This window comes from Pomacea canaliculata, linkage group LG5, assembly GCF_003073045.1.
Source record: "Pomacea canaliculata isolate SZHN2017 linkage group LG5, ASM307304v1, whole genome shotgun sequence".
Classification (NCBI taxonomy): Eukaryota; Metazoa; Mollusca; class Gastropoda; order Architaenioglossa; family Ampullariidae; genus Pomacea; species Pomacea canaliculata.
In genome coordinates, this window is record NC_037594.1 from 21,401,195 (window position 1) to 21,468,836 (window position 67,642).

Genomic DNA, 67,642 nt, shown 5'->3' on the forward strand with positions numbered 1-67,642 from the left:
AAGAGGAAAAAGAATTTGTTTTTATTCACCCGGGTTTTTCTTTCTTTTCTTTCTTTTTTTTTCGACAGCCGTTCACTGATTCTTTCTGCTGATAGAAAATTCTGCCATTTTCCACTTTTCCTCTTGCTGGAAATTTCCTATTCATTTTCTGTATACCTGTATATCGTAATTTGTATAGAAAATTACCTTCTTGTGTTTATTATTGACTTGTTTCGTCATTACACATCTAGCTCAGCCTGTTCTCTGATCACTGATAGACAGCAACCGCTTGTATGTTAATGAGTTGTCGCGACAATTAACAAATTTGCTGGACGGCAGCAACAAAGGTGACTTTGCAAGCATCTTTTCTCATCCCTTCCCTGTCTGCCGGTCATTTTCTCCACAGAACCATCCATTCCTCTCTCTACTCATCTTTTTTTACCTGTTCACTCATGCCTACTTGCTATCTTACTTACCTATCTACCTACCCAGACACGCCAATCTATCTACATACATGTCAGCCTCTTGCGGCTCTTTCGTTTCTTAATATAAAAATAAGTAAAAATCGATATAGCTTCGTGGAATAAATAAATTTAAGGACATCAGATAAAAAAATCAAACTACAAAAGATTGAGTTACTTTTGTTCAAGGTTCTGGAAAATCACAAGTGAGATAAATGCTGGCACCCGTTACCACCAAATATCGACATGGCCAGCCAAACAAACACAATGGCTGTAGTTCCCCGTGGGATTTAGAGATACGGCACTATCTGAACAAAATAAAAGTCTTTATTTTATTAAACCCGTTGCCTGTCATTTATTTTATTGCATGAAAAGGCAGTCGGTCCGCCAGGGGGCAGAGGGCAAGCAGTGTTTGTGAGATGGTGATTTACATGTCGTGCCAGTGCGATTTCCATCTGAACAAATTTCATAAATATTAACTTCTGTGGGGCATGAACATAAAAGCGATCAGGTCACATTACACACTTAAACAGATAAAGCCGTTCTTTAATCTGTGTCAGCATCTGAACCTATATTTCTGTATGTTTTAGTCGGAGCTGAAATTCCGGTTGTTTCAGAAACTAGAACATGACAAGCCAGCTGTTTGACAAACTTCTGTAAATATATTCCGTTCCCACAAAAAGCCAAACAGTCTTAAATAATAGACTTTTAAATTATTTAATCGACCCAATCATGTTTTTAAAACCTTCGAAAATTTTTAATATTTATTTCCAACACTTTTTCTCTTATATCTTTTACTATAATAATAATAATAATAATAATAATAATAATAATAATAATAATAATAATAATAATAATAATAATAATAATAATAATAATAATAATAATAATAATAATCCCGTTACACTCTATTCTATTCTAAAAATAAAGAAAGCTACTGTAAAAAAAATCACCGCATCAAATTGCAGGATTCTTGTGGCTATGCTGTATCTGCCATGACCACTAAAACTCAAAAAAAGCAAATTGCTTCTCGTCTAATTCCGCTCACTTATAGAAACACAAGATACCCATAAAAATACGAACCGCAAGAACTCGAAACTAACAACTAAAATGCTACTCATGGAAATCACAGGTCATGATCCTGGTCCTGCGATACGAGGCCGGACTTCAGTAGCAGTTTGTCTGGCCAAGACGATGAGGTAAGACAAGAAATAAATCAGTGTTGTTTTGGACATCCGAGGCCATGGGGAGGCGACTTCTGCAGACACACAGGCGGTTACACGACATCATTTTATAGGACGGAGGGGAAAGATCGTCGGAATGTTGCCATGACAAAGCAGAATATGTCCATACCACCAAACCTCTGGCCGGTGATTACAGGAAGGAGAGAAATATTATATAAAAAAAAGACGAGTCGGACAATCGAGGAGGATAAAGATGAAGATGTTGGCCAGACGTTTGAAGAACAACATCCCAGAAGCAAACAACTTTAAGGGGTATGAGGAAGAATTGGAAGAGAAAGGGACGGAGGTTGTGATGAGGTGATGGGAAGAAGGGTGGGTGGAAGGGAGTAGGATAAGAGACAGATTGGATGACAGACATCGTATTGGAAGAAACATGGTAACCTGCGGCAGAGTTCACTTTATATAGTCCATCTTCGCGAGATTTATTTATCTGGCAAAAATATCAGTGGTTCTTTTTCTTTAATCTCATGATAACACTCAAACAAACAAAAAATGTGTCTTGAACATTGTCTTTGTTTCCCAACACTATTCATGTGTTTCATTTACATTAGAAACAAATATTGCAATAAGTTAATGCCATTCATGCACCGGATTACAATACCATCTCAAGAAATACTTTTTCCTTTTCTGTAGGATTTGTTTGATTGTAATTTTTCATAGCAGAAGCCATTAAGTCACAAGCCAATCTCTTTTATACACATTGTTTTCTTTTGATATTTTGATTTGAATTTTTGTTTTAGAAGGAACGCATATTTATGATTATAGTTTGCTTTGTGTTCGCTTTACGAATCACAGGTTTTTTACGATCACCTGTCTATAAAATTTGCGCTAGAAAAAAGATTTATTCCGCGTTTCGTTTGGATGCGCCGCAGTGGGAGGCAGCACGCACATCGTGGAATGCAGCTTCCTCTAACATCTAATGTGGACGATCGCGAAATGTTTCCATCTCCAGTATTTTCACTGTCTGCTGCCATGGTTACCAGACTGATTATGAGGCAGGAAAAGACAGGACTTCATAAACTACAATGACATCTCATCATAACAGTTGTCTGCATACATTTTTTTCCAACTCTCTAGATGAAGCCAACAACTGTTGAGGATTTTTCCTCCGAGTGCATTTTCTTGTAACTTTCACCCGTTTTAAGCAGAGAAACTAGAACTGCTGTATAAATATTAAAAAGAAAAAATGTATACAGCATCAACCATATTCGTATACATAGAAATAAGTGTCACGTGACATCCGGTATGTTAGTACTGCGTATAAAGAAGTAATTTTTTTTTTCTCAGAAGCATCCTCATCTGACCGATCCCAACTTTCTGATGCAGCGATTGACCCTGGGTTTGTTTACGGGTACATTTCCTCATCGCCTTCTGACCTCTCAGAAACAATCGCCGTCTGCGCATGCGTGTAACCTGAGGACCGCCATTGCTGACAGGCTGCGCTGTTTGACCTCCAGTGAGCTGCGCAAGGTAGCCAGTCTCGGCAACCCTCGAGGCCATTACACTTCCGGTGTTACCGCGAGAAAACGCTTTGACCTTCTTTTGTGCATGTGGGCAGCTACACTAAATTCATAGCCCTTGAAGACATCGCGGAGTTATGTGAACGAACTGCAGCTTGAGACTTGGGTGTGTCGGTGTTGCATTTTTATTTGTGTTTATTATTATTTGTGTTTTTTCATCCTCCAAAGGAGACTTAAATACAAAACTACACCACAGTTTGTTGTGAGCCTATTCTCTATTTTAAATTTTCCTGAAGTCGTGAAAAAGACGTCTTAAAGCCTTGTCAACATCTACTTTTTTGAGCTAGTTATAACAAACGTGCCACGAATAGGGTTCAATTCAATTCAATTCAATTTAACTTTATTATCTCACTAATTACAAACACAAACTAAATAAAACTAAAAACGCACTCACAAATCCTTACAACACTTGTTCAGTAAGACCACAGACTTGTTTATTGGGGTGGGAATAAGCCGCCACACTTCATTCTGGTCCACACCATTTAAAATCACAGCTTTTAAGGTACGCACATCAGATGCACATACATAAAAGAAGTAGATTTAAAACCAATTTTGACAGCCTTCAGACTGACATTTAAAGTTACCCAGAAAACACCGAAACACTTGTGTGTTCACCTTTCCAGTTGGACGTGGCACCATTCCAGTTGAGGTCACACAAGCTGCTTTTCACCCTCAGTCTTTTCCACAGACCGCCTTTGCTCATGATTCTTGACTTTCAAAATACCTGCCTGACCTGTCGCTGTTCATTTCCTGAGAGGCTCCTTCCCGTTCACAGAGGCGCCTTCAGCTTGAGGGGGAAACACGCAGTCGCTGTGTCGGTGGTTATTAACCCTCTCTTCCTGTCTGCGCGTTTGGGTCTAATCTTGCTTGTCTGTCTGCCAATTTTGTCTCTTTCTTTCCTTCCTTCATTTGTTCTTTTCGTTTGTTAGTCACCCCTCCCTATTTCCTAACCTCTAATTTATTCGTCTGTGTTCCAAACGTTGAAATGACCAATCTTAACCAAAATGATGTCCACATCATGCTGGCTCCTTATTTGGCAAACACACACCTCGGATAGATAACTTTAACCGCCGTCTGTACACACAGTCTTGGCACTCAGACTAACAAATACAAATGCAGTCTGATCATAAAGTAAAATTCTGAAAAACACCAATATTTTACGACAGCGACACGAACGAAACGACCTGCTATGATAGAAAAGAAAAGAATGTGCGAATGAAAGAAGAGGAAGAGAGAAAAAAAAACGAAAAACGTGCCATACGCAAGTAAAATTGTACAGGACATTACTTGGAACAATAAAACACACACCGTCTGGCCTCGCGCCTTTCTTGGGCTCAACAAGTGCTGACCTCCGACCCCGGGAGTCTAAGCAAATCACGGTAACGGAGACGAGAGGGAGGGGCATCCCCCCGTGCAAGCCCCCAGCTTCCATGCATACAGACTAGCTTCTAATAGAGTATCGGACGCAGAGAAAATTATTCGGGCCGAGTGCAGAGGCAGAAAATGTTGCTGATTTGTGTGGAGAAGCATGCAGGCGCGTGCATTTAATGGCAGATGCCGGCCTGGAGCGTTGGCCTGCTTGTGCACTGAGACGCATATTTTTCTTTTAATCCAAAAATGGAATTCTGGGCAATCGAAATTCAGACATATGATCCTCTTCCTTGATTTTCTCTCTTTTAGAAAAATGTAATCGTCTGTCCGCAGTTGCCTTAGGTATAATAGTTCTACATTCTTCTTTCTTTCACATCCTTATATTTGTCTAAATGTCAATACCTATTTACATCCCTTTCTTTTGGTTTTTTTTTCCCTCGTCCATTTATCCACATATTTCTTATCTATCCATTTATCCATCTATCCAGTTAGTTTCCTACTTCTTGCGTGTCGGGCGGTCAGTCGGCATTTATCTGCCTCCCTCCTGTCTTCATAACTTCATGTCTACGTTAGCCCATGATGGGGCACCAGACGTGTGATTACCGTAGGAAACTATTACCTAACAAATATGCACCATCAATCCTGAATGGGTTGCCAGTAATACGGGCTTGTCAGCAATAATCGCGCCTATATTACCGTGTAGTCTGCAAGGCAAATCACGGGTCAGTCATTTGTCCACGTCCAGTATTGCCGGAAATAGAGCAACTGGTGATGACACCCCTTCTCTCTCTCTATGGTAATAGAATGATGGAATGGATTTTTTTCTAGGTTGTAGATCAGCACATCAACCTACATACAAGCATGGTCTTACCCGTCATATACACGTCACGTGCGAACATAGGACAATGACGTTAATGTGTGCTGATCGCTTCTGTGTTTCTGGACAACAAAGGCTTTTTGGTTCGATGACACTGGCTCACTGGATTTCTCTGGATTTTAACTTTTTTTTAAACCCTGGAGTCCATGGTTTGTCCTACTGTGATCATGATTGTGTTGGATTGATATTCTCGCCGACAATCGTCCTGATCGTCATCGACTGCATCGTGAGAACAACCTCTAACAGCAACACGGGCGGTCAACGAACCTTCGCCATACAACTTGAGGATCTCAACTTTGCAGATGACATCAGCCTGTTGCCCCACGAACAGCAACATGCACAGACAAACCTCAGAGGAAGAAGCGATGACTGGCCACAATTCTGCACAGTTTTTCTAAAGGTCATGCTTTTAGAAATGTTTTTACATTGTACTTGCAGATTTATCCACAAGGGACTTAGTTGCTCGCTTCAAACACAGTTATTGCTTGTTCAAACTGAATATGCTTGAGAGAAGAGTGAAGAAGAAAAATTCCGATGGCGTGGTGTAGTTGCGGCCCTATGCTCCACTGGGGGTGAACAGGAATAATAAGTTGTTCGTTACCCTGATATTTTGTTTCACTTTTACTGTATCAGCTCTTCCGTCGACTGTCTTTTCTCTGACACAAACAACACGCTGACAGTAAGTCTTGAATGTTTAACAGTTAAACCAGACTGAACACAAAAGTCTTGTCTTCCATTTCCTTTCTTGTCTTAATTTCATAGACTTGTTGATTAAAAAGCACCCCACTTTTCACCCATTTTCACCGTTTTTTTTTCTTTGCCTGTCGTTTTGGTTGGTTTCTCCAAATTTTCCCTATCATGATTAAAATGATTGTTTGTACATACTAGTAAAGCTTTTTATTGTTTTCATCATCGTCATCATTTGTAGATGTAGGAGAAAAAATAGTAGCGGAATTGGAAATATGTTTCAACAATTAGAGGAACACCTAGTGTCTATTTCTGGCATTACAAAGGTAACTTGGCCAACCCACCCTTCTCAAAAAAAAAAAAAGTGATTGCACTGCTGTCTCGCCATCTGCTCCTCGTATCGCCACTTCACCCCATTGCCGGTTGTTGGAGGCTAGGTTCGGCACCTAGGAGTAGAGGGATATAAAACTCCCAGGTCTGCTCTGGGGTGCCTCTTACTTCTCTAAATAAATGTCAAACTCAAGCCTCTTGATGGCCCCAGAGCGTCCCCTCTCGAGGTGACGGGGTGGCTCCGAATTTCGTGCTTGAGGCAGACGGCTGTGTGATGTATGGAGGGTACCCGGCGGCAAGGGGCAATAATCACCTAGGTCGTGAATGCTCTGTAATTGCAGGCAGACCACTCTTCCCTCCTCCATTCTTCTTCCTCTGATGCAAACTGAACAGTTTTTGCTGATGTTCACTTGTCGCTGGGTGTTCAGGTTCTAGTGTCGGCTTCTTTGACTGGTTTCTTTTGTTGTAAACTGAATACCTGTTGTTTCTGTAAAGCTTTTATTTACTTCATATCCCTTGTAACTGCATCGTCTGCATTATTGTTTGGTGTAGTTGTTGTCCCATGAATACCCGTTTTAATTTGCACAACTGTTGTCACCTGCATACCTGTCGGTTGAGCGCCCTAAAAATGAGAATGTCACGGTGATGTGGACAGGGGGTTGGTTTCTTGTGAGGCGACAAATCCATTTGTCGATCACCATGTCCATTGGACCTACCTCTTTAATCTCTTCTCTTCGATTTGCGATATCTTTTTTAAAACAAAGTCGACATTTCAACCCTATACGAAGTGCATTGTGAAAGTAGAAGTTAGCAGCAGCAGCCGCTGCAGAGAGAGAGAGAGTGTGTGTGCATGCATGCGTGTTTGTATGATAGATACATATATACCCACGAAATAAAAGAGTAAATGAAACACAAAGGTCAACAAAGGGCACGGAAGTAAACAAATCCGCAAAAATAAATGAATTCGAGTATCAATATTATGATTTTTTTTTAATGTTCAAAAAACCTAAAAAAAATATCCTGAGAAAAATGATTAACTTACTATTCTATCTGCGAGGAAGCAAACATATCGCACACGTTTACAACTCTCTAGCGGATAAACGAAACCTGCGACATGAACTAAAATAAGTTTTTTAAAAATAAACGGTATTATCTCAGGGATACGGAGATCCGTTTCCACGACTGCACTTTATTTACCTCGGAACTGCCAACACTTCTTAAATGAATTTCTAATTTAATCTCGAATAAACTGCGTGTCCCTGCCTCTATCTCCGTGGCAGTTGCTTTGCAGAAAGCGATGCGGCTGCGAACACCTTCCATCAACATTGGAGTCGGCTCCGCGGAGCATCATCTAATCAGTTTGCATCTAATGAACTGCACGAGCCATGCCGCGAGATGTCAAACTACGCCTCGGGGATTTGAACCCGAACCTACGAGTGTATGATTGTGATAAACCTGGCCCGAAATTGGCCCCCTGTCAGTCAGGGGAGGTTTCCTTTTTAGACCGCGCCGGAACCAGGAGCGATGCCAGACTTTGATGAATATCTAATTATCTCACAGAGAGATTTCCAGTCTGGGACCCAGTCAGCTCCGGTCTTGGACGATGTGTGAGAATCTGTTTCGCTGTTCCCTCCGTAGATGCGTCCGATGCACTGACTACTTTCGATAATTTTCGGTGAAATATCTCTTGTTTTATTTTTTCTTACCCGACTTCACTCTCTTCCCGCCTTCCTTCATCCTCCTGATGCTCCTCGAGCATGGACTCGCTTTTGTCTCTTGGCCTGATTTTCTAAATTATCAACAGCTTATTTTGAAAATCAGTCTCGCATATCGTTCAGTAACCAGAATGAATAGTTTGGAATGTTTGTGGTCGTCTTGGCAACGTTTTATTGTCAGGTTTCTTTCTTTTCGTTTCCTTTTGTTCCAAGGAAGGGAACGAAAATTCAGTGTCTTCCGCTGTGTGTTATCATGACAACTCCCTGCAAACACTTTAAAAGCATTCTTCATTCCAGCTTTCTTTATTTTCTTACGCAATCAGTCGCTTGTTCGGAGCATTTATCGTATTATTGAATTCAGTCCTTTTGTGCGATAGGGCGGGAAATCTGATAGGTACAAATAAACAAAACATTTGTCTGGAATTACAGATCGTCTGCAGAGACGATCCGAATATTGAAAACCAAGTGAAGAGCAAGGGCACTGGGGGATGCGATCCGAATACCGACCACCAAGCGAAAGAGTAAGGGAACCTAAGGAGAAAGGATCCGGACAGAATACCAAGAAGAGAAGAGCTTCCAGCAACGAAAGATGGAAGGCAGCAAGCACACACGGAGACGGAATGACGAAAGATCGGAGGAAATCTCATACCATCCCTCGAGAAAGAAACAATTTGAAAAAGAAAAAAATTATGAGTGCACTGTAGATACGATACTGATCTCATTATTTCACTTCCATATACCGAAATAGATCTTACACTGAGAGGGTAGAACACAAGAAAGGGATGAAGGTGGAAGGAACAGTTAGAGCGCAGAAGAGATTTTTGAAAAGAGAGTAGAGTGTGCGAGGTGAAGGATAAAAAAATGTCTGTGTGTGTGTGTGCGCGCGAGCGTGCAACTGTGTATGCGTGTGTATATCTTTGAGAGAGAGAGAGAAAGATGGAAAGTGTGAGTAGGAAGAGTGAGGAGATTCAGAGGAAGGAGTGTCAGGGTTGAGCACAGAGCTGCAGCTCCGTTCTGTGATGCCCTTTGACACAAGTTCTGCTTTTATGGATTCACCTTTTCGTGGCTTCTTTCCACATAAAATCTTGTTCATTCGAATTGTCCTCACTTATGCCGATAAAAAAAAACTTGCATGGTGTACACCTCTACCACAGCGCACCCGAGAATGTTTCAGTTTCGGGTCTTTGGTATAACCTGTCACTTGGCTGCAACTCGCAATATATCTAGACAAACTAGTTGCTGACGTGTAGACAATGGACTAACATATTGCTAGACTGATTATTAACAGATGAAGACAGTAGCACAAGAGTTCTCACAAAGTCTCCATCTCTCTCACAGTAACCCACGAATATACACACTTGTCATGGCGCAGTTACTTACCTACCCACCACCGACACATCCAGCAACACATGCACACATCTAAACTCATGACAGTCTACATCACGGTCGGCCTCGTTGGTTCTCGCGAGATCGCCTGCTTGAGTCAGGCAGCGCAGTTCACGGGACGATGGCGGGGTTGTCGTCGCCCTCTTGTATCACGTGTTGGATGCCGCGTGCTTGGAAAGCTGCAGTCAAGAGTTGCGTTCTCTTGTGGCGCGAGGACGGCAGCAGTTCCATCCTCCTCTCTGCCTCTTCCACAGCTCTTGTTCTGTAGCCGCCATGCCAGCCTTCCCATCAGCCACCAGTGTGGCAGCGCGGTGGATGCTTCCTCCACAAGATTTATCAGTTCTGCCTAACCTTTGAAATCTGTGCTCTTACTGAAAATGGGTAGTTGCTTGTTAGGGGGTTAAGGGGAAAAGGATGTTCCCAGCATACGCCACACTCTGCCGCTGCTTCATCGAAATGGCTGCAAGGGTTTAGAGGAGGTCGAGGAAAATGCACTTTACGACTTAGCAACGGATTATTTTTGGGCCATGCTCCAGTTCCTTGACACATCATCCAACTTTAAATTATTGGATTTATAATGACGACCGTGAAGGAGATGCACACGGTGTGAACGAGTTAAACACACAAGAAACCTTGTTTTCGATCAATGCTTGTCCCCTTCACTTCTCTTACCATTCAGTGTAGGTGGGAGGCAGGAGGAGAGTCTCTGCAACAATACTTTCTCTTTTATTTCTCAGAGATTAGACATGTAAAACTTAGGATGGAAGGACGAGTTGCATGATTTGGGGACTGGTAAAATCCTGTGATTGAGTGAGCGAGCCAGAGCGTGGGTGTTTGGATGAGTGAATGATTCAGCTAGTGAGTCATTACAACTAACCGAGAAGACGCTAATTAAAGTAAATAACCTGATTTTTTTAAATAATTCTATTTAATTTATTTATCTATCAAAGCAGGTTTAATTCATACAGGAGAAAGACAGGCCTTTAAAAAGTAACCGATTGTACTTTCTCAACACGTGCTACAAATAACACACAAAACAAACTCGGAGAAAACGCTCGGTTTTCAGGTGTTAGGTGCCACGTGACCCTGGCAACGGATGACGAAGCCCTTGCAGTCTTGAGCAAAGCCAGTCTATAAATAGCCCGTGTTCGAACGATCGATGTCTGTTCCTCCATTTTCATTTCCATGTGCTGCCAGGTTTTTTTTCTTCTTTTTTTTTCCTCCTGAAGCCTCGAAAGCGGTCTTCAGACCCGTCAGCAAATATTTTCAAAGCAGAGTCTGCCGAGCAGAACAGCAGTCGGAGGTGCTTAGCAACGGTTCGTCAATCTTTGGTGGAGAGACAGCCACCCAGATTAAAACGGCTTTTGAAAACTAATTGTCGCTTGATTGCGAGAAAGTCTCTCAAAAACAATAGAGAAGAATTCAGGACACTATTTTTTTTTTATTTTTTTTTTGCGTTCTTCTACTAGAAGTAAGCATTGCTTTGTGCAGTCATAAGAACTAAAAGCAGATATATTCCCAAGAACAAACGTTAGCGTTTACATATTTTTCAAGACCAGAAAAATCGCGAATCAGGTTATTTTGTTTTTTTAGAATTGTTTGCGTTTGCTTTAAAGGGCTAGAGTTAAACAAATACATACAATTACCTTAAACAACCTCGATTGGAAAAATATTTTAGACATACATTCTGCCTTATAAAAATGGACTTTTGCCCATTACTTGAGTGCACTTCAAGTGCTGCAGTGCAATAATCACACGTTAAAGTACTGCTGTGTGTTTCTCCTATTCTCCTCTTCCCAAAGACAAGCTCCGTCTACACGGCAGTACCCAAATCAAAGACGGGTACATTGCAGCCGATGCATGAGCTGAAATCTTCGATGCACCATAAGCCCAACAATCACAGACCAGCAACAATAAACGAAGACGTGGACAGACAAAAGCAGTCACGGTTGCGTCCCTTAACTGCCGGTCTTGCGCGTGGAAGGAGGGAAGAAGCCGCGTGCGCTACAAGTAGGCGGCGTGCTGCGTTTATTTTGCTTGCTAGCAACCCGTGTGGATGTTGCTTGCACGCGCCCAGCGGTACACGTTCAGTTTATTATTGGCATTTTCTTCCTGTTCCGGTCTACAGGAGCAGGGGCGACGATTCGGTTATTTAACGCGGCCTCCATTTGTTCAGGTCTTCCGCCACCAGGGGCGCTGTTCCGCTCTTAAAGTTTTCTGCAACCATAGAGTCGGGTTAACGGCATTTTGCTTGTGTGTACGGGTGTGTGTGTGAGAGAGAGAGGCAGTAATTCCTGCTAGGACAAGTCGTACCAACGAACTGTGCAGCTGTCTATTCCAAACCAACCGGAAGCGGACGTTTGTGCTTAATTGTTGTGGTAAAATTAACAAAATAGTTTTGTAGCTTATGAATCTTGGTCGTGTTATTTATCCACTGCTATCTTCTCGCTCTCTGTCTTGTGTAACAAAGGCACGTGGCTCCCAGTATACCGGAAAAAGGAGTGACCGTTTCTGTCAGATGAAGTGGTTCCCATTTTACACTTTCTTATTCTCTCTGTCTTTCGTTATTTCCTTCTTATTCTGCGAAAAGTCGATCGGTCCCCAGATATTTTGAACGGTGGATATCTTGGGAACCAATATCGGTGCCTCGTTATACATAGATCCATGTTGTAAAAATAGAAATATTTTTTTGAATTCACAGGTGACAGCTTCGATTTTTTTAAAGAGAAGTGAGTGGAGAAAGACGCGTTCAGAGAAATCAGACAGCGATAATTTTAATAGAACAAACCAACAGAAATAACTGATCTCGGACTGACTTTGCCCATGACCTGTTAATTACTTCGACCAGGGTTTATCAGGCGATCTACCGAAGATCCCAGTGCTTAAACCATTCTGTGATGCTCACATTGCCTTGTTGTCGTAATCCAATCCAAAAAATGATTCCACGGGGTGGGCATGGAGACTCAGAGATACGTTGAACGAATAAAAAGCATTAGCATATTGTCAAAATTCGACTTGATTGAAGTAGAAACCATACGGTGCAATGAACTACCCACCATCCCCAAGCCCTGCTGCATCCCCCGGGCTGATCCGGTGTTGCGTCATGTCGTCTGGAAGGTAGACTCCATCTCTCACGGTTGCCATTAGAAATTTTCGTAATACAATTCCCCTCGGTTTCACTCCCTCTTCCCGCAGCTTCCGCAGCCTTCATGTTTCGTCCAGCCGGGCAGCCTGTGGAGCCCCCCACTGCACGTCTACTCCCCCCTACCTGCGCCCTTGTTCGGTAACTCCGCCTAACCTCATCCGACATCTGACGTCTGCGCAGTGTCACCGGAAGTGGCCGAACCCGGCGAGTCTGTCGTTGGCGCTGATCAAGGCTGGTAGTGCTGCAAAATTACGGCCAGGCCCGCGGCACGAAATGGCGCCCTAACGACTTGCAAATTATTGGCATGCTGGGCAGCTCGATAATCTTGTCATTTATCACGCCATATTTACCAGGGACAAGCGTCCCCTCACCCCCGATACCCCGCGCCAGACCCCGGTCCCTTTGCTGAATCACGGATGGAGTAATGGGCCTTGTCTTGCAGACATGTCCGAATAGCAATGCTTTGTTCTTGACGGACGAGAACTGGTGAATTCAAAGTGGAACAACCGCAGACCTTTGTTTCAGCTCCCCGGCTCCAACGCTTATCTCTGTAGTCAGCTAAGTTTTCTTTAGTTCTCTCCCTTTCTCCTTCCCTGACATAACTTTTTGCTCCGAGACAACACTGGACTTGTGTGTGATCACGTTTTTATTAGACATGATAAAAAATTTGACGAATAAAGAGTATTTTTTAAATTCAAGGTATCATCTTTTTTGTCCTCAAATGGAATGCATGACAGATAACTCCACAATCGTGTAAAGTGACAGGATGAGTGTAAAGTTAGACTCTGTTGTAGTTGTAGTCAATTCAACTAACCTAAACTGCCAATACGAGAGCCGTTCGTCACAAATAAACCCAATTTCAAAGACGTTTTCAATATAAAACGTGCAGAGTAAATGTGAAAACTTGTGCGTATATTTGAAATAACATGTCTTAATGTTTTCATTTCTTTCTTTCTTCCATTTATTCGTTTTCTTTTTCTGGCAGAGGTTTCATTAGACGTCGTAAATAAAGCTGATGGAGTACAAAAACTATAATAAGCAACAATACTAATTTATATATTTTTTAAATGAAGTGAAATCGAAAAAGGAACAGTGAACTTTCTTGACTTTCTTCCCTGCAGACCTTTCTTCTTTCGCGCATTATCAGTAAATGTGAATCATCTGTGAAAGCATCTGTCTGGTGGGATCTCCACTGTCACCAGCAGGAGGAACTATTTTTATCACGTCACGTGTACGGCTTTAGGGCGCCGCGGATGAACGTGATCAACGTCTTTGCCGTTGGCGCCGACTACGTGACGCTGTCTAAGAGAAGCAGACAGCTCGCCGTAGCCCCGGGGTCTGCATGTAACTAGTCTCATTTAGTCGGCAAGTAAAAGATAAAGATGTTCCCAAAATCAATTTTCTTCCTGTCCATGGCCCTGGTGTCGATTGGACTCCGCGCATGCGCCTGGAGTAATAGTCAGCTTGACTCTCTGACGACCAGACTAACCTGAAGTCGCTCCGTAAGGCCACGGTGAGCCACTTTGTTCTCAGCTGTTATTTCCGAGTCTAAATAAACCCTGCCGATGTCGAACTAAAGTAACCATGACAACAGCACGAACTGAAAAAGAAGTAAGACTTTCAATCCCCTCCTTCATTCCACTTGTTACTAATTTTGTCTGTCACTAAACTCCATTGCATAGCAATATCAGGGTAGACTTTTTAAAATGGAAAATTGAAGAGAAGCAATTTTCTCCTTTTTCTCCTTTGCAGCAGCACGAGCTACTATTTCCTTCTAACAATTCTTTTTCTCATTATATTAAAAGTAAGAGCACGACATTCTGATGAATAGCAGGACCATTTCTTTGACGTGTTTGATAATTTCGTTCCGGTGTTTGTTTACATCATTTCGTGATGCATGTTTTCTTACCAGAGTCTGTCGGCAGGCGTCCTCATTTGGCGGTGGGTGGGAGTGTTGAAGGGGTGGTGGGGTAGTGCTGTGCAATCAGCGGCGGGCGGGGGAGGTGTCGGCAGCCGTTCAGACGCGACAGCAGGAGGTGCAGGCAATCTGCTGCAGACCGCAGCAAAGCCGCGCAGCGTCATCTGAAGATGGCGGCGATGATTCTGTTTTGATGAATTGTGCACGAAGTAAACGTGACACCATGCACACGGAGCGAAAGCAATTATCTCCCTCTAAAATGCGTATAAAAATTTTTTTTTGAATTATCGTCATTTTTGGTTCTGTGTAAGATTTCAAGTCGCGATTCAAGTTGGTAAAATGTGGGCGGGTGGAAGACGACTTTATTTTTTTTTTCTTACCTCACTCACTCTTCACCCCTCCCCACCCTGCCGCGGGTTTTGGTGCCTGTGGCGGAGAAAAGCACGATCGCTGCCTTCCACAATTATCTCCCCTTGTAGTGTTTCTTTGCATGAAAGTCTACACGCGCTTGAGTTATAATATGATATGTTAATTATCCCCCCTTTCCTGCTGATACATCATCACTACGTCACGATGATCACCGGAAGCCATTTTGTGCGAGCACATGACATCCCTGGAGACTGGCTACCTGTCGGAGGTGAATATCCGTTTGCACGTGAGAAAGTGCGCGTCCTTTTTCGCACACGTATCTATCATCTGGCAGTGATGTGTAACTTTCTGTAAACAAATCTGAAAGAAAAACGTGCAAAAGCTATTTGTCCTCAAGTGACCAACGTCAACAGATGACAGATCAAGATGGCGAATAGATGTTCCATGGCCTCTCGGTGTTGACGCGATTCACCGGTGGAAGTGTGGCGATAGATCAGCAAAGGAGTTGATGATGGAGACAGAAAAGACAAAGAAACAGAGAAAGGGAGAGAGAGAGAAGCGATTAGAGTGTGTTTTGGGACCCAGGGGTGGTGTGCATCAGCGAACTTTTTTTTTTTTTTTCTTAAATTTCTAAACCGTAAGTCTTACTTATTTGCCGTTGCTAGAAGTACCAAACGTTCACATTAAAGTTCGTTAATGAACACGACCCCCAAGTCTCATCCTCTACCCACGATGAGCCTGCGTACAACACCTGTCGCCTTCTCCGTCGTAATCAAGGTCCAGAATCTTGGACATCGCGAGCTCCACCCGTCTGTGTGCCACCCCTTTCATCGCCGTCAACGTTAGCCAGCGCCGCTTGTCGACGAGGGCTTGTGTCCGGGCCTGAGTTTGCAGCTCCCTTGTAATCCGCTCCCCCCTATCTACGCGATCAATGGCGCGAGGTTAGGTTTTTGTTCAAATGTCTCCCGTTACAGACAGACTGTCTCCAAACACGAGTGGCTTTGTCAACAGATGGTGTCTAACACGCGACTGGCACCCTATCGATCTCCAGTGGCCTAACCTCGCCTAATATTAATACGCGCCTCCGGGTGGGACGGGTGTGCAGGGAAAGGGGGGCAGAAGGGGAAGGGGAGTGGGGGAATCCGAAGCTGTGGACTCTATAAGGTATCGATGCGCCCCACACACATCCATCACTGACATGAGTACTGGTCGGGCGGGCGGGTGCGCAGCGGTAGCCTGGCCTCCCGTGGAAGACAATACTTTATAAACCTGCGGCTATGGCGCCATGTTTCCAGACTTCTGTCCAGCTCGTCTGGCTGCAGCGTTCAGCTTCGTTTGTGGCCGCGTGACACTCCAATGAAATGTTCTCTGAGCTGTTTGTTTGCATTTCCCCGCTTTTATTACGTTTGTGTACTTTCCACCAAGGGTAGCTAACAGGGTTTTTTTCTTCTTTTGGTGGAAGCTTTGGGTGGGTTTTTTTCATTCTTTTATTCATTCTTTTATTTATTCCTACATTCTTTTTCAGGCATGAGACAATGTATATTTAATATTTTTTCTCTCCCTGCTAATACCTATATAACACATTTTGCATATTTTTTACTTACCAGTATGAAGGAGTAATGTAATGTGTACATTTTTTATGTATGCATCCGTATGTTAGACTTGCATTTACGAATGCATTCTGTTCAATTAGGTTTTCCCCTTTTTGATTGTCCCTCAATAACTTCGAATTCATGTCTATGTACCTAGCGTTCCCTCAAGCATATCTTGTTTACGAAGCCAAATTACAAGTTCAGCGTTCGTCCTCTGGTGGGTACCATATACAAACTCGGCAATATCCCGAGAGCATCGTTCTGAGTCTAATGAAAGAATACCACAGACAGACTTGAGACCGGACTAGGGTGCCATGAGACTTTCTTGTCTGAACGTGCCGACCCCTTACTAAGAAGGTTAGAGTGAGAGGACTTATCTGATCCGCTGAACGAGGCCCCGGTCACTCCCAGAATGAGGCAATCCCACAAACATACATGGCCATCGACTCCGGACTTGGAGGAGAGATGTACCCCCGAGCGATGGCGGCACTGGCGGAGGATCTGGTGTCAAGCGGCGCACACGACAGACAGCCTGGCGAACTGGGGGGGAGAGGGAGAAGTGAGGGGGGCAACAGCAAAATAGCGTAACTGTCGTGCAGCCCACATCGCGAAATACAATACTTCTCGCAAAAAAATGCTTGGAAAGCTGTTGTGCACGTGCTATACATGTGTGTTGTGTGTGCTGGAGTCGCCTCTGTATACTGTTGAAACAAAACATTTGAGAAGAAATAGAGAATGTGTCAAAGGAATACCCTCCCCATTACACACGACAGACTGACTTTGGGACTAACTGTCCACAATGACGTCACAGCACCTTCGTGACCATCCAGACTGACGTGACTGGCACCCAGCGCGTGACTGCTCGCGCTAACGATCTCACCGGCTCATTACACACGCCTTGTCACTCAATCATCCGCACCGCATTCACAAAAACAATCAATTAAGAAACAGTTAAGGTAGATCATTAATCCGATAACAACAATATATAGTTTGTAACCCACCCCATGATAGGTTCAGCTCTGTACTCGGGCAGATGAACGTGCTTTAGTTCTCAAGTTTTTTCAATTGCAAGTCAATCATGTTCACTCCAATCAACCCCTTTGAATGCCCGAGCTTCGAACTCACTATGATTGCTCCATCTTCAGCCTCACACATACTCTGTAAAGACCTTCTGTCTCCTACTTCTTGGAGAGATGAGCTCCTTGGTATCCATATCCTGCTGCTCATGCTGAATATGGATGGTAGTGCAGAATGTGAGGATGAACTCATCATGTTTCTTGACTGATGTGTATCCATATTTACATGTTTATCTAAATGATATCCATTTTATTATGCCAAAGGTTTCACTATTCCGAGAGCCGAGGAAAGCCGTTCATAAGTCTTCTTCTTCCCAAAGATGTTGGTCTGTTAACATACCTACCATTTACTTTCTTTCTTTGCTTTCCTTTCTGCTCCCTTTTTCCTTTTTCTTCCCTTTTTACGTTTTTTCCCCCTCAGCTTTGTTTTCTTTTGTTTTATTTTACTCAAGCTTTTGTTTTTTAAAAGGTCTTCTTTCGTTTTTGTTGCCATCCTTTCTTTCCTTCCATCCTTAATTTTTAAACTCTTAACGATTTGCAAATGCGTATACGAGTAAGTAAGCATAGTAAAACATTGTACTTTTTTAGGGGGCCGCAGACTTGCTGCAGCTAATTTCTGCTGAGTGAATTTTCCATTACACCGATACAGTTTCACAATGTTTGTTTGCTTCCCCGGTGGGCGCACCAACCTGGAACATGCGTGGATGCGCGTGCGCGCGACCTTTCACCCGCAAAATCCCTGATTCCTCTCTCCTGGGCGCCATTGGAAAACGTTCAGCCTCCTCGCCAGACGCTATGGATGGAAGCCGACATGTGATGGTAAAACAAGATGCCGCTAGGCTCCGGCAGGTGAATGGGTTTAAAAAAAAAAAAGAAAAAGAAAAAAAAAGAAGAAGAAAAGCCACCTTTCTCCGAATGGTGTATCCGAGTCATTTCTCCATTATACCGTTGTGTAAAGTAATTTGAGGCAATCCGGACTGTTCACATCAGGTAAAGTAGAAGTTACAACTGTTTGTCCTTCATTCGTAGGGGACAAACACAAAATAGCGCGCTCTCTCTCATCCCCTCGTCCCCGCCACTCACACTATATACATATCGCAATTACAATTTTTTCTTTTATTTGTGTTTTTTAAGACATATGCTTTGGCTGAACTTAGTATTGTAACTAAAGCTCGTAGCCAATGCGAGGGTTACCAATATATGTTAATTAATTAGTGAATGGACACTTCTGAAGTCACGGGAATTGCAGTTTTGACCTCTTTCCAAAACTCAAGAGAAATTGAGAAAGTGAGAACAGCTTTGGATTTCGTACGAGGAACAGACTTATTCACTCAAATTTTCGAAATTATATAATCTTTTAATAAACGAAATCCTCTAATTTGAAAAAAAATTTCAAACTCGGATTAGCCTACTACTCTGGATGTGTGCGGCAGAAGCTGGTTTCTTTTCCTTACATAAACAATCCCATAAATTGTAGAGGTTGACGCCCCTGCAGGCACTCTTCATACGCAGGCCAATAACAAACCGCAGGGTCTGGCGGCGAGGAGGGAGCTCTCTCCTCGTGGATGAGCGGAGGAATCATACGAATATGATCGCCGCCTCGGCCCGACTGCAGAGAACTCCGACGCGGGTGCATAGTGATTTCCGACGCCGAGGTTGATGTTCGCGCCGGGTGAGATGAAGCTGGTGGGGAGCGCAATCAAGGGGGAAATAAGCCTGGAGGTTTGCTCGGGAGGCGGCGCCGTATCCGCTGTGTGATCTGTAGCCAAAGCTTAGCTTTGAACCAGAGAATATAAAACTAGATTCCATTTCCATTTCGGCAATGCAGATTCATCGGAGTGCCACTATTGGGTTACGTGATTAGAAAGTACACTCCCGACCAGGGTGCTCGGGGTGGAGGTTGGGGGGTGAGGTTACAAACAACGGTTCTTCGGGCCGAGCGCTGTGATTAGTGCTGGCACAGCCAAGGTTGCCTCGTGACTGAAGCTTTGCTGCACAACACTAGGTTTTCTCTCTTTTTTTCTTGCAGAAAATACCTTTTTTTTTACCCTTATTCTTTTTCATCTTGTTAGTCTCGTCAGATGAGATCAAAGAATTACATGTATGCTGCGTACACACAGTTCCGGCAGCGGCAAGATGGCGCAGATGTGGTGGTAGAGGCCGCCAGTCAACAAAGCGGGTCATAAACAAGCAGCATCCTGGCGCAGGTACACAAAAATATTTATTAAAAAAAGCAAATGGCGCAACAGAGTTGCAGATCAACAGTAAACACAAACCGTGAGCAGGTAAGAAAAGGATGAAGAGTCACTCTCTAGCCAGTAAGGCGAAGGGACATCACTCTCATTACAAATAAATAAAAAGACAGCTTAGTAAAAGTCTAAACTATTAGTAAAATTCTTTTAATTTGTACGGCTTTATTTTCTTTTTGTCTTGATATTAAATGTGCTCGCCACTTTTATTTTCGAAAAGGATGTTCTGTTGGAAACAATCCTCAGCAAGTTTCAGTTCTGTAAAGTGTAAATTCACTGAACAGTTGTTTAAGCGCGGTACACTCTCACAGACCCGTCACAAAAGATTCGTTGGTGAAAGTACAATTTTCTGTCCGCTTTCCGACATTATGCCGACTCTTCCAGCATCATCAATCATCTGTCTGACATTCTGTTATCACTTCCGGAGTCATCTACCGACATTCTATTGTCATTCCATCATTTCCAACAGATGTTCTTCATTTCAACCGTCAAATGTAAGGGGAGGGGGTTGGAGGGAGAAGCATGTAGAAAGCTGGCAAAAAAACAAATTATAATAAATCAGGGAAAACTGACGGTGAGGCTGAGGATCCCTAAGCTGTTGGAGTGGGCAAGCACGGCCCACATGCGGCTGTAGAAGACCGGTAGAAGACATTGAAGGATCCCCTGAAGCTGTAGATAGTCTGTGGCTTACACCGAGGGTCTGTATGCGCCTGCACCGAGTCTGTGGTTTATCCCAAAGACTGGTGTTTAGGTGTGGCACTCTCGGCAAGAGCATGGGATACTTTTTTCTGACAGGCATTGATGAAGATGTCCACAAGTCTTGTGAATAAAATAACAATCCTGACATGTTAATGTTGTGATCATGATAGACTGAGGTGCAGGTCTACATTCGCTCTGCTCACTCCCTCTCTACCTGCCATGGACACACAGCACACATGTATACAATACTACGTCTGCACCTGTTCTTTCACACAACAAAAGACAAAAGATCTGCCAAAGGCCTTCCCGCTGTGTTTATATAAACCCAAAACGATAACTGGTTTTTCCTTTTTGATATTTTTGTTTTTCCTCAGAACTTCTATACAAAGAAATACCTCTAATTCATCTGCTACTTTTAATTTCTAATACACATAATTTTCTATTATACCATTGTGTTCGTTCAAATCGCTTTCCACAGTCGCATCTTTTCATTCCATTCCAGGCGCATGAACTGGTAAGGTCCAGTCTCCACCCCCGGTTCTTGGGGAGGGAGGGAGATGGAATTGGTGTTTTACGCCGAGCCAGCAATTAAGTCACGACAAGACAGCCAGGCCTGTAAACAGATGCCATACGCAGAGAAAGAGCAGCTTGCCCGAGACGAGAGCTGAACCCTGAACATCCAACCCTCACTGTTTTGGTAACAGTCGCCCGCCGGATTTCGAACTTACTGCGGTCAGTTCACTCTTACACTATAGTTAACCCACTAGCACTCACACACACACACAAGCACAAAATCAAAGTTTCTGACACCACCCTCTCACTCTCTTTGCTTTCCAACTCCTCTCTACCATTCTAAACCCTTTCTCCTTTATCCTTCTCTACATCCTTCCTCATTATTCCTCACTCTCCTCTCTCAACCTTTCCTCTCCTCTAAACACAGCATCTCTACTTCCCTCACCCTCTCCTCACTGCACCATCTACCTCTTTCTCTCTCTCTCCCCCTACCTTAGCTATCTATATGTTATCGATCAATCAACCTCTCTCCCGCCCTACACACACTCTCTCTCTCTTTATACATATATATATATGTGTGTGTGTAAGTGTGTGCGTGCATATGCACACACTTCTACACCGTGTTACGACCGTCGTGGCGAGCCCAGCTGTTGTGGAGCACGGAGGGGCCGTGGACCCTGATGGTATCTGGCGTGCAGCCTGCAGACAGGGGCCCTCCACTCGCGTCTCCAGTTTCAGACTGCGCTGACAGTTCCAAATGAGAAGAGACACGAGGTAGCCGAGTTTATCAATCGCAATCTGCCTTGTCTCTGCGCCCATCTATTTAAACACTGTATCGTTTATCTGTCTTTCCAGTGCGTTCATAATAGAACCGCGAGCTCCCTGCCGAGAGGGGGAGGGTCTCAGCTGAAGTGTTACTTCCCCTTTTGGGACCTTTAGGTGGAGAAAGGTTCCCCCCCGAGACACACACACACCTTTCGTCCGCTTTTTGTCCGACTCAGAACTTTGTTACAAAAGCTTTATGTTGCTGGATTTTACTCTCGGTTAATGCCTGCACTTGACCTATTCTATGGGAATTGTGAGTTTATAACCGAAAATTACCGATGAGACCTAAAGATAGATCGGCGAGTGCTTTTCCCTCTCTACCCTGGGATTGCTTCACTTCATTTAAGCAAAGTCAACCCCGATTTTATGGTAACCTAAACTTCACGACGCAGAGAACCATTGTCCTATACTGACAAAAGAAATGATCCCTAGTTAACTAACTGTACACGCAATCGATCTTTAAAAAAAAACTGATCAGTCGCCATGAAAAAGAGAACCTTCGATTCCTTTCTTTTGTGTCCTTGCAGAAGAAAGTACACTCAAATTGCAATTGTCTTTACATGTGGTTGGCAATAAAAAAAAAATATTTTTTTTAAGATTGCATGGTTGAAGAATTGGGGTCGAGTATTGAGTTTGATGTGCTTCGCGGATTTCTTTATTTCTTTCTCCTCGTTTTTCAGCCTCCGGATGAGCTTAGAATTCATCGAACGGCCCCTGCTCACTAGCGTTCTCGTTGTCACAAAACACACACACACAAACAAACAAACACACACACACACACGTTTTCAAGGTTTCACAAAGCCCTTTCACCTACACATGGACGTGTCGACAAAGAATGTTGAACCCAAGAACATCGTAAACAGAAATTATTGCACCGAAACCCTACCAGAAAATGACAGCAGGACAGTAAAATAGACACAGGGGCTGAGGAAGAGCTTTCAACTTTCTAAGTGCGTTTAATAAACACAACAATTTACAATTTTAATTTGGCATCGATCTGTAGTGTGCGGATGTGTGCGAATGTTTATTGGGCACCAGGCTGACCTGTCGTTCCAGGCTCAATGGAGAGGGGTGAGGTAGTGACATCAGGGAAGATAAATACCCGTGATAAATACAAGAGAAATGAAGAAATTTTCAAATACCAAAAAAAAAGGTTAACTAAGAAAAAAATCGTGTGAGTCACTGAGTCCAGGCATCGGCTGGCTTGACATCATCTCACTAGCTGGCTGCCATCTCGTCTTTCTCTCAAGTTATGTCAGGTTCTGAGTTGGATCAGCACTCAGTGGAGCTTGTAAATACCACTAAGTGCCCCTCACAGCCATCTGTAAGCGACCGTGAGAGTTGTCTTCTTCGAGATAAGCCCAGAAACAAACATGGTGAAGAGTGGTCTTGTTCCTCTCCCCATTAAGGCAATTCGTGCTTTAGCCTCGGAAACTTCTCGAGGTTGGCAAGCTAGTCAAGCGATTCCGATGTCCCCGAAAAGAGACCTGGTCTCGACAAACATGTCCCTGGTGTCACTTCTGGTTTTTGCTCTGGAAAACAGATCACTTTCCCTGGTAACAGAACACTTGACAGACGATCTGTTCGCTTCTAGAGTACATGTGACTGGCTGGAGTGAGTAAGGATTCCAGCCAGAAGATGACAAGAAAGTCTGCTCATCATTGAGGACGATGAACTTCAGAGTTAAAACCAGACGACAACATTCAAGAATACTTTATTCATCTCTGTCACTCCCCCTTCTATAACCCTGTACTAACCGGAAGGGTCTGGAGAACGATATGCTGGTATCAGTCATCTGTATTATTAGTGCTGCTTTTGCTATCATTGTTTATAAGTAATTGATGGCACTTTTGTCTATTAATAATCTTCAATATTATTCATAGTTACAGTCTTTATATGACCCCACAAGATAACTTTCCCAACACTACAACTAGAAGGAAATCGAGAAGAATTTTCAATCCAACAGAAGTAGGGCATCTGAAAGAAAGTCAAAGATAATAAGGTTCGCACGTCGGTATGAAGGTCGCGTGCGCGCTTTCTTCTATTCAGCAGAATTTTTTTTAATGAGTCCTGTGTTTGATGGCTGAGTAACAAAAACGACGAGACCTTAGAAAAACATTTGATAGCAAACACAACACCAAGCTTCTCTAAACCGAAACTCAGCAACAAGCACTAGTAACCACACTTAGCATCGAAAGCTCAGAGGTCAGCTGGTCCATTGTTGTGGCCAAGCAACAGTTTGAAAAACTCCATAGGATTCAGGGGTTTCCTGCACCCTCCCTTTCTTCTACAAGAACAGGGGGGGGGATACAGTCGCATTAGCTCTCCAGAAAGCCCACATACTGCGTTAGCCCAAACATCAACGATAACAAAATTTGCTCAGATATCAGGCATCTCAGTTGCGGAACCAAATCCCGCTCCGCCATTAACAAAGCGATATGCAATCCAAACTGTTTAGTTTTCCTTGGGGAGTGGCCAAAGATTATTACACTCAGAATGAATACTACTTTTTACATCCCCAATGCGTGTTTATAATACCCTCACGGAGTGATCTGACCTTCGAAGACAAATGTTGCACTAACCCGAGCATTGTACCTCTGATACCCTCTCTAATCTGATGTCGTGCTCTCCAAAGTTTAGTCCCCTTAGACACACGATGGCGCTTGTATATACATTCACCTACAAGGTTGACGCAAGGCAGATAATGATCATTGTTGACCAGAGAACAGCGAGGTGCAGTTAAGACTAGAGCCCACATTTCCATCTTTACCCAGAATAAAATGCTGGAATGCCAACCATTCAGACTTCTTCAATTTTGGGAAAAGCAGCGACTCCGAAAATATACGTGATAGTAAATATATTCATCTACTTTTCTCATATAATTTATCAGAATGTAGGTTGCAGTCGGGGAGCCTGATTCAGCAGTTGTCAGACTGCGGTGAACCTGTTCCTAATCTCTCGCCCATCCAGTCTGTGGGTAGAGGAGTTGCTACAGCGGCGCCAGCACCACTTAATGCTGCAGACGGCCGGAACAGCGCTGCAGGCCCGTCACTGCGCATGCGTGTACCCCAGCATCGTGCTGCCCTCGTCTTCTATGTAACTGTTTATTTTTGGGACTAAGAGTTGGACCGTGTGCACCGCTGAAACCATCGGCGCCTGCGAGAGTGGCATCCCCGGGGCTTAATATTATCTTTAATTTGTCACACGTCACTCACACCTCGCGGTCACTGAGTGCGCCTCCCCAGCTATCAAGCCTTCGACCAAGCTAGTTATTTATTTATTGATCGTTGTAGTTCGATTCCTTAACAATCTATTGTTCGAAGACTGCTTCGCTAGGAGTTGTACGTATCAGTACTAAATAATAACACATCACATTTATATAGCGCTTTTCCCTAGCAAAAGAGGAAGAGGGGAACTTTTTTCCCTAGCTATTGAATGCATTGTATGATTATGTCATCGAATGATATAGCCATGCAATTAATTCCAGAAAAAGTGAAAGAAAATTGGGATGAACCAAAGTATGTGATCGATCTTATGTTAAAACGTTGCTATCCAATATGTACAATTCGATTTTATATATCTATAGAATGAATTATATGTCTATAAATCATTCAATTATATAATTATATGAAGAAGAATGTAGAATGAGCATTGTTCCATATATGAATTCAATTATATAAATATTGAATGATACATAGAATTAAATTGAAATCTTTCGATTCTTAATTTTTCATCTGTGATTGGGACGTTGTCGTCGGTAATACATCATCGGTGCATACATCATCAAGTGACCTGAACTTTTTTCAGGTAGTTCTCGTAGGTGGGTACAACTGATGTAACTGATTTTACTTATCAACATTGCACTTGCCGAGCACGACATGATGGCTGGAAAACCTTTTGCTTGCGTTACTCTCGATAAAGCAAGAAGATAAATTTCACACATGTGCACAGGGGGCACATCTAGAGGTGAATATTCATTGAAGTAGGGGCATAAAGAGAATGTGAGGGAAATCTGATAACACTGTAATAGAGCGCCTGTCACCTGTGAGATAATAACTGCGAAGAGGACAAGACCTCATCAAGGCAACGAACCAGGAAGTCATCTTTTTTGTTATCGCCTTTGCACAACTTTCGTTCCTCGACTTTTTGGGTCGTTTGAAATCTTGTCAAGTGGTGGATGTAGAAGCAGATCCGCGGTATCATCAAACGCATTTACTGTAAACCATAAACATTAGGAATCATTTAACTCAACAAAAATTTTCTAGCTCACTCTGAGCAACCTCAAATCGTGGAGACAGAAGCCTATGCTACATATCTTTTCTTTTTAAATAAACAAACAAACAAAATAACCTAAAATAATGGATGAAAGAAAGGTGGAGAAGGCAAAGGGGAAGGTGTTCAGCCCAGGCAGGAGATGACTGAATCATTTCGAGACACGAGAGCTGAAATTACCGTCGTGGGATAAAATATTAATGCTTGCCATCTGATGGCGCAACATGACAGCCAGGCGCCGTGTCTCGCAGATTAGGTTTCCGCACTGGATTATCGTGCCACATGCCGTTTGCATTTTGATGAAGTAGCTTTGACTTTGGTGGGCTCATCAATGCATACAGTAGAGAGACGGACGCGAAGGGAGGAAGGAGGTGTTGTTGCGGGGACTTCGGGAGGGAGGAGGGAGGAGAAGCCTTTTGGCACGCAATCCCAACTCCCCTTTCGGGAATCTCGCCTTGGTGGTGCGAGAAGACGCCATCGGACATTCTCGACCCGCAGATCAGGGTGACAGTTCAATATTTTTTGAAAAGCTGTCTCGATTCGTCAACAGCTTTTTTTTTTCAAAACAAAGAACGAAAAAAATTTAATTAAATTTCACCCGTAGACGTAAAGATGAGAACAAAGACCTCGACAGCAAGTGAGAGACGAAGGCGTAATTTCCATCTTTACTAGTGTTAGGTTTGTTTGCATGTACAGTGGAACCTCGGTTAGCGAACGCCTCGGATAGCGAATTTTTCGGTTAACGAACAAAAATTTCGCTAAAAATTTGTCTCGGATAGCGAACAAAATTTCGGATAACGAACAAAAATTTCGTTAAAAATTTATCTCCGATAGCGAACAAAATTTCGGATAACGAACAGCCACGTGAACCACACGTGACCGACCAGCATGTCATCATTCGCGCTCGAGACAGTTACGATCAGTCGTTTCCTTACCTGTGCGCATCCTTCTTATTTAGTGATTGTTGTGCTTTATTTTAATAAGATAATCCTCAATCATGGCTCCAAAGAAGATTAAGAGCAATTTAATAGTAGTGAGGTAATGACAAGGAAGCAGCCAACAAATGAATTGAAAAAGGAAATGATTTCAAAGTATGAAGGTGGCATGCGTCTGTCGGATATGTGATGTCGTATTACCGAAGAGTTTTACAAAAAAAAGGCAGAAGAAGCAGACACTGGACAAGTTTTTTCTTCAACCTCAAAGCTACAGAAAAGGAGTCTCCCCCGATTTTATAATGTCACGTGTGCTCATGGAGAGGGATTCAAAGCAGTAATTCCACTCCTTCCTCCCCACACCTGTTTCCAACCACGCCGTCAAACGGCAAGTTTTCTGTTTAAATGCTTTCGTTAATGTTTTTTATGTTTATTTAACTCCGTTTATATTGCATTATAACTGTTCTCATTAAAACAAATACTATATATATATACAGCCTGTAACTTTCAATAGCGAGTCAACAGGGGCTGGGAACCAATTAAATCTATTTCCTTTATTTCTTATGGAAAAAATTGTTTCGGATAACGAACATTTCGGTTAACGAACAGCTTTCCAGAACGGATTAAGTTCGTTAACCGAGGTTCCACTGTACAGTGGTACCTCGACATACGAGTGCCCTGACATACGAGTGTTTTGAGATACGAGCCGCCGAGCGAGCGATATTTTGCTTCGAGATAAGAGCAAGATTTGAGATACGAGGAATCGCACACTACACCGCTGCACACGACCCCAACATGCGGGGTGGATGTTGGGGTCGTGTGCAGCGTCCAACAGTTTCTCCCACCTCAGTCTAGACCTCAGTCTGTGTGCTTGTTTCCCTCGTGTTCGAAGCATTTTTTGATAAGTTGGGTTCGCGTTTTTGGCTTTTTGTACATTTACAAAAGATTATCACATTTATTTTTGTAACCATGGGTCCGAAGAAGAAGATGATATCTATTGAATTAAAGCGTGAAATCATAGACAAACATGAGCAAGGTGTGCGAGTAATTGACTTGGCGAGGATGTACGGGTGTAGCACATGAACGATATGTACTGAGCTTAAACAGAAGGAGTTGATAAAGGGTATAACGCCAGCTAAGGGCGTTACAATAATTTGTAAGCTCCGGACCTCTCTCCATGAAAAGATGGACAGTTTTTTTAAACGATCTGCAGGTGAAAATGAGCAAAGTGTGGCTAAAAAAGCGAAGACCAGTGACGAAAATTAAGCGCTCCCGTAAGCACTTCACTTTTTCTTTTATTATGTTTTTATAGAATATGTATTTGTTATTTATAAATAAATGTTTCTTCTTGTAAATACATTTTTCTTATTCAAAAACACTTAACAAAAACAACTGAGGTGGTGTTTTGGGAGCTGGAACGGATTAATGGCATTTCAATTAATTTCAATGGGGAAAATTGCTTTGAGATACGAGCAATTTGACATACGAGCAAGGTTACGGAACGAATTAAACTCGTATGTCGAGGTACCACTGTACTAAGAATTCGCATCTCGGTTAAAAACTAGCCTAAATGATTCTGTAGTTGAACTAGCCTCCTTTCTTTTTTTAACCTCTTGCAAAATGTCCCTTTAGGAAAACCCACTCAGAAAAAAAGGTTCTTCAAAAACCCATTCCTTGTGTAACTCTCGAAAGATAGCGCAGACAGATTTCTCAAGGAACACATCTAGAAGCAGGAGATGAAGACATTGAAGTATGGGGATAAAGACCATTTAGATAAACCTTCAAAGACGCAGTGCATAGTCCCCACTATCTCCAGCTCTGAATCAGGCAGATACAGCAGACTAAGCACCAAAATACAAATAGAAAGAACGCACCACGAGGTTATCAGAAGCAGACGTGCAAACCTCAGATGGTTTGAAGCCCGGGCTCTGGAAACAAGGAAATGAGGATTAACGAGATCAGAGAAAATGCGGAATCAATACAAAGAAACAAGTGGTAAGAAGCTGTCATCGGTGAGTCACAACAAAGCTGGCAGCGCCCTCTGGACGCCACAGGGTTTTGTAGTGAAAATAAAATGCTTGTGTGTGTGTGTTTACACTGTAAATGACAGTCATCAGTCAGTGAGTCTTGTGACTGGTACCGGTTGCTGATGGGAACACGTGGATAGGAGGAGCAGATGATAAGGTCCGCCAATGACTGTGGCTTTGTTTTGGTGAGGACTACCAACTACTGAAGACTGACGAAGTAAATGACAATATTAGCTTGGACTGTGGGTGGATCGTTAGCTGGACATGTCTAAATGAACGAATGAAAGGCTTTAATGCTGTGAAATGTCACAGACGTCTGCCTTTTCGGCTGAAACATGAGCGATGCAAGTACACCTGTACCACCACACACGCCTACCGACACATCCGTAAACCGACCTTTCGTGAAACTTCGCACTTTATCAAAAGGCAATGAATTTCTCCTGGCTGTTGTCCCGACCGGGAGCGTCGTACATCACGCACGTCACCGAACGGTTTTGGGCACGCTGACCTCTCGATAACCTCGCAAGCCGGCGATCCTGGACTAAGGTTGTGGTTGTCATCAAACTACCAGTCTCACCTGCGGAGGAACTGCTTGCGCAGGAGTGATAAGAGCAGAGCCTGTAGCATATATTGCGATGCAAATGTGAAATGAATATCTGCTGCGACCAGCATAAATTATTCTCCGACGACAAAGAGCGCACCTCCGAAACGCCTGGCGAAGCTCTCCCAAGCCTGTTCCCATACAGCCGTTGACAAGATGGCGCTCCGTTGTCCGCCCACCCCGGCCTCTTTTTCTCAAGTCGTATCTCCCTCCTCTATGTGCCGTGCGTCAAGTGTGAAAACAACACCACTTATATGAGAAGTCTCCAGTGGCTGAAAAAAAAATGAAATCTTTGGGTTCATCCATGAGGAGCTGTTGTTGAACAGGCAACCCCGGCCTTTGAGATACCATGACATGTGTCCTTTGCTCCTCTAGGAGAGGAGTGAGACGTTTGTGTTGTGCAGAGACACTGACTATATTCCATTTTCTGATGAAAAAAATGTTATCTAAGGTATTTCATCAATCCAGATACAAAATATACAATTCGAAATGTTCTTTTAAAAAAATCCATTGCAAAACGGTATTGTCTCTGGAACTAGAAGAAAAGAAAACTGATAACGAAGTGTTATATTTTTGGCTTGCTTGTTGATTTTGTTGCCTTTGGCTTGTTTGCTCCTTTCTCTGTTTCCTTCGGGTCTCAGTCTAGTCTTATATGTTGTTCTTCAAATTATTTAACATTTGCAGAAAGTGCTGATTAGACACTCAAATACAAAACTCCTTTCTCGAAGGTCTGATGTCACACAGTGCATTCAAAGGTCAAGACAGAGGTGATCGAGGAGAGATGAGATGAATGACTTGTCCTTTGTTCCAGTGAAGTCCCCTTCACAGATCAAACAGCCGATAAAACCACAAAACTGACATTTATGTTCTGTCGGCCTCGCGACGACCGAGCAGCAGAGCACGTTAACCACATCCACCCACCTCCACCCCTCTGTTTCTACCCAGTGAAGCGAGTACCCGCATAGGCGTATCAGGCGGATAGAATGTCAGGTGATAAGCGGGTGCTCACTCCGTCCAGACGACAGGAACGCTGCGATCAAAAGCTGAGGGGCAGATCGCCGGGGCTGCTTTACCTCATCGCTCTTCCCAGGAGGCGCGATCTGGTGATATGGCACCCGCTGTACTCTTCCCACGGTTTCTAGGGGCCTTCAATGTATAATTTCTCACAGCGAGTGAAGATACTGGAAGTATATACCGCACATACTTGCTCTTAATCGAATTTTATTACATTCACATGCAGTAACCTTTTGCTTTTCTCAAACCTCTGTCTTTCTTTCCTTTTCCTGCTCATTGCTTACTGCAAGCTTTCCTCCATTCCACTGACCTCCAGTCCCCTTGCCGCTCGTAGTAGCTACGTCGTTCATTTCTTGAAACGCTGCAGTGTTCGGGAACCCATGGTATACTTTCTAGCGATAAATTGTTTAGGCACCGAACACGGTCTTCTATTACAGATCCACATGCATTAATGAAAGAATTCTCGTCTATTCTGCCTGTTTCGTGTTTCGGGAGAGTTCTGATCAGGTTGTCTTACGAACGACAAATTCTAGTTACCCTTGCCCGACTGTAAGCAAAACTAACTTTTGGAGAATCTTGAAGTGTGTACGCGATGAGACAATGGCGACACCACTTCATCACTGGTAGCAAAGAGACATGTTCTAGTTGCTCGTGCTCCTTTTTCCAGGCCTTCTTTACCTGAACATCGAACGCAACCTGAAATCTGTCTCTCATCTGCACCTGAACGTGCTCCACTCACCGACAGGTAAAATGGAAGAAGTCATGGTGATGTCGACAAATGAGTGGGGGATCGGGGTGGAGGTGTGTTGGTTGGGAGGGGGAGAAGATTGAGGGATGAGTGGGTGGGAAGATGATCACTCTGCAAAGTAACCACGAGGGACAACCCGCAGTGTTCGTTAAGCTCAAATTTCTAAAGATGAATTGCTTCCCATCATTGTCTTCCTTCCCGCACCTTTAATCCAGATGGCGCCCCCTTCCCCTCTTCTGGTCCCTCTCGCTCTCTGTCGACCTTTCAGACAAGCCCACCTGTTATTTGCTACCTATCACATTGCACTGCGCCTCCGTCTGCTGTGCGAGGGAAAACTTTTTTAATGACAAGCAATGCTTTAGGTGTCGTCCTACCAACACCACCTCTAGCTGAGAACATGTAATGACACATTACCATTCGCGTTAAAACTCGAACTCGAGATTTTTAAACCACCCCTCGTCTATTAAAAAAAATGCAGCTCAATTTTTTTTTCTAACGGTCGTAGAAGGACTTATTTATGCATAGAATAATTAAGGTGGTCGACATTGATCTGGGATAGTCTTCAGATGGGAGAAGCTCGTGTGAAGAAGAGGCGCGCTTTGGAAAGACAATGAGAGCTTTGTGCTGACGATAGCATTGATGATGAGTTGTGAGTATTTTGCAAGTGGCAATTCAGGGTGTCGATAATTTGTGGAGATTTTATATGTGGTAAATAAAATTTTAGACTGCGGGTTTGGTGTCTCAGCTGACTTTACTGGGTTAGGGGAATGTTGTGAGTGGCAATCGATGTCCATCAGATGTGAGACTTCGACTTGTGTCAAATAATGTTTCCGAGGGTTTTCAAACACTTCTCAGAGACAACTTCCACGAATCTATCGACGCTACTTTTGCCAGTAAACTCATCACAGCTTGCAGGAAGCTTTGGTCGCCAATCGCCAGCGAACCTCATACAACGACCAAGAGGGAACCGTTGTCCAAAGCAGTACTCTCCACACAGACAATGTCTTTGCCTTTGTCAGTCTACATAGGATCTCGCAAAAGATATTCCTGGGTAGTCTGTTTGGTCTGGTGTCTGGACAGTTGAGCTACATGATATCTAAAACATGCTTTGCAAACTCGGGAGAGAAAAAAAGTCAGTCGCTGGTCTAATTTCTTAGTAGTCCTCGCCTATCAGCCATACTCCTTCATCAAACTGTTTCATGTATCAATGACTTCGGACTCTGGGTGTGGTGGTAACCCTGACTCTGGTAAATGAAACATTTCAATGCTGCACACCCTTGTGCTTCCTTTTCCACATTCCAGAACTTTTTCTTGTTCAAAGCAGCTCGCATGTGCTCTGTTTTGTTTTTTTTTTCTTTTTTTAATTATCATCTTGTCGTGAAGACTTGTGTTTCTCTGACGCAAACCATTTTTCGTTTACTGTCGGTCGGGCTGTACAGCTTCTAAGGTTATGACAGGCTTTTATGCAAATTATTAGTTGCAAAAAGCTGGAGAATGGCCATGGCCTTTTTTTTCAGGAAAAAAACAAATTGGCTTGAATTCGAAATCAGGGTAAGCGAGAAGATTTTTTTCAGCTGTTTAGCTTCAGATTATTTCGGCTGTTTAGCTTCAGACCGGTATGTAACGCACGCTTCGAGCATAATGCTACAACGATCGGTTAACCGTCGTACCACTTGTGTGTTGACACCTCTCATTCTGTGGCGATCTCAAGCTAAGAAACGCTACCCAAGTGCCAATGAGAAAATAAGCGGGTGTGGAGAACTACATGGCGTCTCTTTTATCATCGAGAAAGCTCCCTGCAGCTTTGTCTGGCTGTCAACATTGTCACCTGCCTTCCGCCGTGGCCAGGTGAGGTTACCTGATGCGTCAGTAGCTGAAACATATCTGCCGTGTCCCCTTAACGAAAGGGGCGTCATGCCAGGTACAAGGTTGACCTTTGACAATGAAATTCTCTGTGGGTGAGCACTAGGATCTGCAAGAGCCTGAACAAGAATATCCTGGTTTCTCATAACTTGAACATGATTATCTCCGGCCCTCAAAACCTGAACTATCCCAACTTATAAAGGCTAGTCTTTTGTTCTCTTAACTTGAACAAGCCCATGTCCAGCCCTCGTAGAGTCCTAACATTAAAATTAAGTTGCTTTTATCGTAGAAATTCAGCATCAGTTTCTGATGCCTCCGGGCACTGTGGTACAGTTGAAGCAATACAAGACATTCTCTTCAAACATGGATGTCAGTCAGTCACTCAGTCCACACGATTATTTTAAAACGCACCCAACATTTGACACAACGGGGGCGAGCTATATTTCACTAGCTCCCTGCTTAACATCTAGCTAGGGCTGGCTTAACCCTGACTCGAGAACCACAGTTGCAGATAACAAGCTGCCATAGAACATAAGCGTGCCCCTGCTCACTCAGTTTATCTTTCTTCTTTGAGGCGGGGGAAGGAGTGAAGGATATAGAGTCGGTTGGTTGCGGGCAAACAGGATAGAGGGAGGAAATGGCAAGTAAGCTTAAATAGGAAATTAAAGCGGTTTCGGAGTGAATAAATATCGCATATATTAAAATCATGTTTCAGCATATTTTGCAGCTGACAGTTTGTATGTGACATGTTAAGAACTGGTACATGATGGATGGTTCCGGTAAAGGATAGGATGATATTGTAATGTCAACCTGCAGCGGGGTTTTCTTCTTTATTTTTTATTATAAGAAAAGCTTGTTTCGTTTGACTTAATTTAGTATGAGGAGCATGCCTTCACGTTTACCTCTGAGCTATTTTTCTTTTTTCTTTAGGCTCGTGCACCGACATAGTCTCATTATATAATTAAAGCATAATTGTTTTTAATCATCCTGGGGTTTTTTTTCAGGCACGAGCACGGCTCACAGACAACATGATGACTATATAAAGATTCTTTCTCCGTCCTCGAAGCCTTTTTGCCCCAGAAAGAGCACACGTATTAGAAATGAGAACAGAACAAAAATTAGCGAGCTACCTCAAACAAACACGCAAATCACATTTTAATACGGGAAAAAGTAGCGGAAAAAAATAAACAAACAAAATTAAAGATGGGATATAAAGTAAAAAGAATAGGAAAAGAAAATATAAAAGACAGAAGGAACATTTAAAAAATGCAAAGAATGGGCAGGTGGGTGGTCAAACAGAAAAGTAGACATAAACTAAAAGGGATGAACAGATTTCCCTTTCTACTGTTTCTAAACATTTGCATCTAGACCAAACAGTACAACAATATCCATCGATTTCAAGTTAATATTTTATTGTATCAAAAATATTGTCACGCCAGGGGACGATAGTATTTCATGATAAAGAGTTTCCAGAATCTTATTTCTCGTACTTGCTTAAATAATTTGTAAATATGCCAAAAGCTTACAACAAAGTTCTGATCCCCAGTTTCCATCACAATCGCGGGCAAGCCTATCTTCAGTCCCAGACACTCCGACTTAACGATCTCTCTCTCTCTCTAACACACACCGATATGCACGATCCAACAAAAGATAATGAAAGATAAACAGTCTAAATAAAAACAACAATATGTAAAGTGAAAATCGGACCAACCTTCCATTATGCGTATAGAAAAACACATTGTACAGAAAAGGCAGTGCATCGTGACTAAGACAGGCATTTACTAAAACATTTACTAACACGCAATCGTCTGCACATATTTCGGTAAACATTCATGCCAAACGATCGATTTCTCTTTTAACTGACATTATTTGTGAGAACCGGTGACTTTAAACGTGTTTTGTTTTTAACTTTCCATTTTCTGCGCGATTCTGACAGACATGCACGCACGGCATCAAAAACGAAGATATGTGTGTGTCAACAAGTTGGAAACTCTGCCGATTAAAAACAAATCCCGATAAAGTCGGTTTCCAACAGCACGTGACTAAGGCTTTGTAAACATCTGCTTTAAAAAATAATTTTTAAAAAAGCAGGCACCAATTTACTGCTATGGGCAAGACGCGTTCCGCTTGGCACAGGCCTGGTATTTGAAAAGCCACTGCTGGGAAAGCCATTTTCTTGATTACAAAAGATTTCAAGCACATTTCTTCCCGCCTTCCTTCCTTCCTAAAATGAACAATTCTAGCCTCTGTGCATAAGCAACTGCAGCAAACCTTCCATCACATCGGATCCGCTGCCGTAAGCACCCATATCTCCTTTCCATACATCAAAATGGCCACAAATGTCAGACGGTAACCGGGCCCGAGAAGCCAGTTTATGTGGTGAAAAAGAAGTCCGAACGCTTGTACAACGCAGTTCTAGAACAGAGTTGGGCCAGGAGTTGATACTGGCAGCACAGGTCACAATGGGATCTCTTCTCTATTGGACTACGAAAACGAAGATAAAGGAGGTGGACCTTCCTGACCAAACCAATCCCTTACCTCCTTGGCGACGACACTGTTCAAAAGAGTCGAGATTCGTGGGGTTCCAATCTCGGCTGCGACACACATATTTCTGGATCTTTTTACAGTCCTGAATATCGGACCAATGAACCTAAATACCTGTATGATGTGCTTCGCGGTTTTTTCTGCTTCTCCACAAGAGCTCATTGGGGATGACACCAGATGCAGCTTACGGTAAAGATGGTGCTTCAGTCTGTCGTGCCCTGTCCTGTGGCGAAAAATTATCACCTGGTCTGATCTGATCAGGTGATGGTAGCTGTCTTGTTGGTCTGACTGTGTGTACATGTATATGGCCCTTAAAAAAACAAGCTATAAAACAATCTTCAATCTAATGTGTACCTTTCTTTCAATCTCTCTCCGTCTCTTCTTCGTATCAACATGTACCATTTTATATATATACACATAATAAAATCACAAAAATTATAATCAAAAGCATCTGTTTCTGGTCGCCTAGAGCCACGCACGCACAGATACGTGTGTAAGTGTAAAGGTGCTTGGTACTGCCTGCAAGTTAACCGGTATACAACAAAAGATGCAGATAAAAATGACCGCGATACGTATCTTAATGTCTTACGAAATTTAAGTGCAACAAGCCTAAAAACAAGTTTCCCGCACGTTAAGATGTTTTCTATATATAGTGTCATCAAAACAAAACATCAGCGAATACCCCAGCAATAGGAACATTACTTTCCGGTCGCCTTGTGTGTAGGTTTGGTGGTCGTGTCTGCAGCGTCGTTGCCGCGCGATTGCGTGGCTTGCTGCACGGCGCTGACTGTCCGGCGGTAATCAGGAACAATGCCGTGCGTCAGGAGCGGCTCGCTGCGGCTGCCCCTGCTCCGCCCTTGTGCTGCCGTCTCCTCGCGGCCATCTTGCTTCGTCCCCTTCCAGCCTCTGCCGGTGGAAATTCGGTAGCCTCCCCGGAAACCGCGATTGCTGCCCCTGTCCTGATTCCGGAAGTCGCTTCTGCCCTCCCACCTGCCACCCCGCCCGCCCTCCGTGACGTCAGAGCCCCTGTTGCTCGATGTATCGCCTCTGGCTGACCATTCCTCTCGCCCCCGGCTGTCCTGCTGTCGACTAAAAGTCCACGGATTCATGGCGCCCGGCGGTGTCGTCTTCTTGTCCACGTTGTCGCCGTATCGCGTGACCTCTCTACCCTCCTTCCCGGCATCCCCTGACGGTAGCAGCTTTTTGATGGCGTCGGCATAGGAGCCAGCGTGGGCGTGGTGTTCGCTGAACCCGCTCTCGCTGCTGGCCGGCGAGCTGGCAGATGATGTGTCATCCACGTAAAACGTCACCTTGGACCCTCTTCTCTCCTCCACTCCATCCTCCACTCGGCTCTCTACAGAAAGGGAGCTTCGCATCCCGGGCTTAGCCGTACTACCTGTCTGACTGACCTGGGCAGAAACTGGGCTGGTGGTAGTTTTCAGGGGGGCCGGTACCTGTGGATTGGCGGGTAATGTGAGAGTCGTTCCTGGGACTGGCTTGGGCCACGCGCTGGTGGAAGCCAGGGAGGGAACTCGGCCTGCCACAACGCTGGCCCATAAGTCTGGCTTATCTGAAATAGAAGGAAACAACAGCAGCGGTAAGAGTCGGTCTGAAATGAAACAAAAACAGTAGCACAGTATCAGCATCTGATTGTGATCACAAACATGCCTCTCAAGTTTGTATGCAGACGCTTGTCGCCTGCATAAAACTAAATGTATCATAAGGTGCATGTTGATAATTTTACAGTCTGGCAAGGAGCCCCAGAATGTGAACTAATGGGCACTCCATCAGGAATTCCATCCTGCAGGGACCCATTCCCAGAAAAAACAGTGGTTATCACTGACTCCTACCACCCAGTCTTGTGTGTGCATGTTTATGTATGCTCGCTGTCTCTCTCTCGGCCGTGGTCAAAGTAATAAAGGCTAACTAAAGGTAAAACTAAAGTGCTCTAGAAGAGGCGAAGAGGAAGTGAACGTTGTCCACTGTATCTAAAGAACCCTCCTTCTACCCACCATCTTTACCTCCCCTGATAAATAAGGTACCTATCTCACTGCTGGATGAGCAGTGTAAATCTACCAGCCATCAGTCCGAGTGGGTTACGAACCTAGAGCCTTCTATTTTGCTGACGAACCCAATGACATTTAAGACTACTTCAGATTCCGTGAGATAACTAAAAACGTCAGGACATCGTCTGCTCACTTCTACTCGTCTCCGGCAGTGTCACAGGCGTGAAGTCTTTCCTCCATGCCCCCTGCAGGGCTGACGTGCTGAGACTATGCATGAGCGAGGAGCGACCGGCAGGTGGCGTTGCGCTCACCACCGTGGACACACTGTCTCCAGAAGACTGCGCAGAAGAGACGTTCGTCAGGGTCAAGGTCACTGTCTTTTGCGCGGATGAGGCAGCCTTGCCGTCCAGTTCGTACAGAAACCGCGTGGACTTGGGCTTGTGGATGATGGCTGTTTGCAACACGAAACCAAGGAAAACACATTACCGGAGTCTGGATTACCGGAGTCTGGCTTCCGGCACAGTTAATTTTATCAACTTACGTGTAGCGAACACGCACACAATCAGAGAAAGAATCTGATATCATGAATCGGAGTCGTTTCCTAATCATTAGAGAAAGAAAACAAAAAATATGAGTGGAGGAATGATGAAGTGACAAGATCAAGACAGAGGCAATCGATGTATGTGTTAATGAATTTATTACTGCCAGCTTTAATATTGCTTTAACACTATCATTATTAGTCCATATTGTAATTATTACCAACAGCAAGACTCACCCCGTAACTGATCAGGCATTCGATGGTCATATCGGGCACCGTACCGTGACACCATCTGTCCATGATAAACGGGGGCTGTCCACAAGATCAACGAGAGAATTCCCGCACACTTAACATACTTAGTAGTACACGACAGAAAAAAAAAAAATACTTTTTTCACCAATTAATCTTTCAATTTATTTTAGCAGTAACGATGCGAAAGACATTACCTAAATCACACACTCCACCTGCCGAGTGCGTGAGCGCGTGTGTGTGAGAGAAAGTGTGTGTGTGTGTGTTTCGGTATGCCAGAGGTGATCCTGATGAAGACAGGAAATGGGTGGCTGGGATAGACAGAAGAGTAGGGCGAAGGATGACAGCAGTTCGATTAAGATTTTTTTTAAAAATACAACAAAGAGACGCCTTCTGCGCATCAGTCTCGACAAATCCAGTGAAACATAAAATAATGTGAAAGAGTCGACAGCTTCAATATGGCAACGAAGGGTTATTTGTCATAGTTTTTTTTATTATTAATATTGTTATTATATTATTATTAACACTATTGCGATTTACAAGATCATAGAAACTTTGTAGTCTTCGGTAGTTTGGAAGAAAATCAAGAAATATTCAAATAAGCCAAGAAAACGCCGTACGTAGTTGAGCTTGAACGTGCCGTAGGCGGGGTTCTTGCAGATGAACGCCACGTCATTGACAAAGGTGACTGGGTTAGCATCAGACCTCTGGTCAGTATCTACTTCCAGGTACATTTTCCATTTAGTGTCCTGAGATAAGAAATGATTTCGAACAATTTAGTCTCTTTCTGTATTGATCAAGTAATCACACACACACACTGAGAGATCATTCACCTGCCAATATATGTGCTAATTCCTACAGCGGTGATTATTTAAGTTAAGCAGATCCTATTCTCAGTTTTCTTAGTTAATTTTTGCGATGGTGAGGCAACCTCTCTCCCAACCTCCAAAAAGTCTTGTTTCCTCTGTTCAATCCATGGACAGTTATTTACAATGCTATCGCTTATTTTCCCCTCCCCGTATGTCGACGCCAAAGTTCAGATGTAGTCAGTCAGCAACGATGCGTCATCGTGACAGACCCTACAGGTCTCTGACAGAACCGATGTTGACAGAAGTCATCAAGAGGGATGAGATCAAAGCGATGTGGCTGATTGCAAAGACGGGTGTTTATGGTAGAGAGTCCAAACTTCGAAAAAGAGGCACGTCTAAGTGATGGCAAGTATTTTTTCGGGGGAGGAGGGGGAGAAAGAGGGGGGTCAGGCACTCTTCGCAATGCATAGTCGTCAGCACCGCCATCATCTTCGCCATCGACGAGACCCGTCACCTGCTGGTGTCGAGAACAAAGACAGCTTTGCGGAGGTTCGCTCGCTCCCCGGGTACCACACCTACGTCAGAGTGAGGCCGCCGGTCTGATAGCGGCGCGCTGACAGACACGGGGGGGCACAGGAATGCAATTTACACGGCTGTGCAGCTGACGACAGCGGAGGGCAGGTGAGAACGACCCGCGGGCGATGAACGGAGGCACGTCAGGCTGCAGCTAACTAGCGCGCGACACCCGTATCCACTGAGCGCTTTATTATATACACAGTCTTTGGTTACACCACACTGGCATTATAAGTTCTCCACACTTACAAATTCTTACAAGTTCCACCAAAGCTCGTTCCGCGATGGATTCCGTGGAGTGTCCTCTAGATCGGACAAAAGACAGTAGGCAAGCTCTCTCAGGGTAGCGACAGATCCTCCTTTCTGGAACCTGCATTCGAGTGGGTACTTCGGTTTCCAAGTGTTGTAAATCTACTTTCATAAGCAATATCAACTCTCAGCATTCCCGTGCCAAGTGCCATCACCAAGCGTTCCAAGATAGCCTAAAAAAAAGGTTATGTCCTCTCATGTTGTCGCGAAACCCTTTATTTCCACCTAAGACTGGTTCAACATAAAAAAAAAAAAAAAAAAATTACATTCAAGCTTTGGGTACTGCTGAAACGCGGTGTATTTCCCATCAAAATATCACTGTCAAGTACAGTCTGCACGTTTCCTCACAAAAAAACCTTACTCCTCTTTTACTTTCCTCCTTTCCCTTACCCACCCCCACCTCTCTGCTGCTCTCACTTCAGGGAAATGAGATCGTATCATTCACTGCTGTGCTATCAGTGATATAAGCTCACTTTTCCTCCATTCCAAAATCTAAAACTATTATCTTCTTTCCTCCTTACTCTGACAACCGATTCTTCAGTTGTGGCAAGAACCGAACAAATGCTATCCATTCTCAGTCATTTCAACGCGTTCCCATATAGTCTACGACAGGAAAGGAGAAAAAGAACAAACAAAACAGCAGACTGAGGGCAGGGGGGTGGGGGGGTGGGAAGTGGGATAAATGAGAGAACTGCGTCTTGGGGATACACGTTAAGTTTCGCAGCATGGGGCAGAAAAAGGATGGTCCGAATAGAGCGGTAGGGACAATCAAATGAAAACACGCAAAAAGATTCATTTGTTCTCTCTGCCATGGCGCCAGAAGTCAGAAGAACTTCTGAAACCTATCTGACTCTGTCACCGAGCGCGATTATCAGTGAAAACAGATGTTAGATATGCGGGGCAGGCATCTCTAGCTCCAGCCAGGCAGCTTGTCAGGCCAGCAAGAACTTGTCGCATATGCGTAGGTATCACACTGAGCCAGGCTCGGTTACATGCGGCTGGTTGCTGGCTCCACGGTGTGGGAAGCCGCAGCGACGACGACATATCTCCCAGTTACGTTTGCTGCACGCCATCCCCAGCAAGGAACCGATGCTGGGGTCGGCTGGAAGTGCCAGGAGCGCCACAAGACGGCAAGAACTGCCAGCGCGTGAGAGATAACCGGCAATTCTGTCGGTTCTTGCAGTGCACGATGCGGAGAGTCAGTGTAAGGGAACGATGAAATCACAATAAAGTCCTGTACCTAGGTTATAAAATGTTCTAATGTAACAGGCAGAGAACACAAATGATTTTTTTTTTTGCGGCTCTTTTGTACCCGTCCTTTTCTCAGTTGTTACGACCTTTTCATGCGGGTGCGCGCGTGCATAGTTCTCACCTGCGTAATCTTTCGGTCTCGAGTTGCTGATTTTGTTATCAGTCTGGTTGAGTCGCCACAGAGAAACATTTTTGTTCCTGCTTGTGTTTTCATTTTAGCTCCATCACAAAATTTGGCAACTGAATTCATCAGCCACGCTTCTTTACTTAACTCATTAGCATTTAAAACACCCGTCGTATGTAATGCGAAAGTGAATGCTCAAGCACAGTTTTCACAAATATGCTAAAGATCATGACTACAACTAATAATATCGTTTCCAAAGAGTGTCTTTTAAATAAATAATAACCTTAACATTTTTTGAAACCTTAAGAAAACTTTTAGTTTGTGTGCAGACATTAAAAGAAAAACATTTCGTGTTTTCCCTCAACGCGGATACAGTGGGATGTGACGACAGAGAAGCGCTTCATGATGGCAAGCTAGCAGGCGCCCAAGTTCTACATAGAGAGTGCCTAGGTGAGCACCTCACCAGTGGCAGCTGCTTGGCTGAGCTATTGACTCCGTTGCGCGCAAAACTCCAAAATGGAGGTCTGCTTAAAATCACATTTGGTGCACTGGTGACACTGACCTCTGGTGCATGCCCAGCACGCAGATGGTGACCAAAAATGAGAGTGATGCTGACCGTCTTTTGTTCCGAGACCACTGTACTGCTCACAGAGGAAGTAGAGTCCTGTGAAAGCAACGGAGAAGTGAATTGAGTCCTCCATCTGTTTACTAACATCATGATCGATTTTCGTTCCGTAAATCTCAATTTAGCCTGTCATACTTTCCATGTGTATGATATACCATATTAAGTCAAATAAACGATGCCATTCATTAAGCTCAGTGACTAACCATCCAAGCAATCTTTCATCTGATCCCCAAATTTAATAATCGATAGACTGACCATTCATTCACCCTTTGTGGACCATTTAACAGAATCTACATTCACTGACTCTAAACACATTTATTTCCTCGAAAAACCGGTAATAACTACTTGTTTATATTATGTCTTGTGTTTAAAAATCTTGAAAGTTGTGAAACTGTTCAATGAAAAGTCACAGTGTCACATTCATTGTCTTCGATTCTACAGCTCTTGCTTTGAAGGTGAGGAGTGAGCAGGTATACATCCAGTATACAGAAACAGGACACAAATATGCATGAGTGCATAAAAAACAAACAAAACCATCAGCCCCTCTAAAAAGACAGAATTTAGCAAGCAGCAAAAACAATGCAGTTGGCAGAAAATATCAACCAATGCTAATAAACTTTCATACTGTTTGTAATATTTCTGAAACTTCTCTTTTTTTAATAAATGTTTAACAATTCTTCTGTAAATTATTTCTAAGAAAGTAAATATTATAAATGAGTCTGCAAGTTAGCTGTTTATTTACTATTACAACTTTCTCCTTATATTTACATATGCTTTAAATATCTCAATGGTCTGTTCAAGACATCTACTTTGTAAGGTATATTAATTTGGTAATGTTAATATTCCACAGAAACAAGAGAAAGAGGAGTCATAAATATATCTTGATTAATTTTGTACAGGGAGTCAGACAAGCAGATAAGACAGATCGGCAGTAAAAAGAAGTAAATAAAGTAATACATTATTAATATTTATGTAGACAATTGTATGCTTGTAAGTGGACAAATAACAATCTGAAAGTGCCATAAAATATTTGGGATTGGAAAATATATGATTCCTCAAACTAGATGATTATTTGTTTACATATCCTCTAATTCCCCCTAATTACTGATTTAATAAAATCCTTAATTAATTATTCATGATAAATTATAAAATTAATTATAGTTAAAAGCAAATAGAGAAACTACTGTTACTACTTTATGAAATGACTATTAAAAATGAAGCAGCAATTTCATTTATTCCTAAAACTCTTCAGAATAAGAAATAACTGAAAGATATATTCGCGGAACTAAAACTGCACGCATATAAACAAAAACTGCTAATGAAATCATAGGAATGTTAATATTCCAAAGAGGCAAAAAAGAACAACCCCAAACTTACCCTGTTTACACACTGAAAATACAAACTTAAAGGTTTTAACAAGGCAGCAATGCTATAAAGCAGACTCTCCCACCCTCTCTCTCACACACACACAAGTACACATGGGCATGCAATGTGCACACACCTATATTGGTATAACCTTTATATTAGAGCTAAATAAAGTTGGATGGTAAGCTGTGTAAAAGGAAAATTTGCATCGATGAGTACACGTTAGCTGAAGCTTCCAGAAATATTCTATCTATCTATCTATTCCTCTTCGTGCATCAGGTTGCACATAAGGCCTCAACCAGAGTCCGCCACCGATGTCGATCGGCTGAAACCCGCTCTAGGTGACCCCATGTCCAGCCCTTTCCTTTCATCTCCCTTTCCACTGTTCTTCTCCAAGTTTCCTTTGGGCGACCTCGTTTTCTTCGGCCGTCTGGAGTCCATCGTAGGGCGACTCTGGAAAGGTCTGCTGTCTGCTGGCGGAGCACATGTCCAATCCATCGCCAACGCCTTCGTTGAACCTGCGTGGTGATGGACTCGGTTTCAGTTCTTCGGTGGAGTTCTTCGTTGCTGATGGTATTTGGCCAAAAGATGTTAAGTATGCGCCTGAGCATCTGTTTTGGAAGACGTCAAGCTTGTTACTGATGGTTTTGGTCATCTTCCAGGATTCTGATCCGTAAAGGAGGGTGCTGATCACATTTGACTTGAAGATTCTCAGTTTGATCTTCTGGCTGATGTTTTTTGCCTTCCATGTGCTCCTGAGTGAGGCGAAGGCCTGGCTGGCTTTCGCCAGTCGGGCTCGAATCTCCACCTCCGCATCCCCGGTGTTTGACATTTTGGACCCAAGATAGGTGAAACTGTCACTTCCTCAATCTCTTCTCCATTTAGTTTGATGCCGTCTTGGACTCTGGCGTTCACTCTCATACTTTTCGTCTTCTTTGTGCTGACCTTCAAGCCAAGGTTTCCAGCTGTTTCTGAGAAGGCCTTTGTTTTTCATGCATGTCTTGGTGGCGGTGTGACAGCAGGGCAATGTCATCAGCAAAGTCCAAGTCTTCCAGCGTTGTTGTTGCTGTCATAGTCATGGTCCATCTGATCCCTCTCCTCTCACTGTCTTCATGATCCAGTCCATGGCCAGGATGAAGAGGAACGGCGACAGAATGCAGCCCTGCTTCACCCCGGTACTGACGTTGAAGGGGTCTGTGAGCTCCGTGTCACAGACAACCTGGGATTTGAAATCGCTGTACAGCATTGCAATGACCTGAACAAGTTTTGCAGGGACTCCGTAATGCCTCAGGATCTTCCATAAGGACTCGCGGTGGATGCTGTCAAAAGCCTTCTCCAGGTCGATGAAATTGATGTACAGCGGTGTGTTCCATTCGTTGCTCTGCTCCAGAATCTGTCGCAGAATGAAGATGTGTTCGGAGCAGGATCGCCCAGGACGAAATCCTGCTTGCTGTGGTCGGAGGTCTTTCTCAAGAGTTGCCGTCAGTCTTGACAAAACAATCTTGCTGAAGACCTTGCTGGTGAGGGAAAGAAGTGTTATGCCCCTCCAATTATTGCAGTCTCCAAGATCTCCTTTCTTGGGTAACTTGAAGATTCTCGGAACACCCGCCATTCTCTTAAGGGGAGCCTACTCTACCTCCAGAAATATTACATTAAAACAACTTACAGCCAAACAGCTGTCTCAATTTTAAAATATATAAAATATGTTAGTGGTAGTTTTGAGCAGGCAAAACAGGTGTATCATCTTATCAAATCTATAAAATATTAAACCACTAGTATCATTGTAATTACCTTGACAAGAGGAGGAAAGTTCAAGAGGCGTATATTATGTGCATTGAGAAGCTGAATCTCCGTCTGTCAAAATGAGATCTGAAAGCTATCAATATAAGTTTTAATCCAGAAAAAAAGGAATTAATTTATTTTTAAAAACTAAAAGGCCAACCGAACAAAGATATTCAGACTAAGCTAATTCTCTTTTTCTATAGGCCAACACTAACAATTTTTTAAGTCTGTACATCAACATGCTAACCCCTCACTTAAAATACGTGATGTGATGAAATACACATTTAACATTCGATGACTAGGTAACTGAGTTAACATTCACCCTCACCCCCTCCCCAAAAAGAGAGAAAAAACCCTGAGAAACTCACAAACAAGTCCATGATGTGCCCAACACTGCTGATGCCCATGGCACGAAGGTCATTTTGAGTAAGACGAAGAAGACGTCTGCCATTGATGTGATTCTTTAAAAATACTTCAGCATACTGGGCTAAGTCCAGTGTGTTACCTAGCAAACCAAATGTTGCATCAAAGTGGTTTTTGAAATTCTAAACTGATAAACGTTGAATACGAAACATCTGGTAATCCTGAGTAAACGTGCTTGAATATATATTTTAGCTGTATACAGATGTATGAAATATGCATTCAGATTTGTGTACAAGCATATGTTTTAGTGCATATACAAGGATGCATCTGTACATTTACTATCTAGCACAGTGATATTAGAAAAATGTGTGCTTCACCGACTATATTAGTGCAGTTTTCTTAACAATTTCGAGCATAACATTTCAACATAAGCCATCTTTCCGTGCATATTTTCTTACCAGATGATCCAAGCTGTATGACCCACTGATACTGCAAACAAAAGCAACATTATTAACAGTATCACAACAGTTTTATAAGCAACAGAAGTATAATTTTATATCTTAGTTATTTCTTATTTTCTAAATGCTTTATTACTGAAAATGAAATCCCTCGATTCAGGAAATGTCAAAGCATAATCAGGAAGGGGTAAATGATGACACTGTGGTAGAAGGGAAGTAACCTGTGTCCATGGATAGCGGTCATTAAAGAGTTGTCTTCCACCAACTTTTATTTTTATTGTTCCTCATGCCAACATGTCTGCAACCATCTCAGGGCAAATCTAAAATAGTCATTTTTACATTAACAATGTTTTTCTATATTAAAACTGAAGAAATCTGCTGCTGGAGTCTATAAAAGACAACAAATTTGCGTGTTTTGACAAATCTGATGGTGCACATGCGCAAAGAGAGAAGAAAAAATATTGACAACTGTTAGGTGTGCACAGATGTCCTGTAAGATTCCCACTATCTTTCTATATAGCATCTCTTTCAGGATTTGCAATAGGATGAGGTCCATCCCTAAGAAAAATATTTTCAAGACTACACGAATTTTGACATTGCTTTTAGTTCCTTTAGGCCCCTTAGAGGATAGAGCACAATTACAACCTTCAGCTTTACAGTGGATATTAACGGCATACTATGCAGAGGCAATGGTGTTCTATATAATCAACTTATTGGAAAAAAGAAAAAATACACATACAACGTCCACATCTCTCCAGGTATTAACATCATGATCATCGAGATCCTGAAATCAGATGTACAAACAGCAATAATGCACCCAAGTATTATAGAAGTATTATTTTAAAATCATAATTTGATGTATGACTCTTTGATGCTTATCTGAGCATACTTTTTATACAAAAGAATTCAAATGCATTTGCTACAAATAATAAAAGTGTCAACCTACCACAACTTTAAACTGCTGTTCTAAATTTTTCTCTCTTTCTTTTAGTTTCATTTCTCTCTCTTTCAGTTCTTGTTCTTTAAGGCTAATGTCAATCTCTGCTCTTTTAAGTCTGTCAAGGGTTGCCTGGATTTCTTTCCTGTCAGTAAAACAAAAAGATATCAAATAAGACAACACAAGAAAGATGCCAACTCATATTATCGGTACTCCACCAAATTCAGCATTCACATACCACAAGCATGTTTTTTCTAAAAACTCTTTCACACATGTTCTCACATACAAGTTAATTTACAAAATAAGCTATTTCCAGGCCAATTATTTATATTTCAAAATGCAAATTTACAACAGATGAATATATATATATACTAAATACTATAGTGTGTGTGTATATATATATAAATGCACACTAAAAACTAGTAAGCTGTCAGTAATTACTTACTTCCAAATATTCCTATGCTCCAAAAAGGAATTTGTCAACCCTGGCAGAGACTCTGGGAAAAAGGAGTAAAATTTTTGTAAATATTTGTTTAAAATTTTACGTTTTAGTCACTGCACAGCTAAGAGCAATAGATTAATCTAAATTAAGCACTGGATAAAGTCTGTAAAAATTCATAAGACAAATCTCTATAAATTTCTTGTTTTATAACAATTGTGCCCAACCTTTTCTCCCCCAAAGGGCGCAATGGATATGATATTAAAATCTCGCGGGCAGAACGGGTCTGGTTAAAATAAGTGGGCTGGATGTAGTTAGCGGGTTGTAGATGGGGCAGCCCTGATTTATTATATGGTATTTCATAATTCAGTTACAAACTCTATATTCAGAAGTTGTAAATAAAATCTTCCACTGTCTAGCCTGAAGAAACACAACAGAGAAACATATACTCTACCATAGAAAAAAAGGATAAAAAATAAATTTCTTGTTTTAAAAGATATATCTTAGAAAATTTTCTTATAAAAAGCTGTTGGCAGTATGTATATGCTGATGACTCTATTGAATTCCAGTATAAAACATTCAATTCTTCTAAATACATGATTATTTAATTTCCAGTGGTGTTTTCAGAAGCAGAAGCACGGGACTTTGCATCATTCTGAGCCAGTGCCCTTTCATTCTTCTGTAAACAACAGTCACATTTAAATAAATAACAACTATTATCTACCCATTATCCAGTCCATGCAGGTTTTCTTAATTCACTAATTCTAAAATCATGAAGCCAACAAAGTTCAGTACTAAGGTATTTTATTACCTGAACAACACAAAAGTAAAAGCACCTTCCCTCCAACCTACTTCCTGAAATAATTATTTGGTTGTCACAGAACATGTTGTGAAGAATATTTATCTATCACATTTCATCATGCTGGACACTAACCTTTTTAATAACAACTGAAGACACAACCAGTAAGCAAAGAGTTTGTTACTCAACTATAAAATAACAATTGACATTAAGAGAATGATATTCTTTAGAAAAGGCTGAGGTTATAGCTCTTTTTTCCACACCTGAGTTGAAGATCTGTTGTGATGTCATTACCAACTTTTAAATCTATATATCTCTTATGTGCTCTTACTTCTGGACTGTTTATGTATATTTTCTACTTCTTTTTTTTACTTCTGGATGAAAACTTTTCATAGACTAAAGACACATCATTTCACCTCATTTGATTTAAGTCTCATCTTTTCTTAAACAGGAGCCAGTATCTACAAACCATCATCTTGCATCTGCTCCACAACTTGAAGAATCTGTTTCAATGATGGTCGTTTCTTTGGTTCCAACTCCCAACACTGCCGCATTAACCGTGCAAAGAGTGGAGGACATTCACTTGGAATCATCAGCCGCTGAAAGAATCAGTTTCCACATAAACATACCACAATACATGGAAAATATGACAAACACAGTTAAGGCACTGCTATTCCACAATTCAGAATAATTTTAGAAATATCTGAAGCAGAGAAATTTCGTAACGCTGCACAACATCACAGACATTCCATTTGTCTTCTCTTTCCTGAAATGCAAAAGCTCCATCCACAAATGGACTCCTTACCTCCCCTTTTTCCACAACCAGCCATGCCACTTGAATTCCTTCAATGCCATTGAAAGGAACTTCTTTGGTTAGCAGTTCCCATAATACCTATCAAAAAATTTTCAATAATATTTACTCTTTCATCTCTAACAGTCATTTAACCAGCTAGTCAACCAATTTCCTTCACTTTCCCTTCCCACTTCTCTGTTTTGTCTTCCTCCCTTCTTTCCTATTCTCACAAAGAATGCGCTGTATTAATATAGGCACACCATCATATGCTGAACCCCATTCTTATAATGTAGCATATAATCTGCTCATAACTTTTTGTTGTTACACTGTAGGTATGCCAAGAAACTGCAGGAAGCCTTCTCCCCAGCACGAAACATTTACCATAACTTTAAAAATATTTAATAATCACACATCCACCATGGCTCTAATGAAAATTGTGCATGAGCCCTTCTTTCCATCTCTTGTTTCCAACACTGACAACAACAACAACAAAATTACTTAAAGCAAAGCAGATTATTTGCAGGAAAAACAAAATGCACACAATTAATAAGCTCACCACACCATAGGACCAAGTATCACAGGATTCAGACACTGGCATGCTTTGTATCACTTCTGGTGCCATCCATGGAAATGTTCCTGCCAAAGACATCTTGGTAGTGCTGCCAATAAAGCGTGAGGCACCAAAATCACAGAGCTGAAAAATAAAGTGGAACAAATATTTCACTGAAGAAATTTATCAAAAGCAATGATACTGTCAAATTCAATTGCTTGTATATTATTTAGTAAACATATTATTTCTGAGTCATTTTGTTTGTTTTTTTTCAATGCAAGTTTCTGCTCTTCTATAACATATCTCATTTTGAAAAGATGCAAATTTGTGATGATCTTTATTAATGTTGTGACATAATCAGTTGGCACAAAATACAAATAAATAATTTTAAAAAGTGCATTTCCACAGAGCTTTCTTTATTTCTGTTTGCCAGCATTGTAGCATTGACCAAGAAAGTTTTATTTCTTTCAAGGTCCTTAAAATAAAAGAAAATAAGAAAAACAAAGAAAAGAAAAATGTCCTGTATTTTTCATAACTCACCTTGCATATCCAATCCTCGCTTATCACAACTTTAACAAAAGAAATATATGCAATTAAACTTACACATGTATATATTCATAAATAACTGGTTATAAAACTTATTTTAAAACTAATTAAATATCCAATGTTAAGAGAAACTATAAAGCAGCTGTTTAATTTCCACGGAACAAGATGCTAACATCAGCTTTGTGCTCCTAGTCTAGGGTTTTATCTGAATTACTGCAGCTGCTGAGCAGCAGTTAGCAGCATACCCTAAACCATAGTTTCATGATAAAGTCATGAAAAATTTACTTTTGTGTTGTTTTTTAAAACACATGGCAACATTCAATAAAAAATGCTGTGTCCATATTAATATTCACTGTCATTAAAATGCATAAAGAACAGAAACAGCTTGTGTCACATGCTATTGTGCCAGTAAAAACTACTGCATGTTTTTCCTTCCTGTTAAATGAATTCTTATTACACAACTGCATGAATAAATAAAGCAAGCAGAAAGCACATATTAGTTCCAAGTCTAATGCGCCATCTTGAACATGAAGAATATATAGATATATAAAAAGAGAGTGTGGTGATGGTAATTGTGGCAGGCAACTGGCCTTAAAAACTATTCAAATTCACACCATAAGTCCCATCCTCACCACATGTGGCATGATATGACCATGGTTGCGTCAAGAACTATGGTTGAGGTGCATTGTTCTGGAGCATGCTTATTTTTAATGTTTAGCTTCTCCATTGGCTTTAAAGAAAAAATACTAAGCAGAAAAACTGCAACATTCTACCAAAGTAAAACAAATGTGGACAATGTCATAACTGGAGAGGTACCAATGTGTGAGAGACAGTAAGGGAGATAAAAAAGAGTGGGGGGTCTTCACCTTCTGAAAAATATGACCTGTCATGTTCGAAGAAACATCAAGAATACAAGAGTTAGGCTGCTTCACTACACTGCTATTGCAAACAAATAAGCAGTTGACTCAAATGAAGAACCAATTTAAAGAAGACAATAAAATCACAGCTGAAAGAGTTAACAGCAGAAATCAACCCTGGCAAAGCTGAGTATCCTGGCTAATGTAGCACAAAAAGCACAAGAGCTGCCTTGCTAACCTTGAAGTTCGTCAGTAAACTCAACACAATAAAGAGAGAGAGAGGAGGAATATTTAGACCTTTCAGTCACTGAAGACTGTTCTAGACCACTTTTCTTAGGGTCATCTTTTTCTTTTTTTGGAGGATGAGTGGGAACCAGGGTAAGCAGTGCCCATTTCTTAATAGCTGCCTTTCCTTCTTCAGCCTTCAAATGCAGGAGTGCCCAATCTATGGCCCACGGACCACATCCGGCCTGTGAAGATGCTTCATCCGGCCTGCTCATTTTAACCAGACACAAATAATTTCATTTTTAACGTCATGATTCTGGTAAAACCGCCATGTTCTGGCCCACAAGATTTTATATCATGTCCAGTGTGGCCTTCAGGTGAGAAAAGGTTGGGCACCACTGCTCTAATGGATCAGGTACCTATTCAGCAGCTGAGTCCACGGAGGTATATCCCTGTGCTACATGGGTATTGGAGCAGGAGATGGTAGGCAGTGGTGCTCTAGCCAATTGGTTATCCACTTCTTCAAGTCTAACATATACAAATCTACAGCATAACAACTTACCGTTTTTTGATTTGAGGTCTCTATGAATGACTTTCACGGGGGCTTCAGAGTGCAGATAATGAATTCCTATAGCGAACACGCAAACAATTTTTGTCTTACTATATTTGTAAATTAATAAGCCTGAATTAAACATAAACCAGAAAAACTGGCAGGGAAAAAGCCCTGAGGATAATCAGATGCAAGCCTTTACCTTGCCTTAACACTGCCATTGATAATAAGCATTTTGCATCATTATCTCATACCACATTTCCCTTCTAACACCTTGTCATAACTAAATCAACACATGAAAATGTGCACTGTTGTGCTTGCTATTTCTTAACTACTTCTTTTGCTCTCATTCCAACCACAGCAATCAGTGGTCTGGTTCACAGCAGTAAAAAACTGAGAATTTATGTTGTAGGTTAATTCTTGCCTCCAGCACACCTAATTTCTCTCAGGATAAGTCTATAGGGCTATACTAGTTCACCATGATAAATGTATAATCTAAATCCCCAACCAACTAACCCCCTGCCCCTTCCCTCCTTCTGGCATCCAGACCTCTGTGCTGTGATATAATGTGTAGCTACGATCATGCGTGACAGGAATCTGCTACAAGTGTAAACAGTATTACAAGATGTTCTTAAGGTTACTAAACTCAATTTATGCTTACCTCTAGCAATATCTTCTGCCCATTTTACAATGCGCTTGAAGTCTAGTTCATTATTAGGATTCCTCAGAAATGCATATAAAGATCCATTACTGGCATATTCTGAAATACATATGCACATTCATGCATTTATATATGCCTGATCAATGCAGGAAAAATGGACAAAACAATCATCAATATGCAGATGTAATTTTAAATGATAATAAAACATCTACACCATCTTGAAAGATTAATTAGCTTTACATCTCAAGAAATCATTAATGCAAACGAAATTTGAGATGAAACCAGATTCTTGATCCACCTTTCTAGAATGACCATAACGGGAATAAACCATTGTATTATTAGTATGAAAAAAATTATCTTTCTCTCTTATTACCAATTTTAAATAAATGAACAAATTTGATCTCATAAACAAGAAATGATAGTTAGATGAAAGACATAAATACCTGTAACAAGGCAAAAGCTAGGATCTTGAATTACAGCCCCAAAGAATCGAATGATGTTTTTGTGAGACAATACACTCAGAACCTGAGCCTGTATATTTTTACTTTAAATTAGTAAAAATGCAGACTTAAAAATAATGAAAAAAGCTATATACTAATGATGATGGTGGTGGTGAAAGTTGTGACAATGGTGGCAGTTGTGGTGGTGGAGGATGACAGTGATTATGCATCATGATGATAATGATAATGATGGCTACAATATCTATTAAGATACTTAAACTTCTGCAGCAGCATCACAGAAAAGGCATACCCTTTGAAGGAGAACAATAAAATTGCATATTTAAAAAATACATCAATCAACTCTAAGGCTTGCTTCTCAAGATTTAGATGAATACATCCTTTTCTTTTTAAGAAATCATCCATAAATTCATTCTGTTAACGCTTGTTTTAGTTATGTGCAGAAGTATAACATCAACTATAGTAATGCATGTACCTCTTTTTCCAAGACAAGAATATTTTTGACAGCAACAATCATGTTCTGTGAGCGCCATAATGCACGATACACACTTCCAAATGTTCCTCCTCCACATCGCTCATAGAATATTAGATCTTCAAGTTCTATCTCATGAAGTTCCCCACCTCCAATTAATTCTTCCGTGGCCTCCTGTTACAATCATCAACTTCTTATTTTTATAGTTATAAAATATAACAGTAACAAACAAGCAAAACAGGCAAAACACATTTATTAACCATTTTAAAATATTAAACATTAAAATCTGCAGCAATCACGTGCATGATAAGATGCATGCGAACACACACACACAACTGCACATGCTTACGCAGATACTTTATGTTTTGTATACTGTACAGCATATATCCTGGTCCCTTTTAAAAAAATGTTAGGATCTCTTTTAGCTGAGACTCTCCTAAAAGTTTTGCTTTATTCGCGGATATAGCTTTTAAAAGTCTGCGAGTTTGTTCTGCTTTTCAGTTGTTGTTGTTTTTAATTTAATCACATAATTTTTCTGGTTTGGATATGATCTCTCTCTATATATATATTTACTGAAGAACTTAATATAGAAGACAGGATGATTGAAACACATTGAGGGCATATTGTGAGGATTAAATATATTACGGATAATAATATGTTATGACTGACCTCGTGTTCAATATCCCCCCACATTTTTTAACCAAAGAAGTCATCATAAACAATACATTTCATGGAGTGCATATTGACCACGTTTCTAGGTAAAACCAGAGACGACAGGCTAACCGGATGTGCAGACGATTTTCTGGGAGGGGCCTTTGTTTATTGATATTTTATTTTAGTTACATTTTCAGTCGAATTCAGAACGTAATTTTATATTGTATGTCTTTAAAAGTATCAAAATCAATAAACTTTTTGAAACTTTAATGCGACAGTCAGGGGAGGGGACTCGGGTGTAAGTGGTACTCCAAAATACACAGCTGCACAGAACATATATACACACTAAATTAAGTCTATTTATAACACATCTGTAACTTTTCTTTGACTTGAAGTAAACAACAACTCGGCAAACTGGTTTTATTAAGTTCTATGTGTTTTAATTGGAATCAGAAAAAATGGAACGCCTAGGTATTTTTTCTTTTTTTGAAGTGGACTTGTATCATGTACAATATATATATTAATAAATAGATTAATTAAACCAGTTCGCAAATGTTGTTTGCTAATATATAGTACATTATGATACATTCAAGGTAAGGAACTTTGTTGTCTATTACAGATGTAGGTTACAAGTCGTTATTTTCACAAAATATTTTTCTAAAATTTCATCATTAATTAGACCGTCAGAAAAATTAAGAATGTGATCGCATGTCACGCGCCTTTCACTTAAATTGCCAGAAACTGAGAAATTTGGTTCCAGAATTATAGGAAGAAAATTCAGCCTTAACTAATAAATCTAAATAACTTAATGGGCTTCTTTTGGGGCATGTTATAAACCGTATATCTACATTTTTTTCTACAGTTCAACTTGCATGATGCCTGTACATTGTACAGTGTCTATTTGCTACTTGCATCATACTGCTGCTGCTAGATCTCACGCTCACGGCGAGGCAGGCGGCCCGTGTCTGGCTGGCAGTACCGCGTAATTTCTAAAGATAAAAGCGAAAACAGAACAGAATCTAGGTTAAAGAAGCAGGGAGCAGGCGGGATGAGAGCAGCAGCAGCAGCAGACAGTTCCAGCGCATTGTTATGTAAGACCTTGCCAAAGGGTGCAGCAAGGTGCTCAGAAACACATTGGATTTTCGCAGAGGGTCTAAGCTGCGTTTCAGACCCTGTGTTCTTTGCAGGTATAGTTTAATTGTTGAAATATATTAATGCTTTTATCTATAATATCTAATTGTCTTTGTTTTGACAATCATAAATTTGGCTCTAGCCCCTCAGAATTTATATTACCAGAAGAAATAATGTGGATTATGCAAGACAGCATAGTTAAGGGTTGTTTTCTTTTATTTTAATAATGTGATTCTCCTTGGTCAGAATTCTTTCAGTATATTATGTACACAAATATTTAGACTTCTACTTTATTTTCTCATTCCTGATTGAAACACAAAATGCACAAATCACACCATTTGTACACTTTTCAGTTTAATATGTTGCTTGAATTGTATGTTTCATTGATTCTTTATAAAAGCAGTGTCTATATTATTTGTAGTCAGGCTTATATTTGTTGCAGTTCAACCTTTGTTCTTTTATGCCAAGGAGAAACTGCACATATTTCTCAGCACCTGTTCATTCTCAGATACCAAAGGTGAAAAGCACATAGACAAGGTTAAGGAATGATGAATCATTCTCATCATGCCATACGTTTGCAGCTGCTAGAGCAGCCAAAGTGATTACATCATCTTTCTGTCATCCTGGAGGTACAGATTTCATTATGTGGTAAAGGCTGCCACGTATATAGGCAACAGAAAAAAATTAGGAAATGGTCACTTTTTGTGTCTCTGAAGCACTGGTTTAAAAATTATATCTGAGTACAAACTGGCTAAAATTTGTTGTGGTTCTTACAGCAGTTGGCATACTTATTTAAGTTTTTTTTTTTAAATATAACTAGCCAAAATCAACACACACATTTGGAAAGTCCTTGGCATATATTTTTATGGACTCTTTAGAAAAGTGAAATGCTAAGTTAAACTTTTAGTAAGGTATGTGATGTTTCAAATCCTTCCACAAAATGGCTGACACAGAGATGTCATATTCTGCTGAGCACATCCAACGCTTGCTGCAATGTTCAGTTTGCCTGGATCGTTTTAAACAGCCCAAACTTCTGCCATGTCAACACACCTTTTGCCTCAGTCCATGTCTAGAAGGTCTTGTAGATCGCCTGACTAGAATAGTCCGGTGCCCAGAATGTCGAGCTGACCATGTTGTACCCCGTGGTGGTCCATCATATTTTCCCAACAATCTCACAATCATCAGTTTCTTGGAATTACCACCATTGCAAGGTGAGCGAAACGAACCTGCACCACCACGGAATGTGCCTCAAGGAGCTCCTGTTTCATCTCCTCGCCTTGCTGCTGGTGGAATTCTTGGTACCTCAAGATCTGTTTTAGGAAGGATTGCATTTGATATGGCTGGTAGTGCTGTTGGTGGTGGTTGTAATGTTTGCCACTCTGATGGCCGCATCATGAGGTGTGGTCACTGTGACTTGCTAGTATGCGAAGGGTGCAAGCGTGGTCACATGGATCAAGTCCGAGGAGATGTGAACCGTCTGGTGAGTCAGGTTCGTCGCCAGCTTCCACAGATAACGGAGCAGATCAACATGATCAGCAGAAAAGAAACTCAACTTCAGGCCAGATGTGAAATTGTGAAAAATGAGATTTCAGAGGCAATTGAAAGACATGTAAGAGAGTTAACCTCCAGGGAGAGAATAATGCGAGAGGATGTGGACACTTTCCTTCTTGGAGAGCTTCGTAATCTTCGTACACACCAAGAAAACCTAGAAGTGGAGTTGGCTAGCATGGCAAGCTTTTGTGATACAACTGAATCCATATTGAGCCGTGACCGACACCTCACAGATGGTGATTTAGTAGAGCTGAAAAGGCAGTGTGTAGAACACATAGAAATATTAAGAGATTACGAAAATGGAACTTTAAGACCTCCACTTCCGCGAAATATTCAACTTTCTTCTGAAAGCCAGTTTCTTTCCACAACAATAGGAAACTTTGGAGACCTTATCATTACATCTGGTACTGGTGCTGTTCGAGCACTAGATCAAACAAGGAATGCAGAAACTTCAGAAGGAAACAGTAGATCTGAGAGAAGAACAACCCTCAGACCACCAGAGACAGCCACAGATTATGTGTTGTCAGTGCTTAATCCCAGAGCCTCATCATTATCCCCAGCTGTCACTCGCAGGCATAGATCTCCTGGTAGAAGTACACAAAGTGCAGTACAAACACCTGCTCGTTCTGCTCAGGTAGGTCATGTAGTGCAAGTAGTCCTTTTATACACTTCTGTTAATGGTCATCCTTTCATGTTCTGTCCATTGGGCTATAACTTAACTCGTGAATATTTGTTGGAATAACTCTTTCTCAGCTGTCCATGGCTATTTGGGCACTGCTTATTATAACTGCAACATTTGTCCATGCAACATTCAGCTATAAAACAAATTCATCAGTTAAGTGAGCATGTAAAACATATCTTTGACTCTTGGATGGATTTGCTGAAGCTTAAACTTGGTTTTCTCTGGGAATGAAAATAAAGCCTTTTCATGCATTTTTTTAATTATTTTAGATTCTTTCCAACGATGACCTTTATGAGGAGGAAGATGATGTTCCTCCACCTCCATCCCATCTACGCAGAAGGCCTCGCAGAGAGCACCATTCTGACACTCGTATTGCTGGATTAATGAACGGAGATGGAGAGCATTCCTTGAGCCAACTGCAGCAAAGTCGCGCTCGTCATCTAAGCCTTGGTGCATTGCCTCCATCGAGCGAGACTTCCGAACAAACCGAGTCGTCAGTGGAGAGAGAGTCACCTGAAAGAATTGCTCCTGCTAGACAGAGGTCTGCAGCAGCCCAGAATTCAGACAACATGGTTCCTGTAGGAATTGGCATGGCTCCCTCTTTGACATATCCACCTCGCCATTCAGTTCGGCAACCTCTTCGCTTTGACATCTCGCTCAATTCATTGGAGCCGGATTCAGCTGATGAGCATTCCAGCGGCAGTGAGGCAGGCTTGCACACTTTCATGCGCTCTACCAATAGCCCTAGCATATATGTAACCACACCACGCAACAAATACAACCAGAAAGGCCAAGCCATGATTCGCTTTGGTGAACGAGGCAATGCAGAACGTCAATTTACATGGCCTAGAGGAGTAGCAGTCTCTCCACTTGATGATAATGTTTACGTTGCAGACAGCAGCAATCATCGTGTTCAAATCTTTGATAACACAGGATGTTACATTAGAAGCTTTGGTAGATATGGCCAAGGTGAAGGAGAGTTTGACTGTCTTGCAGGCATTACTGTCAATGGACTTGGCCAGGTCATCATAGCAGATCGCTACAATCACCGCATTCAAATTTTTGACAGAAATGGCAGCTTCCAGAGTGCTTTTGGTTCAGAAGGCATAAATGATGGCCAGTTAAACTATCCATGGGGAATAGCCTGTGATAACATGGGTTTTATCTATGTCTGTGATAAGGAAAATCACCGTGTTCAGGTCTTTCAATCTAATGGATCATTTGTCAGGAAATTTGGACGCCTAGGAAATGGCACTGGTCATTTTGATAACCCTCATTATGTGGCAGTCAGCCCTGACAACAAAGTCTATGTCAGTGATAGCAGTAACCACAGAATCCAAGTCTTCAGTATTTATGGTGACTTCCTTTTCTCTTTTGGCACCTCGGGCACTCTTAGAGGACAGATGAAGTTTCCTCGAGGTATAGCCATTGATAATCAAGGCTTTGTTGTTGTTGCTGATAGTGGAAATAATCGAGTTCAAATCTTTCGTGCCGATGGACGATATTACTCCATGTTTGGAGGTTGGGGTAGTGAGAATGGACAGTTCAAAGGGCTGGAAGGTATTGCCATTCTTGCTAATGGTAATGTTGTGGTAAGTGACAGGGAAAACCACAGAATTCAGATCTTTTGATACAGTGCTGTAAAATAGTTTAGCATGCTGTGATAATAATAATTTGCCAGTGGGCAGTCGTTTTGAGCTTATACAGGTATTTTAAATAAAACTGGTTTTGTTCAGCATTTTAAGAAATGTGGTTCAGAGTGTCCATCCTATACAAGTAGATGATCTCCAGTTGTCTGGTTTTGAGCAAATGTTTCTTGTGGCTGTGTGTGACAGTAGGGTTCCTGATTTGGTCAAACACCCTCAAAAACTGATATAGGTTATGTTTACTTTTGCATTTTATTTCATCGGAAAAGTAATTTTAAAGATTTTCAAACCCTTTGCCCAATTTATATTGATCATGGTTGTAAACTGTGTAAACATATTTGTTAAGGCTAACCTTAGTACAAAATTGTTTTCAAACAACTGGATCTAACTCACAAGATATGAATTTCCTGAATATGAGCCAACAACTGTTCTGTTCATGGAAAACATACCTGATAGTGTTACAGTTCTCACTTGTATTTTGGAAAGAGGGCAAAACCTCATTTCACAAAAATAAGAATTGTAGATTCACGGTCAAAGCAACAACACCTCATTTAGCAACTGTTTTAAGTTCTTGAACTGGGTGTCAAAAATTGGAATTTAGGTCAATCCATTTGTGCTTCTGCACAAAACACACATGCACATGTGCATGCATCTAAAATCATAATACCTTTGTTTTAAACTTACGACTGCTATGTGTTTTATTACCCTGGCAGTTTAATTTCATGTTTGATTTAGGTTAACGTTTAAATGATATTTGTGTGAAATCATGCTTCATACTGTTTAATAGAAGTACGTGTAAATGTCCATTAACGTGACTTTTCACTCAGGATTTAATTTTTAAAATGTTGACTTTTTTCTAAGAAACAATTATAAGGTATTTGTTTTGTGGGAAAGTGTTTGCCATATTCAAATATTTTAACTGATACATTTTTAAACAGTATTGTTTAAATCATTTTGAAACTGAAGAGTCTAAATTCAAAAATGTAATTTCTTTTGTATTCCTGTATTTTCTAATGTGAATGGATTGTCCTTAAACAAATCTTCATTTTGTGCAAAAAATATATGCTTCCTTAACATTATATCATGGATAAATGTGTAATAAAGGCTGCTGTTGCAACAGCAAATAGTAATGTAATGTCGGTATTGATTACTGTTTTATTTACCACTAGTATTACTTCTGCCATGTTTGTTCAGTGTTGACTATCTCTGGTGCTGCCATCTGTGAAACACTAAACAGAATGTGTTGTTGGAATTGACCACTGGAGAATACAAAAATAGAAAGTTTGTTCCTGAAGGAATGTGTGTTATTGTTGCTAGAGGTTATACACTTTTTTCTAGATCTGCCAAAAGCATGTACAGTGGAACCTCGGTTAGCGAACGCCTCGGATAGCGAATTTTTCGGTTAACGAACAAAAATTTCGCTAAAAATTTGTCTCGGATAGCGAACAAAATTTCGGATAACGAACAAAAATTTCGTTAAAAATTTGTCTCCGATAGCGAACAAAATTTCGGATAACGAACAGCCACGTGAACCACACATGACCGACCAGCATTCATCATTCGCGCTCGAGACAGTTACGATCAGTCGTTCCTTACCTGTGCGCATCCTTCTTATTTAGTGATTGTTGTGCTTTATTTTAATAAGATAATCCTCAATCATGGCTCCAAAGAAGATTAAGAGCAATTAATAGTAGTGAAATGACAAGGACCGGCCAACAAATGAATTGAAAAAGAAATGATTTCAAAGTATGAAGGTGGCATGCGTCTGTCGGAAATGTGATGTCGTATTACGAAGAGTTTTACAAAAAAAAGGCAGAAGAAGCAGACACTGGACAAGTTTTTTTCTTCAACTCAAAGCTACAGAAAAGGGAAGTCTCCCCCGATTTTATAATGTCACGTGTGCTCATGGAGAGGGATTCAAAGCAGTAATTCCACTCCTTCCTCCCCACACCTGTTTCCAACCACGCCGTCAAAACGGAAGTTTTCTGTTTAATGATTTCGTTAATGTTTTTATGTTTATTTAACTCCGTTTATATTGCATTATAACTGTTCTCATTAAAACAAATACCTATATATATATAGCCTGTAACTTTCAAATAGCGAGTCAACAGGGCTGGAACCAATTAAATCTATTTCCTTTATTTCTTATGGAAAAAATTGTTTCGGATAACGAACATTTCGGTTAACGAACAGCTTTCCAGAACGGATTAAGTTCGTTAACCGAGGTTCCACTGTACATCATGCAGCTCGTGAAAACTAGCATAAAGATATATAGTAACTGTATATTGCCATTATTCCTAAATAGAACAAATTGAGATAGAGAAATTCTTTGGGTTTTTTTTGCCTATCATACCTTAAAGCAACCTGATAACTTCACCTAACCAAGGAGTTGGAGGCTGTTACTGTCCTGATTGAAACGTATCACTAGTTTTTGAAGTTTGAACTAGTGAGCTGTTTTTATTGCTGAAAGTGTAGAATGTATAGTTTTATATGTTTGCAATAGTGAATACCCCCAGTGGTATTAAAGACAACCTGCACATTATCTGCTGTAGATAATGAATGCCTTTGAGTCACCTTGGTTGCTCAAGAAGTAAGGCTTCCCTGGTTCTTTTGATAGAGAGCCAGAAACAGTCCATTTGGTGTAGAGGTCTGAGAATGTTATGTCCGTGTCTGCTTGTAGTCATTTTAAATAAATTCCAGTGCAGTTGATTGTTGTTATTCTTCTGCAGTGTATGTATAATGAAAGGAAACACAAGTCTGGTATTAGTTCACAGATGCATAATGCAAGACTGCAACGGAAGGGAAAACTAAAAGGAATGGGGTGACATTTTTTATATTGAGTGTTTGAAGGGATGGTTCTTTATCAAGCAGGCTTGTGCTTGTTTTCTGACATATCTTACTTCTGTTCCTTGTACAATGTCTTGAGCTTTAAAACACATCTCAGGCGTTAGATAACAAGTAGACCACCAAGGAAACACCTAAAATAACTGCTTGTGCAGCTGGCGAGAACCAGCCTGGTAGGTACAAAAAAATAAGTATTTTCTGCGCATATTACGCTTTCGCAACTGCACAGTATCTTCCGTAATAATTAAGTGGTTTTAGAATCAATCTAAAAAATGTACAAGCTGTATCAAATACGTGTTTTCAGAGTTGTATTTATAAATGAATAATAGATGTATACTTCTGCAATCCCTACAGCATCTGTTAAAATAAGTTTGAAAGTAAACCACCTGTTGGCTCTAGGAAGTATCAGTATGTTTTGCACGTGCTTCTTCGCCAACACTGCAGCATGCAAGCCATTATATGACTCACCGCTGGTAATGTAAACACAAGAGGCGGTTAGTAGGCTAATATATGACGTTGATGCGCAGAAGATATTTTGAGAGCAGCCCCCTTTGTACTAATTATGCGTCCCATTCAAATCCCGTGATCATGACTGGGGGAAGGTGTACAACAAAGACTGGGTCATAGAAGACGGAAGATGTAAACATAACTGCGCATCAAGGTGGTACAGAATGACCTTATACATTATGTACACACACCTGGCGCGAGGCATACCACGTCAGATGTACGTGTCTGCGTTAGCAGGGCGTCTGACAAAGAGGCCGATGGTACAGACCTCAAAGGTGAGCACGTAGAGTCGTAGAGCGATCGAGATTTTTGGCGCACAACAACAAACTTCCCCTCATTGACTCACAGCTGAGAAACGGAGCAAGAGAACTTGGCTGGAATTGGTGTTGACGTGGTATGTGGCCGGACGCCAACAGGACCGTGTTAAAATATTATTCTAGGGGAATCTAGGCTAAGGAAGGGGTTTACAAACAATTGCGAGTCGAGATATAACGAACGATTGTTACTTAATTGCGACTAATCGTTGACAGAGTCAACAACGACAACAAATGGCATTGTGGATTGTTTCTTTACTCCGTTTCTTATATTTAAATGAGATTATCAGACTTCCTGTCCTGATGCACGGCAGGCTTATGCTGTTCGCAGTTGCATGTATATTTAGCAGAGAGGGTCAGAGGGCACGTGCAACAAGCGCGTGCTGTGTGACGTCAGCTATATATATATTTCAGGAGAGTGCGTCTTTTTTTTTTAATCGCGTGCGTAACTGAATTCAAAATAAACTTATTACAATAAGTCTGTTTAGCTGTAGTCACAGATTTCTGTAACTCGCTTTGATCGATATACGGGAGCGGCTGAAACATATGTTGCACTGACGTTGACATGTGGAGAAGTGAGAGAGGAGTATATATATACGTGCCTTGGACCTTGGTGCCCTTCTGACACACCAGCTCGCCGTCTTCCTGTATTCTAATCTTATTCTTTCAGCGTTTTAGCGATCGACGCCAACCCGCTCACCGTGCACGAGATTATGCTGCATGATTATTTACCCAATCGCCGTAACTATTGTATCGGCAGCAGTAGATCGACTGAAGGTGGCAACGGTCAATACCAGCGGTGAGTCATGCGTGCACGCGCAGGTAGACTATAGCAGCCCCACAAGAGGGAAGCGACTCCCCACAGAACCGAAGTTATGCCTGAAGCTAAAGACCAGAGCTGGACTTTCTCACTAATTTTTTTTTAACAAATCTGTTCAATATCTTGCGATGTATACTGCTCTGTGGAAGGAAATTGCATTCGAAAGCGAATAAAATTCTGTAAGAGCTTAAGCAAGTGCTATGGCAGTCCACTCTTTACAAATTGCATCCTGAATTTATGGGCAATTTTCTGAACAGGAAATAAGGCGAGCGACTGTGAAACCCTTCCATCCTTAATTGTTTGTAGGAGAGCTAACATTAGTCGCATTGCACTCTCAAAAAGATGTCGTAATACTAACCTTTATACTTGAATGTTATTTTATCATTTCATGAAGTGGCCTGATTCTGGGCTGCAGAATTGTTCTATCTAAATTTCATACTCTTTAAAGTGCCTGTAGGGATCTGTTCACCATCAGAACTTTTTAGGCACACATTTCTGCATGATAAAGCGAGAGAGATACTGTGTTCACAACTAATAGTTATCCGAAGAGACGACTATAACACCACCGTAAACGTGAACACCTCTATGCCGCGTAATAAATAATGTCTATATAAAGCACTATGAGCACCTCCCTAGCATGGGTTGGTCTAGGAAGAGTACTTGTATTTATCTCATCGATAACATAAGTTCTCATAGTGAACATTTTTTTGTGTTTACCTTCCTACCTAATTAAAGAAAATCTTAGGCGGGGGGGAGGAGATATCGAGAGAGACAAAAAGTAGGTCTGCATACTTTGACTCATGTAGCGAGTAGTAACGTGCAGCATCTGCATGCATATACGCAGCTGGCAGCCGCATCGTTATGAGAAGAAATTTTGTTGCACAGGTCAAGAAGCACCAAAAGCATTATCTTGTACAGTTTCAGGTAAAATGAAGTTTGTCCATGTTCCGACAGTTACGCTTGGCACTTGTTTTCGTTGCTACAATCGGTGAATGAAACCTAATATAAAAAATTTTCAGTCTTGCGCATGTACATAACGCAATTATAGAGAAAACTGTCGTGTGTAGACATTGTAGTCCCCGCCACTTCTTTCTTCACAGGGTTAAATTCAGTGTAGAAAACTGATCAAGGATCTTGTCTGTGTGTGCGCGCCACCTGTAATTGCTAATAGTTATTACCACTTCAGTTTTGGAAAACTACATTATCATATACTGCTTTAGAGGTGGGAAAATGAGGTAAGTCAAAAGTAAAGTGCCCGTTTTTGGCAATTTAAACATGCATGCATTTTCAAACTACTCGTTAATAGTTATGTCTTACTAGCTTAATGCCATAGATATATGCAATCATGCTTAATGCTTTTAGTTCGAATCAGCCCTCAAGTGCACAGCAAAACAAAGCCTTAGTTAAATGATAAATCTTTAATGTTATTAAGTTGCAAAAAATACAATGTAATACCATCTGCATGAATCTTTATAAAAACTGATGGTAATTGTAAAAGTTCTCATATGCTTGGAGACAGAAAATTAATGCACTTAAGTCGAATACCCTGAAGCAATCACAATCAATAGCAACATAACCTAAAATTATCTAAAGTTTATAATAATAATTAATCATTGATATAGTTCTGTATATTTGTGGAAACTGGATGTCTGTCTGATTTATATTACATCCAAATTGTCAATACTCTGATATGCAAAAATATGACAGCAAAATCAAATTCAGCTGCATGAGACGTATAATATGTTTCTAGATTCTTCATGTTCACCATAAAAATGCATTCACACACCAACATTCTTGTTATTGCAAACCAAAACTACTCTGAAGTCTCCATACGCCCACTGTTGTCCATTCTTACTGATTGCAATATTTCAATGCTGTTCACTATGTATTGCTCTGACCTCCAGCGCATTAGATGGAAGCACCATGTAAATACCCCAACACCACGCCGGAGGTATATTGGATGTGACACTGACACTTATTAGGAGTATATAGGCTTCCACATGCAGGGCGCAAAAGATATTGTTAAAAAGTTAAGATTTACTAATCAAAGCTGAATTATTTTAAATATGACGACGAATAATGCAAGGAATGTGTATCATAATATGAGATCTAGTTCTGATTATAAGGCACTGTGTTTTTTTTTAAAAGAAAATTAGCTTGTAGAAAAATTTTAATGTATTCCTAAGATATCAAGCAAGAAATCATCTAAAGGCGCTATTTTCTTTTGGTACAGAGAAAAATGTAACTTCTATCTAAGTAACATAAATTATTTTCAGACTTTAAAAATACTTTATGTCATTTACTTTCTGAAATATATGAAATTGCTGCAGCATTTGCCCATATCAGCATCAGAAAAAAGTTTCCTTAAACAAGTGGAATATCAAAAACGCTAAACTGTCATCCCATTATATAAATGTTACTACACTGACCTTCACTGTCCTCCTACTACAAGATCTTTCCTCCAAGAACTCAGCATATCATAATCGGCCGCTGCTACTAGAAATTGCTTCCCTGAGTCTACTGAATCAAACATGTCAAAGCAATTAAATGCTTAGTAACGAATTCTTTCTTTTTAAATGTAAATGACTTATGTATCTAGTAACTTAGCAGATTTCAATGCATGAACGACATAAGATGCCAACTTCTATAGGGCTTTGATGTGACTAGTATGGATGATTGAGCCGTATTTTGCAGCGTCAGCCTTGTTTAAAAAAAATCTTTTTAAGTCCTTAAGAATTCGTAAAATTGATAACTTTTCCCAGCATTGTCCCAGGATGTTTAAACACTCTACAGTGCTTTTTTTTTCAGACCATTCAAGTCATTGTTATTAGCTCTGTCTTATCAAGGTCTTAGTGACTAAGCAATGTTTACATCTAAATATACCAAGATATTTTCAACTTGATGTATTTTTTGCTATTTTACAGTAATCATCTTGCAAAATTTCCAGCTTTGCCCACCTAATGCCTCTTACTTAATTTCAATTAAACAATAAATATAAAATTACCCTTGTATCCAACACTTCTGCTGACTTAATCATGCTGACATAGCTCCAAAAATAAAATTGACTTGTTATGCTGAAGATGCTGCCATGCTCCGGGATGATAGGCATTTCTTTGACAACATAAAGGTCACAACGCATACCCAAAATGAATCCACCATTTGAATGAAAAAAGTATTTTTTCCTCCTTATCACGATTTCTTCTTTGAGAGCAGAAGATGCAAAGTACAGGACAGAACAATAAATAGTTACATTAACTTCTTTCCATGTAGGAATTGACTTATTTACCAGCTACAAAATCTTTACATTCTGAAACCAAAAAACGTCTGAAATGCATTTTTTCAGCAGGGAATCACACTATGTTCAGACATAAATCCGATTTATATACAAACTGCAGTTCTCACAGCTAACTTCCTTAGTTGTTTTGCGCTGATTAATGGTTTGCTGAACTAACTAGTAAAGCTAAGCAAGCAAGCACCCTACCACAACGGACGCCACGCCAAACACCGAGACAAAAAAGCAAGACAAGCCGAACATAATCACCTCGTTCATACACATTTAAGCATTCCACTTAGAACCCTGGGAATTTTAAATAAAATAATATCATTCTTAACACTACTCTCATATAACTCCGTATCTTCAAAAAAATAAAAAAAAATACCGATTGAAGACTAAATCCTCTCAAAATTCTAGCATTAATTCCGTTTTTACTTTACATAACTGTCTATATATGTAACTCTAATTTTCCATAACATTAATCCCACCAGTTATTTAAGTCTACAAATACTAACAACCTGTT

The 67,642-nt window shown here is 41.3% G+C and overlaps 2 protein-coding genes across 6 annotated transcripts; one reads left to right on the top strand and one right to left on the bottom strand.

Moving 5' to 3' along the window:
* Positions 1-34,804: 34,804 nt before the first annotated feature.
* LOC112564154 (mitogen-activated protein kinase kinase kinase 20-like) lies at positions 34,805-54,490 on the bottom strand. Its single transcript, XM_025238776.1, is given in 22 exon segments — positions 34,805-37,527; positions 38,157-38,339; positions 38,342-38,414; positions 38,739-38,813; positions 39,371-39,499; positions 42,379-42,480; positions 43,819-43,830; positions 45,598-45,660; positions 45,957-46,093; positions 46,410-46,440; positions 47,149-47,193; positions 47,356-47,491; positions 47,792-47,843; positions 49,054-49,183; positions 49,390-49,476; positions 49,934-50,071; positions 50,468-50,496; positions 52,118-52,183; positions 52,767-52,865; positions 53,210-53,297; positions 53,700-53,870; positions 54,366-54,490. Coding segments are annotated over 22 exon segments (2,742 nt in total). The 5' UTR covers positions 54,390-54,490; the 3' UTR covers positions 34,805-36,655.
* Positions 54,491-54,512: 22 nt separating this feature from the next.
* Positions 54,513-60,712, top strand: LOC112564153 (RING finger protein nhl-1-like). Of its 5 annotated transcripts, none has more exons than XM_025238774.1 (4): positions 54,513-54,648; positions 55,213-55,537; positions 55,924-57,666; positions 57,984-60,712. In XM_025238774.1, the coding sequence occupies exons 3-4, from the start codon at positions 56,422-56,424 to the stop codon at positions 59,343-59,345; spliced, it is 2,607 nt and encodes an 868-aa protein (XP_025094559.1). In that variant the 5' UTR covers positions 54,513-54,648; positions 55,213-55,537; positions 55,924-56,421; the 3' UTR covers positions 59,346-60,712. The 5 variants fall into 5 exon arrangements, with proteins under 5 accessions (XP_025094559.1, XP_025094560.1, XP_025094556.1 ...); XM_025238775.1 differs by lacking the exon at positions 54,513-54,648 and adding an exon at positions 54,655-54,943 and having other exon boundaries at positions 55,903-57,666; XM_025238771.1 differs by lacking the exon at positions 54,513-54,648 and adding an exon at positions 54,655-54,943.
* The last annotated feature ends 6,930 nt before the right edge of the window (positions 60,713-67,642 follow it).

Excerpts from the sequence above, each read along its gene's own strand:
- LOC112564153 (XM_025238774.1), top strand. The coding sequence starts at position 56,422 with ATGGCTGACACAGAGATGTCATATTCTGCTGAGCACATCCAACGCTTG. Across the intron at positions 57,667-57,983 it reads CACCTGCTCGTTCTGCTCAG|ATTCTTTCCAACGATGACCT; the intron begins GTAGGTCATGTA and ends TAATTATTTTAG.